This window comes from Eschrichtius robustus, chromosome 20, assembly GCF_028021215.1.
Source record: "Eschrichtius robustus isolate mEscRob2 chromosome 20, mEscRob2.pri, whole genome shotgun sequence".
NCBI classification, from domain to species: Eukaryota; Metazoa; Chordata; class Mammalia; order Artiodactyla; family Eschrichtiidae; genus Eschrichtius; species Eschrichtius robustus.
The window spans coordinates 26,647,999-26,718,515 of NC_090843.1; the positions used below are offsets into that span (position 1 = coordinate 26,647,999).

At 51.3% G+C, this 70,517-nt stretch overlaps 1 protein-coding gene across 6 annotated transcripts; it reads right to left on the minus strand.

Annotated features, from left to right (window-relative positions):
* Nucleotides 1–5,926: 5,926 nt before the first annotated feature.
* SP2 (Sp2 transcription factor) lies at nt 5,927–32,836 on the minus strand. 6 transcript variants are annotated; one of them, XM_068531269.1, is made up of 8 exons: nt 32,770–32,808; nt 31,121–31,233; nt 18,807–18,883; nt 17,030–18,004; nt 9,926–10,238; nt 8,893–9,067; nt 8,486–8,679; nt 5,927–7,193 (listed from the first exon to the last, which is right to left on the minus strand). In XM_068531269.1, the coding sequence occupies exons 3-8, from the start codon at nt 18,867–18,869 to the stop codon at nt 7,093–7,095; spliced, it is 1,821 nt and encodes a 606-aa protein (XP_068387370.1). In that variant the 5' UTR covers nt 18,870–18,883; nt 31,121–31,233; nt 32,770–32,808; the 3' UTR covers nt 5,927–7,092. The 6 variants fall into 6 exon arrangements, with proteins under 6 accessions (XP_068387370.1, XP_068387372.1, XP_068387371.1 ...); XM_068531271.1 differs by lacking the exon at nt 32,770–32,808 and adding an exon at nt 32,331–32,522; XM_068531270.1 differs by lacking the exon at nt 32,770–32,808 and adding an exon at nt 32,311–32,522.
* Nucleotides 32,837–70,517: the final 37,681 nt, after the last annotated feature.

Below are 70,517 nucleotides of genomic sequence, written 5' to 3' on the forward strand. Positions count from 1 at the left end.
CAGCAGAGTTCACACTAGCCAGTGTTCTGGTAGATGGAAAGATTGCCCCACCTCTCCCGGGCCACCCCCATCTTTGTCGTTTCCCCTTTTTCACATTTTGCCCTTTCTAGGTAGCTGGAGTCTAGCTCCCAGGTCAGTGCCAGCTGTAAACCAGGGCACAGGGGAGCAGGTGGCTATGCAAAAGTCACTTCCAGGCTGTGGACTCAGGGCTGAGAAATAGGACACCTGCCAGTGCCCATTCCAGCTTTGACCTGGCTGGGGCAGCCTTGGGTCAAGGCCTCTCTGTAGTCCTGGTTTCCACCAACATCAGGAAGGGGAGCTGCAGGAGCCACCTAGGCAGGCACCCCAGGACTGTGCCAGGTAAGGGAAACTTCCTGCCCTGCCCAGGTGTCTGCATTACAGCCAAGCTTCATTAAGCCCAACATTAGATACCTATCATCCTTTATTATGTGCACATAGCTTGAGCCAAATAGAATCTGGAAGACAAATTTGCTGCAAAGAAATAATACATGTCTCAAGGCTTAACGATGTTGATCTATGGATCCTCCGCTGGTTCAAAGTTTTTGTGTTGCCATCATTTTTCTCTGTCAACACAATCGAGAGAGAGTTGACTGGGCTTTCTTTCTTGTTGAAGTTGTCTTTCCACATATGAACATTGCTCCCCTCCTCCCAAGGCCCTGCGCTTGAACCTGGGTAAGCAGTGATTAGTACCCTTCAGCTCAGATGATTTTGTTCATGCAGCTACACTCTTAGCCCTGCTGGGCTATGCTACCCTGGACCCAAGATTCTAGGGCACCAAGACTAGGATCATTTGAATGGTTTGCTTAAAAATTAAAAGCCAAGGGCTCGGTATAGTGGGGTAGACATGTGTTAAAGACTACTTTTGGACCAGGCACTGAGCTAGGTCTGAAAACATGAAGATGAAGATGCATGGTTCCTGCCCACGAGGGGCTTATAGTCTACAGCGGAAGGAAGATCTGTAAGCTAAGGAGTTACAGGAATTTTAACAGATGTTTCCGCAAGGTAAGGGGGAGCAAAAAGGAGGAAGTGGTCTCCAGAGGTCACACAGTCAGTAAAGGCTTCATAAAGGGAGCAGACATTTGATTTGTCTTAATGAGTAAGGGTTCTCCAGATGGACAACGGAACAGGCATGCCAGGAAGAGGGAACAACTCGAGTGTGATATTGTTGGAGCTAGGTGGTGAGAAAAAAGACCAGGCAAGTAGTCAGGGGCTCGGTGCCTGCTGAAGATCAGGTAGGTAGCAAGGGCTAGGCTTTAGACAACTATTCTAAGTGTTTATCCTGTGCTGCTGTCAAACCAGGGTGTCTAATTCCTGGTTTTTTAAGGCCAGGTAGAGAGAAAAAGCTCTAGATTCTGACAGCCTCTTCCATCCTTGGCTGTTAGTGAGGAAGTTTGCAACTGGTTGCCTTTTTATATTTGCTCCTTCATCTTGAAGATAATAAGTAGGCTTGTATTGTGCTTTTCTGCCTAGTGGGATTTGGTGTCTAGATCACAAAGCAGCCCCACAGTGCAAACCAGAGGGGGGAACATGCCCGCTGGCTGTGTTGCTACTGCTGCAACCCCAGCAAGGGGTTTGTCTGCTTGGGAGAAATGAATTTTTTATTGTTACTGCTTTTTCTTAAACATTTTGCCCACCCCCGCCCCCACCCCCACACCCAACTTTGTAAAGTTCCTAATCTTTTCTTGAGAGTCTTCAGTGAATAGAAGCTATTTTGCAATACTGCATTGTACAGAGGCACCCCGGTTTCTTAATATGCAACAAAAGGCTGGGTGTGAGTTTGGGGGCTATGCCTTGCCTGTTTTCTTCTGATGCTTTTGCATTTATGTTCTTAAGTCACCTTTTAGTCGAATTGTTTGACTGAGTTATACATTTCAGTTACATCTTGGTGATTGGATTTTTGTTTTGGGATGTGGCTCTGGTGATGGAGTGGGTGACAGGCGAAGGAGGGCAAGACGCTGCCGTGTTCTCTCTAAGCATCAGAGCCTGATGCCTGAGTTTGGGGGGTGTGGGGTGGAGAGGAGGGTTTTGACTCAGCAGGATGGCTTTAGGCGACTTGGGTGGTGCTGTTCATTGAAGTGGGGGAATGTTGGAGGAGAGGCTTAAGGGAAAGGTGAAGTCGCCATCAGACCTGTTGAGTGTGAGGATTTACGGGACAACCACATTCGGTCAGGTTGGAAAATCAATTCTGGAGCTGGGGGAGAGGTCTGGGCTGATGGGATGGTTTAGGTGTCATGAGCCTCCAAGGTGGCACTTGAAGCCATGGGGGAGGATGACAATGTCTGGGAAGGGAAGTGGGCCTGGAAGAGTGGTAAAGATGCTCCTGACGTATAGCACCCAGCTTTCCAGGGGACCAACAGCAGGCCAGAAGGGGCCCCAGATCTCAGGAATTCTCCAGCCTACCTTTGGGTGAACTCAGTGTGGAGCCTCAGGACACACAGACAGGTGGGTACTTGGTGTTCTCCCAGCAGATGCCTGAGCCCTGAGTTTGGTTGTCAGGTGACCCAGAGGGGGATGCAGGGAGGCTGACCCTTACCCGACTGTCCTGCTTGCAGTTATGGGGTTAACCCCTCACACAATACTTTGCATGTGCTCACGGATTGCTCCCCAAATATGTCCCATTGTTTTCATATGTGTTCCCCTTGAGAAGCTCCTTCATGGGAGGGACTGCTTAATTTCTCTGGCTCCTTCTCAAAATCCCAGCCAGGAAATGCTGATCTGTAATGTTTATGCATAATCTGCTTTTCTTAAACTTCTCTGAACTTGGTGAGTGGGGCTTGGGGTTTTTTGGCACCTGGTAGGAGCAGGGCCACCAAGAGGGTCTTTGTTGGCTGGAGGGATGTTAAGGTTTCCAAGGTGAGTTGGTTGGGTCATCTCTCTTAGCCCGGGTACTGGCTAATCAGAGAGTGGGCCACAGGCAGGGGGAGGAGGCCTGATGAGTTCTCAGCAGGCCCAAAGGATATGACCTGGTGGTTCCTTAGTTTCATTTGAGAAATCCTGGTCAATCCTCTTGGCCTGACCTGTGGTCATTTCTTATTTCCTCTTGGCCACAATCCCGATTAGCAGGTATTTGACGCTCCTCTCCAAGCCCTGATTCTCTGCCTCTCCCTCCATGGTTTGCTTTCTTTTCACCCACACCCCTCTTCTTTATTCCATCCTCCCAGGCTCACTTCCTGCTCTTCTACTCCCTGAGGACCTCTTCACTAGGAAACCCAACTACCACCTGTCCTGAGATTATTGCAGTTCCTTTAGTGGCTTCATCCCAGCCCCAGAGACCTTGGTCAGGTGACAGGAGGTCTCTGTCCCAAGGCAGTGTCTGACCCCCAAGTTAGGTTCCCTGGAATCCAACACCATCTAGACCTCAGCCACGAGCCCCTGATGGGTGCAGGGACCTGAGATGCTGCAGGCAGCTCCCATCATTAAACTCAAGTGTGGGGCCTCAAAGGTGATTGTCAAGATGGACTGAGTAGTTTGAAGGAAGCCTGAGATCTATTTGCTGGTTTAGTTAAGAAAACAAAAAAGTACTTTGCCCGATGTGCCTTCAGGAGGGGAGGGTCTTCCCCAGCCCCCTTTTATTTCGGGCTCATAATCCTAGTATCTGGATGAGCTGCAGCACTGAGCATCACTGAGCAGACAGGGGTGGCCTTGGTGCACAGGACCCTGGGGAGGGAACTCGGGCTGTGTGACCCCCACTCTCAAGCTGCTGGGAGTAGCCTGCCCCCAGATTTTCAACCAGGGCCAATCAGGTGTCCTGGGGAGGCCTCTGGCCTGGGGCAAGCTTGGGCCACATCAGTGTCAACAGTCCCCACCCCCTGCAACTCTCCAGTAAATAAGGGATGGATTAAAGCAGATGAGGGCTAATTTGCCACCAGGTCTCTCCGTTCTCTCCCCAGGCCAACAGCCGTGCTAGGCAGAATACACTTTCCTGCTCCCTTTTAATTTTTTTTTAAATTAATTAATTAATTTGTTTGTTTTGGCTGTGTTGGGTCTTCGTTGCTGTGCGTGGGCTTTCTCCAGTTGCGGTGAGCGGGGGGGCTACTCTTTGTTGCGGTGCGCAGACTTCTCACTGTCGTGGCTTCTCTTGTTGCGGAGCACAGGCTCTAGGCGTGCGGGCCTCAGCAGTTGTGGCACGTGGGCTCAGTAGCTGTGGCTTGCGGGCTCTAGAGCACAGGCTCAGTAGTTGTGGCGCACGGGCTCAGCTGCTCCGCAGCATGTGGGATCTTTCCGGGCCAGGGCTCGAACCCATGTCCCCTGCATTGGCAGGCAGACTCTCAACCGCTGCGCCACCAGGGAAGCCCTCCTCCTCCCTTTCTAACTCAGGCATCCCATGGGAGGCAGAGATGGTCAGGCATAACTTTTGAACCCATGTGTCTCACTGGAGAAGGGAAATCCCGAGTGCCAGCACACTGTTCTGCCCGCTGAGGGCTGGCACCTCATTTCCAAAGGATGCCAAGGAGTCAGGTCAGTTTCCACACTTGAAGCATAAAGCACATGACTTGGAATCAGTTCCCAGGAAAGGATAGTTCTTTGTGCCTGAGAGCAAAGCCGGTGGGGAACATGTGGCAGAAAGAGGTCAGTTGTTAACATTCCCCTTCTCTCGCCAATCCCGATCAAGAACACAGTAAGGCAGTTTTCTAGTCACACAATCCGCACGTTGAGAGTAGATAAATATACCTCATGTCTTCCTCCTCCTGCCAGTGCAGCAATGAGAAGTGGGGCTGCTGGGCTGGTTAGGAGGCTTCCATGTCAGGGTAGAGACAGCGGTTGGCCTGGTATCACCCAAAGGGCTTAAGTATGCTTGGGACGGGACTCCCTGCCTGTTAATAAAGAAGTGATGGGGGCAGAGGACCTGTGATCTATCTGAGATCCATCTCCTTTTTATTTCTTCAGCTGATGCGAGGGTGGACTGGCTCTAAGGACAAGCTGTTTGCTTGCAAAAATGCAGGCGCTGGTGACAAAGGAAACACAGTAAGGAGACGGATAGCTCTAAACGAGCCTTGCCACTCTTGCACAGAACAGCCACCCTGGCTGTGTCCTTTTGAGGCTGATTAAGAGGCATTGTTGTTACAAGAAAAGCACATACTGTTCTCTGTATGCTTGAGAACTTGCCTCTTCCTTCAGCTCAGATGCTCTTCAGGCCCCTGCTAGGTTTAAACACAGGTACTGAGCTGGCTCCAGTCGCAATCTGCCTACCATCCCAACCCCTGATCTCCTAATGAGCCCTGTCCCACCCCCTGCCCATCCCCCAAAATCCCCACCAAAATTTCAGATCTGCAGCACTTGCTAAAACCAAAATCAGCCTGCTGCCTTCCCTGTGGTGCTGGGGTGAGGGATAGTAGAAAAACAGAAACTGTGGCCAGGGTTCTCTCTTGGGTGGAGCTGGGTTCTGGCCTGGTCCTCCACCCTGGGAAGGGATCTTGGGGAACTGTGTTTTCTCCAGACTCTTTAGCCTTCTGGAAGTGACTGAGGCAAGGTCCCTTTGGATTTCTCTCCTAAGCTTCTTACTAACGGGCTCTGAGGCCAAAGCCCTGCTCCGGGGGTTGGAGAGTTGAGTGGAGGAATTCACTTGCTGGTAAGGAAGGCACTGCTGTTCACTTGAGTCTATGGGCAGAGTATGCCTGCTTTCATCTGGGCAAAACTGGCTTAGGGAAGAACAAAGCAGGAACACCTGCACCAGGCCCTGCCCTCTGGAGTCCCCCCACTAGGTGCTCTGGGGGCTTGTGCCAATGCCAGGAGGTCTGTGTGGCTGAGGCCCTTTTTGGGCTGTGGCCTAGATCTGCCAAGGTCAGGAGGACAAGGTCCTGCCCTGGTCCCAGTGCGGACAGCTCCGAGAGACCGGGGCTCCCTCCTCAGGATTCCCCTCTCGGAGCTCTCCGAGGGGAAAGACAAAGGAAGCTGCCGTGCCAAGTTGCAGATTTTGCCTCAGGCAACTAAATTTATTAGCAAGAAAAAATTTTTGTCAGCCCAGTGCTGACCAACAAAGTACATCGTTAATAAAGGATAACAAATCTGTCACTTAATGCGTTAAAACATACCTCAAGCAGTTACAACTAAAAATAAAGTTGGATTTTTGTTTAATTTAAAAGCCTCAAAAATAACAAGCAATATGTTTTTAAACATGTAGTAGACACAACTGTCTATTTTACAATATACACTGTACACAAGTAGGGCTTGGGCTGCTTGGGGTGGGTGAGATGAGGGGGAGAGGGATGAGGTTCAGGATGGGAAGGTGTTTTATCTGAATCCAGATTCGAGTTGAAATGCTGTGTCGTTTAGAAAAGAGAATTACTAGAGTGAGAAAAAAATTCATATGCTCATCATTGCCCCCCAAAAACCCTAAACTAAAAGCAGGCATGGGGGAGGTGAGTAACAAGAACAGGAAGAAGGGAGCAATTAAATAAAACTTCTTTAAAGCACACACAATACACAGTGTTCATCATCGGAAGTAGAGTATAAGGCAACGTTCTCCATAGAAAAAGGGGGGAATCAGGGAGTCCGTGGGTAGCTTTACTTTTTAAATAGAAAGTTGGAATGTGCTGGAGGAGAGCTGGGGTGGGGCAGGGGCATGTGGAGTGGAGGCGGCCTCTGGAGCCTCTCCGGAGGTGGAGCTGGATGCCAGTGGTGCCCTGGGTGCAGGGCCCCGGGGCACCCGCAGTGGCTGAGGGGGCCAGGGAGGTGCAGGAGAGGGAGGGGCATGGCACGATGCGACTCCGGCAGTGTTTGGGGGAGGGGGGGCTCACTTTGCTCCTCGACGGAGTGAAATTCATGTTTTTCCTTTGGAAATAAGGGTTCCCACTCGTCCTGGTTTAGAACGTCTCATTGGGCACGGCCACTGTCCACGGTCTGGGCAGGCCGGGAGCTTGTGGTGAGAGGGGAGGGCCAGGGCGGAGCCAAGGGGCTTCAGAAGGAGGTGAGTATGGGGGCAGTAGAGTCCCTTCCTGTGGGGACAGTCGCAGAACAGGAGGGAGGGGCGAGGGCGGGCCCAGGGCAGCCGTGGGCCTTCTTTCCTCCAGGGGCCCAGGCAGGACACAGGCAGGGGTCTGCAATCTGCCAGGCCTCCCGCCTCAGTTGGCCTTACAAGTTCTTCGTGACCAGGTGGGTCTTGTAATGCTTGGTGAGGTGGTCACTCCTCATGAAGCGCTTCTGACACTGGGCACACTCGAAGCGTTTGTCCCCTGGGAAGAGGAGATGCCCGTCAGTCACAGTGCCATGCCCCGGAAAAGGAGGCACACACATGAGGTGTGAGGGGCACCTGTGAAGCCGTGTCACCGGCCTACCTGCTGCTTACACAGTGCTCCCCATGATCCACTGATGTGAACCTTTGTCAGTCCTCATCCCCCTCCCCCCCATCACTCTCCAGTCTACTTTGTTTCCATTCCTTGTGCCGTGCCAAATGCTGTACTTGTGTGCCTGCACCCAGGACGCTTCCCGTGTAGCCTGTCACCTACTTTCTTCTGATCTTTGTCTCTCTGACTAACCCCGGCTCAAAGTCCTCCCCCTCACAGGAAAACCCCACTCCCCTCTGACCTGCCAGACTGAGCCACACACCCGGGCTGGGTCTGCTGCTGTTCTGAGTATTTACTCTGCAGCCTGCAGAGGGTGGGCGCGACCTGCCCTGCCACGCTGGCCAGGAGCCTGAGCTTTGGGCCTCGTGTCCCCAGGCCCAGGACAGGCGTCTGCTCACTGGGGGCATCTGCCAGAACGGCAGTTCTCAAAGCATGTGCTGTGGACCACTGGAGACACCCAGGACAATCTTGGGTGGTAGATGCATGAACGATTTTCTACTTTACAGTTTTGTATTTGTTTGCCAGTACATTAAAACACTTAGCTATGATCCCAAGCCTGTGATGTGAAAAATAATACTGCACTGGACATAAAAGAGTAAAAATAGTGAAAAAAATAGTAAGTAAAAATAGTGAAGTGATTTAAGGAAAATCATTCGGTAAATAACAGTAGGAAAGGCAATGTGGGATAGTGACCAAGAGCGTGAACTTGGGAGCCAGAGGGCCTGGGTTGAACCAGCTCCACTAGTCACTGGCTGTGTGACCCGGCCCCCTCTCCATGCCTCAGTAAAATGGGCACAATCAAAGTACCGTCCCCATAGAGTCGTTATGAGGATTAAATTAGTTAATGTGTAGAATGTGTAGTATAGTGCCTGGCACAAGACGCCACTGATCGTTAAACAAATATGCAGCTTATGGCAGAAGTCATCAAGGCTGTGCAACGCAACTGACCTCACTTTGGGAAACACTGCAATAAAGGAATGGCTTGCGAGACTTTCCGGGTAGTCCTGCACCCCGAGGAGACAGTCTGTAGCTCTCGCTCAGTGCCGCAGTTCCTTGGCCAGGCCAGGAGTCTCCATGTCGCTGAGGACAATGGAGTGGGGGTGGGGAGAGAGGCAGGGAGCGGAAGTGCGGAGTGGAGGGGCAGGGGGGGCTGGAGGGTGCCGCAGGGGAGGGGAGCAGACCTGTGTGGGTGCGGGCGTGCCGCTGGAGCTCGTCACTCCGTGTGAACCTCTTCCCACAGAAGAACCAGTTGCAGACAAAGGGCCGCTCGCCGGTGTGCAAGCGCACGTGAGCCCGCAGTAGGGACGTCTTACGGAAAGTCTTGCCGCAGTCAGGGATGTGGCACACGTGCTTCTTTTTGCCCTGCTCTCCAGACCTGGGAATTGGGTTGAGGGTGGGGTAGAGGGAATGGGAAGCAGAGAGAGCGGGAGGTAGAGAGATGGGGGCGGGACAGGATGGAGAGAGGATGTGGGGTCAGGTCGGAGAGCACGGAGCCGCTACCTGGTCCCCTCTCTGTCTGTGTCCCAGGGAGGGCTTGGGGAACAGGACACACGCCAGGCTGGCCGCCTGGCCCGTCTCCTCAAATCACCTCTTGTCCCCGTCCTTGCAGTTGGGACACGTGCAGGCCATGCGGCGCCGCTTCTCCCCGGGCTGGGCCTCTCCAGCCAGGGCCTGTTCCATCTGCAGCTGGATCTGGGTGGGGCTCAGCCCACTGATGGTCAGGTTATTCCCAGAAACATTCTGCACTGTCAGCTGCTGCTGCCCTGTGGGGAAGAGTGGGGCAGAGTTCAGGGTGAGGAAGCCCAAAGGGGCAGAAGAGGGAGCCTGACCCCCTTCTTCCTTCCTGCACATAGTAAGGTTGACAGTCATAGCAGCTAATATTTTTGAGAGCCTGCTATGTGCCAGATACCACTTTAGAGATCTTAAATGTATTAATGCACTTAAGTTTCATAACCCCATGAAATAGGTACTATCATCCCCCTTTTACAGATGAAGAAACTGAGGCTCAAGATCACACATGTAGAACTTGTAGAATCTGGATGGGAACCCAGTCAACTTCAGAGTCAATGCCCAGAACCACTATACTACACAGGCCAAATTCACTTCCAGACGTTGCCCACATGGGTCTTGGAGTGTTTTTCCAGAATCTCCTCCAGCCTTAGGCCCTTGTGAGACACCAACTCTGCTCCCAGGAAAGTCTCCAGGGATTTCTGTTAACAGAGGGAGAGACAGTTCTATGGGCTTTGGAACAAATCAAGCCCTCTAGGACTTGCATAAAGCCATCAAAGCAGGGGGAGTGCCTGTGGGTGGACTCCTCCCAGGCCACTAAACCAAATGCATAAAGTGCTGGAAATTCATTGAAGGACGAAGGGAGGAGATTCAGAGAGCTCCCACTACCTTGAAAATTGCCCTTCACCCAGCTAAAGAATGCAACGAACCATCTGTGCTAGGTACCTACAATGTTCCTTTGATTATGTGCAAGGCTGCTTTCATACTGTAAATATCACCAAATGTTACCACTGAACTGAGAAGTGCAGCACAAGCCAGTCCAAAGGCTCCCTCCTTTCCTTCCAACCTTAACTCAAGGCTGCCCACGCCTGGGGCCGGGGGCCTTCCCTCACCGCCAGTGTTGGTGATGGTGACGGGCACACCCTGGACCTGGACACCGTTGATGTTGATGGTCTGCATGGCCTGGGCTGCCGCTGCCAGCTGGGCTGCGTTCAGGCTGATGATGCTCCCGGCAGGGGCAATCTTTGGCAGGGGACGCTCTTTCCGGAGAATTGCAGCTGAGTGCTTTTTGCTGGCCCCGCTCAGATGGGCAGCACGGGACGGAGGGCTGCTACAAGTGGTGGTGGAGGTGGTCGCAGCTGTTGCCGGGGGGCCGTCCTGGACAAGGACCGTCTGTACCTCACCAGAAGGTGTACGGATGTAAACCTGGGAGGGGCCAGAGAGAAAAAGTCAATGCCCCCTGAGAGCCCTGGCTCCTGCTCCCCCCCCTTTTTTTTTGCATTAAAGAATGTTTATATCATCCATTCCCTGGTATAACACTCTTGTCATGTCTCCTGCATTGGCAGGTGGACTCCCAACCACTGTGCCACCAGGGAAGCCCTCCTGCCCCCTTTCAATGCAGCATCATCTCCCTGCCCAAGGGAGAAGCGGGTGCCTTTTTGTCCACCCAAGTCTTCTCCAACTAGCCCAGGCCTACATTCGCCCACTGCTGATGTTCAACAAAAAGGGCTGATGGCATCCCTGTACTAAGCTGACAAATGCTGTTGATTTGAAACAAAACATTTAATTTACTTAGCATGGAAAAATATAATGCCAAATCTCCGAACTGAAGAATTAGAAGGCAGCTAAATGATGACCTCACAAAAGATGTGCTGTGAATGCTCATCAAAGCAATAAGAACAGCCTTTAGGAGGCACAATTAGTGGAGAGACTACTGTCTTTCTCCAATTCATACTAACAAGGATGGAACAATAAAACATAATGCTCATTGTTGCTAAGACAGTAGGGAAATAGGCACGTGTTCTTACGTCAGGGGGTGTGAAGTGGTCTAGGCTTGCTGGAGGGAAATCTGGGAATATGTGTCCAAAGCCTTTAAAAATATGCATGTTAGAGCCTGAGAACGAGAATGAACCGTGTGGTACTGGATGGGAATTAGAGGTATTGATGGAAACTCTTAGGTTTCAATATAAATAGAGAAATATAGATATAAATGTATGTATATATGTGTGTGCATGTCTGTATCTATCTTGGTATTACATATATATGTATAGGTATATTTATATATTCTTCTTAACTGTGTCCACTGAGAAAGGCTGAAAGCAGCAAAACTCCAGGAGCAATGAGCTCACCTAGCACCCAGCTCTTAGCTTCTAAATCCCATGCGCCACTAAAAGAAACCAGGGCTCCTTGGAGAAATAGCTGATTCGAGGACTGCGGTCAGGGGAAGTACAAGAAGACCTTGGAACACCTCTTATACCAGAAAGTAAGGAAATGCTCAAAGAATGGTGGTGACATGTGAAAAGAACACAAGAGCCAGCTTGGAGGGGCTCCCACTGGCTAAACATAGGATAATTTGAACATCAAAATAACAATACTAATGGATTATAACTCAGTGAATAAAACAGGAACCTATGAATCCATATTGACGTAAACAAATGGAGAAGAAAATGATAGAATTTAAAAAACTGTTATCACATCCTCCAATAAAAGGAACTAGGATTCCTAGGACAAATGGTTGATCCCAGGACTGGGGCTGGGAAAATACAAGGAATGAAGTACTGACACTTGCTACAGCATGGATGAACTTAGAAAACAGTGTACTAAGTGAAAGAAGCTAGCTGAAAAGATCACCTATGGTAGGATTCCATTTACATGAAATGTCCAGAAGAGGGAAATCTATAGAGATAGAAAATGGATTAGGGCTTCCCTGGTGGCGCACTGGTTAAGAATCCGCCTGCCAATGCAGGGGACACGGGTTTGAGCCCTCGTCCAGGAAGATCCCACATGCTGTGGAGCAACTAAACCCGTGTGCCACCACTGCTGAGCCTGCGCTCTAGAGTCCGCGAGCCACAACTACTGAGCCCATGTGCCTAGAGCCCGTGCTCCGCAACAAGAGAAGCCACAGCAATGAGAAGCCCGCGCACCGCAACAAAGAGTAGCCCCTGCTCACTGCAACTAGAGAAAGCCCATGTGCAGCAATGAAGACCCAATGCAGCCAAAAATAAAAATAAATAAATAAATTTATTAAAAAAAAGAAAAGAGGGCTTCCCTGGTGGCGCAGTGGTTGAGAATCTGCCTGCCAATGCAGGGGACACGGGTTCGAGCCCTGGTCTGGGAAGATCCCACATGCCGCAGAGCAACTAAGCCCGTGCGCCACAACTACTGAGCCTGCGCGTCTGGAGCCTGTGCTCCGCAACAAGAGAGGCCGCGATAGTGAGAGGCCCGTGCACCGCGGTGAAGAGTAGCCCCCGTTTGCCACAACTAGAGGAAGCCCTCGCACAGAAACGAAGACCCAACACAGCCAATAAATAAATAAATAAATAAATAATTAAAAAAAAAAAGAAAAGAAAAGAAAAGAAAATGGATTAGTGGTTGCCAGGGCTTGGGGCAAGGGGGAAATGAGGAGTGACCACTAAAGGGGTCTTTCTGAGGTGATGAAAATGTTCTAAAACTAGATAGTGGTGATGGTTGCATAACTCCATGAGTATACTAAAACCCACCCACTGCATTGTACACTTTAAAAGGGTAAATTTCATGGTATGTGAATACCTCAATAAAGCTGAAAAGGGGACTTCCCTGGTGACGCAGTGGTTAAGAATCCGCCTGCCAATGCAGGGGACACGGGTTAGACCCCTGGTCCAGGAAGATCCCACAACCTGTGGAGCAACTAAGCCTGTGCGCCACAACTACTGAGCCCACGTGCCACAACTACTGACGACCGCGTACCACAACTACTGAAGCCCGCGCACCTAGAGCCCGTGCTCCGAAACAAGAGAAGCCATCGCAATGAGAAGCACGTGCACTGCAACGAAGAGTAGCCCCTGCTCACTACAACTAGAGAAAGCCCGTGCGCAGCAACGAAGACCCAATGCAGCCAAAAATAAATAAAATTTAAATAAATTTATTTTTAAAAAAAGCTGATAAGAAAAAAAAAAAAGAGACTGGGAGTATGTCACACAGATGCAAGAACCAACCAGAAAGAGCTCCAAATGGCCAGAGTTGAAACAATGTGAGCAACAAAATAAGTAACGCTGTACTGGATTGTAACCCAAAGTATAAAATAAATATACATGAGTCTCTACTGACATAAATACATGATCGAATAAAAAAATAAATGGTGGGACCTCCTTGGTGGTGCAGTGGTTAAGAATCCGCCTGCCAATGCAGGGGACACGGGTTCGAGCCCTGGTCCGGGAAGATCGCACGTGCTGCGGAGCAACTAAGCCCGTGCGCCACAACTACTGAGCCTGCGCTCTAGAGCCCATGAGCCACAACTACTGAGCCCACGTGCTGCAACTACAAAAGCCTGCGTGCCTAGAGCCCGTGCTCTGCAACAAGAGAAGCCACCGCAATGAGAAGCCCGCGTACCGCAACGAAGAGTAGCCCCTGCTCACCGCAACCAGAGAAAGCCTGCACACAGCAACGAAGACCCAACACAACCAAAAATAAATAAATAAATAAATTTATATAAATAAATGAATAAATGGAAAAGAGACAAATCTTCCTTACAGAAGAATTCCAAATAATATTATATAGATACTTTCCCTTCCAGGATGTAGAACTTAATTGTCACCCCCACTCCCACCCCTGATGGGAGACTTAGCAACTCACTTCCAAAGAATTGAGAAAGGGAGAAGTAGCAGCTTTGATGAATGAAGAAACCTGGCAGACACCACCTTAACCAAGTGATAATGGTTAACATCAGGGATGTTACATCATCAGAGATGTTGTGTACCCCTCATATAATGTGACGAAAAGAGGCGTTTCGTCTCCATGGTATTCTTTCCAAAAACCCATAATCCAGCCTGGGGGATATTCTATAGGATACCTGACCAATGTGCCTCTTGTCTGTCAAGATCATGGAAAACAAAGACTAAGAAGCTATCCAACCAGAGGGGCCTGGGGAGATATGCCCACAAGTGCAATGTGGTATTTGGATGGGATCCTGGAGCAGAAAGAGGACATTAATTGACTGTGAAAGTGCAAGTGCAATGTGGTATTTGGATGGGATCCTGGAGCAGAAAAAGCACATAATTGATTAATTGATTGGATGGTGACATCCACTCAAGTCTGGAGTTTAGTGAACAGTAACATGCCAATGTCAGTTTCTTAGTTTTGACACATGTACCCTGGTATGTAAGATGTTTAACAAGGTGGTGGTGGGGGACCAGGTGAGAGGTATAAGACACTCTGTACTACCTTTGCAACCTTTCTGTAAATGTAACTTTTTTTTTTTTTTTTGGCCGCACAGCAAGGCATGTTGGATCTTAGTTCGCTAACCAGGGATCGAAACCAGGCCCCCTATGGTGGAAGTCCGGCGTCTTAACCACAGGACCGCCAGGGAAGTCCCATGATAAGAGATTTTTTTAAATTAACTTTTTATTTTAGAATAAGTTACAGGAATTCCCTGGCAGTCCAGTGGTCAGGACTCTGTGCTTCCACTGCAAGGGGCCGGGGTTTGATCCTTGGTCGGGGAACTAAGATCCAACATGCCTTGCAGTCCGGCCAAAAAAAAAAATCTCCATCACAATAAAAGCTACTAAAATAAGTAGGCAAAAGTCTGATAAGGACTGAGATATTTACACAGAAAGTATCTCCTTACAAAATACTAATCCATTACAAAGAGAAAAAAAGTAACTTTAAGGTGCAGAAACCTGCTAAATATCACTTTAATCATCACCAGTACTGAGACAAATCGAAATCATGCACCTCCTTTTGGGATGCAGTGAGAACACAGCATCACTTCTTTGATATTTCTGAAAAAAAAAAGTGTACAATTGCATCTATCCATGAGGGAACATCACACAAGCCTAAACCGAGGAACATTCTACAAAGTAACTGGCCTTTTAAAGTGTCATGGTCATGAACATCAAGTAAAGACTGAGGAACTATTCCAGGTCAAAACAGACTAAGGAGACATGACAATTAAATGGAATATGTGATACTGGATGAGATCCTTTTGCCACAAAGGAATCATTGCGGCAAGTGATGAGCAACCTGAATGGGGTCTGAATTAGACATCAGTGTATTTACTTGCTAATTGCCTATGTTTGAAGGTTGTGCTGTTGCCCTCCTTGCGTATAAGAATTACACACTTTCTATAAAACATTTGGAAATAACAGAGGCATGGTGGCAACTTACACTCAAATGATACAGGGGGAAAAGTCACTTGTTTAAAAAAAAATTCTGCTGTGATTTTGATTGGGGTTATTTTTGATCCTTGGATTATTTAGGACTGTGGTTCTCAGTAAAAAGCAAACAAACCAACCCCATGTTATCTCTTAATAAATACACATCTCATCCTCAATTTTCTGGTATGTGCCCCTTTTGCAAATCATTGCTATTTTCTGCATATCTGAAGTTTCTGTTACTAGAACATTTTCTTTCCCACAATGTAGAGCAGAGGTCAACACACTTTATCTGTAAAGGGCAGAGAGTAAATATTTTAGGCTATGCAGGTCGTGAGGTCTCTGCCTTGTGGTGCAAAAGCCGCACAAATGGGCATGCCTGTGTTCCAATTACACTTTATTTACAAAAACAGATAGATGGGCCAGATTTGACCTCAGGGCTGAGGATTGCCAATTTCTCTGATACAGAGCATAATACATTTTTTAAAACGTGCATATCCTTTGACCCACTTTTAGGAATTTATTTAGCGATAAGATTAGAAACAGCCTAAATCTACAGTTGGGTAACAGACAGCACCTCACCTCCGGATACTGGAAAACTATGTCATCATTACAAAGTAATGCAGTAGCTAAATCTTTCTGCATACGTATGCTTATTTCCTTAGGAAGACCTGGTTCTAAGCCCTGCCTTCATCAGTCTCGAGACACAGGACCTCAGGGAAGGGAGGGGAGGCACTGCGAGGAGCAGCAGGTATCGCCTCAGTTCTTCACCTTTAAGGTAGGTCTGATAAGGGAGCCTCACATTCATAGAAGGCCACGATTCACAGAAGACCCCTTGGCAGTATGCAATACACCAGAAAGGAGGAGGCACTTGAGGGCAGGCCTCAGATTTCCTGTGCTTCCGTTATGTCCACAGCTCAAACTCAAGGGCACTTCTCCACCTGGGAGACTACACAACTCCCTACTGCCGTCACTCTGACGCCTCGGTTCTCTCTACAGACAGCTGGATTATAAATTCCTCCATGGCAGGAGCTGGTTTTTATATTTTAAAAAATCCTTGTACAATTTTAAGTGTAGCCCCTGCCACACACAAGAGCCAGGGTGGGCCAGGGTGGAATAAGGACAAAAGTGTAGGTCAGAAATCTGAGTTGAATCCTGGCTCTTTTGTCATTTGTGCTCCGTGAGAGCTGGATACTCGGTAACTTCTCTGAGTTCCAGGTTCTTCATCTTCAACATGGGCCTAATCTCTGGCATTTACTAGGCTTACACAAAGCATAAAACCTGCCCTGCAAAGCCAAATAAATTTTAGTATTACAGCACCTTAATGAATGCCAAAAATAAGTTCCTGTTGAAGTTAGCATCCCAGAGGAATCTATCCTAAATGTTCCTGCTATGAAGCTAGGGTGCTTCTTCCTAATTTTTTTTTTTCTTTGTCATTAACAATGATCAACATTTTTCTCATTGGTTTTCTTACTTTACATCAAATTCTATGGTTCTGACTAGAATTTTTTCATTCTTGCTATCATTCGGAGTATGTAATTCTAGAATAAAAAAATAAACTTTATTATTAAAAAGTATGTATCTGCCTGCTACTCATCCCCCTGCCAAAAGACTCCCATAAAGAAAGTTTCCAAAATATAGGTACATAGGCATGTCACATCTGATTTCTAAAGATAAGCAGTACGAGGCCCTATGAACTGGCAGAAATGGCCACTTAGTACCCACCCCAAACAGTACTGACTCCCAACATTCAGGTCAGGTCGGGAGATGCATCAGCATCATCTAGGAAAGCAAGCCAGTGGGGATGGAGCATCAGCCGTTTAGAGCTGAGGAGGAGAGGGAGGCGCGTGCAGAGGGTGTGCGTGGTACCTGAGTAGGCGACGGCTCAGCAGCCTGGATCTGAAAGTTCTGGGAGGGCTTCTGGGGGACGGTGGGGAGTGTGGCGGATGCCGCCTGCACCACCCGCAGGGCCTGCTGGGGGATCTGCACTACCTGCTGCTGCTCGGCCTTGGGGGGCACCACCTGGACCTGCTGGACCACAGCTGGCTGGCCCCCACCAGGGCTCTGAACGATGAGCAGGTTGTTTCCTGCCTGGATGATGTTGTCCGCCGTGGTCTCGATCAGCACCGTCTCCACCTGTTCGGTCACAGCCACGGGGGGCTGGGAGGCAGGAAGGCTCTTCTTCCTGGCTTTCTTGTTAGTCTTAGACAGCGGGGCCGGGGGGCTCTCCGTGAGGAGCTGAGTGGGGGCCCCGGTGTCGCTGGTGTTCACGAGGTTGTTGACAGGCAGAGTAAGTGTCACATTGCCCCCTCCACCTGTCAGCTTCACCACATTGGCCGCGCTCTGCACCGGAGTGGTGGTCGTACTCGACTTCTGGACAGGGGCCGGCTTGATGGGGACAGGCTTGTGACTGGATGGTGAGGGGGTGATGATGGCTTGGTTGGTGCCAGGGATGATCTGGATCTGGTTGGTGAGATTGGGCTGTACCTGGATGGTCTGAGAATTGCTCGCCTGAATCTGAGGGACCGCCTGGTACTGGATACTGGCATTCGATCGGGTCCCTTTGTTGATCATGGTTGGGTTCTGGATAGCGAACACCAGCTGCCCACCAGGATAGGACGCGCTCAGCTGTGACCCCTGAATCTGAAGTATGTTTCCTTTGGAGGACAAGATTCCAAAGCTATTCTTGCCGGGACTAAGAGGGAGAGGGGCAGGTTTGATAGGGACGAGTTTCCGTGGTGTGGGCTGCGGGGGAGCAGGAGGCGTCACTGCAGCTTCAACAGCTGGAGGGCCAATTTTGCTACATGTTGCAGCAAGCAGGGCTAAGGGAGATGGCTGGGAGTCCTGCAAAACACCACGTGGAGAGAAGGAGTGAGACATGAGGCCTGCTGCCCAGCCGCCCCGCCCTCTAAGATCCTCTCCTCTTCGCAGGCTCCTCCCCACTGGCGGGCAGGGAGCCAGCATCCTCTCCTGGCAGTGGCCCCTGTCTCCCCTTCCCCGCTGGTTTCTCCATTGAGAAATTAAGGGAGAAAGGGTGAGAAATGCCTTTCTCAGGAAGGAACTCCCCAGAAGCACCCCTTGACGGGGTGAACTAACAGCATGGGCTGACCACTTACTCCCCGCTGGCCTGATAGTGTCTAATGGGGACACGGAATCACCCTCAGCTTATAGATGGAGCTCCGTTAGCCCACCTTACTGAGTCATCAAGTGAGGAAGGACTGAGGAAGGGAGGGAGGGAAAAAGAAAGGGAGGGGGACAGGAGGAATAAACCCTTTGGAAGAGTGTTTTCCAGTGCTTGGGACATGACTTTTTCAATCAAGGAGGGCTGTTCTTTCGAAGCTACAAGGCAAGAGCCTCCAGGGTGCGGGGACACAGTCTCTGTTTTCCTTTTATGGCCAGTGGGGTCTGGAGGAAAGGACTTGAGTTTCATTCTGCTTTTCCCCCTGACTCAACTGTGGCACCTTAGATGAGTGGCCCTAGTTTCTTAGTTCAGAAAAAGTGGAAAACTGAACCCTCCCTGGTCTCATTGCCTCGGGGAGTTATAGTTAGCCAGGGCAGAGCTCAGTTGCGGTCTCATGTCAGCTTCAGTGAGTCCTTCAGTGAGGCTGATGCAGCCCCCAACCCTCAGAGCCCATCGCCCACTCGCCTGGGTGGTGGAGGCGGCAGGCTGAAGGTAGTCACTGGGACTGACAGCAGCAGTGGCAGCCATGCTGGTCTGTGGATCTGTTGGAAGAGAAGAGATGGAGTAATACCCGTGATGCCCGAAAAGAACCCAAGTCCCCTTGCCTCGGATTTTCTTTTTGCCTCTATTTGGGCTGCTTCCCCATGAGAGGTTAAGGACCTTTCCCCACACTTCCCCACTCAAGGTTAGCAACCCTACAACTCTTTCAGTAGATGACCTTCTCCCTTTCTCAGACTCAGCCACCTGAGGCTGTGAGGATAGCTGGTCCTGCCTCTATCGGACCGTCCTGCCTCCTCCAACCATCATAAAGTCTAGGATAATGTGAAGATACCGAGATTATAATAACACTGGCTTCAGAAACTACGCTGTGCCACCTAATGGAGCCCTCTCTGCCGGGTACTGCTGACTCTCCCCAGCTAGACTGGAACCCCTATACGGTGGGCGGGGGAACCCCCCAGCTAATCCTGTGGCTCTGACCCAGGCTTCCTGCTCACTCCTGCTGTAGCCAGATGCCAAGCCAGCCTGGGAAAGAAGCATCTCGGGGCCAGGATCCCCGTCAAGGAGGACACACCCACTCCATGCAAAAGTCTTGAGCGCTTTATGCTCAGCCTTCACCACATAAGCACAATGGCCCAGGTATAGATTACGTATAGCACACAGGTAATTACTTTAAATGAATTTACAGTTTTACATAGGACAATAGGCATAGCCCCATAGGTATCACTGAGATTAGCAGAGCTAATAACTGAATATAATGAGAATGAAAATATAATAAATCCTATTTTTCCTTAAATGTGTATATATTTCTATATATGCATATAGCAGGAAAAAGTCTAAAAAAAAAAAAGGGGACTAAAATGTTAAAAGCCATTATCTCCTGGTGGTAGATTTTTTCTTCACTTAAAGAATTTTTCCCTTTGTTTTTCTGTATTTTCTCATTTCCCCCACAACGAATACACTCTACTATACTCGTTTTAAATAAAGGAAAATAAAGAACGTTGAGGAAGTAATGAAAGGAATCTCTACTCTGAACTTAAGTCTGATCTAAGAGAAATACAAGTAAAATGGAAATCAGGAGAATTTGGGGGTAAAGGATCTAAGCCATCTTATAATTTATAAATCACTAAGGAAAAGAACACCAGGCAGAGAGTCAGACTTGTATCTTAGACCTTTGGAAAGGAGGTTTCAGGAGGTACTGAAACAAGAAGGGTATTACTCAGAGACTCGAAGAGGCAGAATGACTCAGGCATGGAGCCCCAGAATGACTCAGGCATGGAGCCCCTGCTGGGCATCCGGCAGGAAGAAGACAGGCAGAGGTCAGGAAGAAGGCGGAACCACTCACATTTCAGCTGCCTCTGGCTTCTCTCTTTGGGGGAATGATTCTTAAATGGAAAAGGTAAAGAAAAGGTAAAGCGGGAACTGCAACCCAGGACAGGTAAGTACAGTAGGCTCATCAAAGCCTTAAATCGTTTCCAGGCCCTAGGCCACATGAACTGCACTCCAGAGTAGGGAGACACTTTGCAGGCACACTTGCAAACTGTGTGAGGAGCCAGAGGGGAGCTCTGGGCAAAATCATATATGTGGATCCTGAAATATTACAGACACTGATCCTTAGCAAAATCCTAGAACAAATGACTGAACAGCAACTACAATTACTGAGGTAAGGAAGCAGTGATCACAAAGAATAAGCGTGGGGTTGCCAAAAAACAAGTCATGCTGAACAAACCTGTTTCTTTTTTGGGGGTTTTGGTTGGCTACATCAAGAGAATGGTATACACTGTGTACTTTATAACAACAAGGCATCTGACTGAAATGTTCATAGTATTCTTAGGAACGAGGAGGGAGAGAATTGCAGGCAGGATGACAGTCTGGTTTGGGGGCTAAACTGAACATGCCTCCACCTAAGTGCTGAGAGCCAGGCCATCCTGAGCAGTTTGCTGCTACGATGTCAACCAGGGTCTCAAACTACGGGTGCATGCCAGGACCAGGATATGCAGGCTTCTCCTCGGAGGTTTGTGCTTTCTCTACCAGAATGTTTTATTCTTGTGTTTTCACTGTGATGATCATCTTTTAAAAATGAACATATACTATAGATCGCTGGGTGACTGCTGCTTAACCAAGATTTGCACATTTCTGGGCCTGTGTGTGTGTTTACAACTGTACTGGTACCAAGTGGCACCACTCTAACTACATGGGCTAATTAAGACAACTCAATTCTGCACATGTAATTCATGATACATCTGTGCAAAGTGAGGAATGACGGCTCTTCAGAAGCCTGGAAAGACCATGCTGCTGGGCACTAGACACTGCAGGGTGGGCATGCGGAACTCAAGGAGCCCGGATGTCAAGTCTGTGCTGTGCTTACACTGACAGCAGCAATTTGGGTTCAGTCAACTGTTTTCCTCCCAAAATGATGTTGTTGATTTGAGTTTTATTGGCTTTTCTGTAGTTATTTAATTAAATTTTATAGGAACTAGATCGATGAGTTGATAAACAGATTTATGTGCATACATAATTAAGGCTGCAGCCTTATAATGAAAACAATCTAAGTTGACTGAAAAACATTTTCCCTTTAGAGCAGTGTTCAAACTATTTAGACCATGAACCACAGTCATAAAAACAATTTACATCAAGACCCAGTGTACGCATATACACCCCCCCACACACACACTTCCCTGTCCTGTGCTGATGTAATAAGAATTTCCTGAAACAAAATTTGCCCTTGCTACATGTCATGGGCTTTGGTATTTTTCTACTCTATTTCATTTTTTAAAATGCCGGTTGTGACTCACTAAATTGGTTTTGTGCCCTAGAGGCTGGAAAACGCGGCTTCAAAGCAGTCTCTCCACCACCCAAGTTTGGGAAACCATGCAAAAGACCTAGAAGGCAAATTAACTTTATGGATGTCACAAAACTGAGGACTGTAAACACAATGGGTGTCTGTATTAGGGTTCAAAGAGATCTTAAAAAACTGGTATGTGCAGTGCTTAAGAGCATGAGGCTCCAGACCGAAATGAGAATTCAGACTGTGGGGTGGCTGAGGCATTCCTCTCCCAGCCTCAGTGCACCGTCTGTAAAACAGAGGTAATGTCACCCTTACAGGATTCTAGGAGGCGTCAGTAATATGAAAAACACTGAGCACACAGGGGGTAATCAATAAATGGTGGTTTAAACTTTGAAGCTGAGTAAACACTGCACTTGGGTTAAGAAAAAAAAAAAAAATCACATGCATATAGAACAGGAAGACAGAGCTTACTAGCGGTTCTCATGAGAAAAAGCCCCAGTGGTTTTGACTCAAAGTTAAATGGAAAGCAGTTAGAATCTAGATGTGGTGGCTGAAAAAGCTACCGCAATCTTGGACTGAATTTCCAGAAGTTCAGTCATAGAAGAAAATAATAGTCCTCATCTGCTCTGCACTCGGGCCCCATCTGGAGTGTCAGGTTCCGTCCTGAGGGACATTTTGAAAGGAGGATTTTCAAATGGAGCTCGTTCAGAGGAGGGCAGCCATGGTGGTGACCAGGACACCAGAGGAGCGATACCCACCAGGGTGTTTATTCCATACATGTGTTCAATGGGTAGACTTTGGGGTGGAAATTTTGGTTTATTAGAGGGGACAACTTTCAAAAGATGGAATCAGTTGCCTCCTGAGGTAATGTTCTCCCTTCTCTGGAATCATTTAGCCAGAGGCAGGATGTGTGTCTCTGTCAGAGATGGGATGTCTAGATGGGGTGGGAAGTTGGACTAAATGATCTAGTTTGAGAATTTAAACTTGTTTATAATCCTCAAACCATGTTGCCGATAAAAACACAGGATGAGTTAGCTGCTGGCAGGGCTGGGAAGGGAAGGCAGGGGCTCTCCCAGGAGGCTCCCTTGGGCTCAGGTTCACTTAGCTAAAAATGGTGAATGACTCTCCCTCAGACATCCCCTGTTATGAAACTGAAGGACACTAGAACAGGACAGAATGCAAACAAAATGAAAACTGGCCCAGTGCTTATTCACCTCCCTTTCCCATCTCCCTCTCTCCCCATGCAGTCATTATCACCCTGGACTCAAACTGTCTGGAGACTGGGCTGGGCTAAGAGGCTCTTCAGTTAATAAGTTACAGCAGAGTCTTGACGCCCTTGCAGACTGTGGGCGCTCCACCCACACTGTCTTGGTTGGTTTCATTTGCCTTCCCGGCTGGCCCCTGAAATACTCCTCCAGATCTCAAACCAGTGGTTTTAAGTATCTCTCCTAGAGCCACTCAGAGTTTTGTGGCCCCTGGGCTGTGGACCTGGGCAACCAAAACAGAGACTAATCTCCCTGCCACTGCAGAATTATATCCTGGGATTACCCATGAAAGGGAAAAGCAGCATTTCCAGTTGGTGTTTGGAAATGAACAGTGGTTAAGCAGCACAGGGACTTCCCTGGTGGCTGGGACTTCCCTGGTGGCGCAGTGGTTAAGAATCTGCCTGCCAATGCAGGGGACACGGGTTCGAGCCCTGGTCCGGGAAGATCCCACATGCCGCGGCGCAGCTAAGCCCGTCCGCCACAACTGCTGAGTCTGCGCTCTAGAGCCCGTGAGCCACAACTACTGAGCCCACATGCCCCAACTACTGAAGCCCGCGCGCCTGGAGCCCGTGCTCCACAACAAGAGAAGCCACCGCAATGAGAAACCCGCACACCACAACAAAGAGTAGCCCCCACTCGCCACAACTAGAGAGAGCCCGTGCGCAGCAACGAAGACTCAATGCAACCAAAAATAAATAAATAAAAATAAAATTAAAAAAAAAATGTAGCACAGATGCCTTACTGCAGGACTATATTCAAAGGTACTTTAGAACCTCATTAATTTGGAGCCTTATATTTAAAATGTATAATTTGGACATAAATTGTGCTTAGCTTTTCCTTCATACTATTCGAAGCGAGGCTAAATAGTGTATGAAGCCTGCAAAGGGACTCTAAGGCATAGTTAGGGAACTGTTTTATACCACTGCCACTGTTTCAATCGTACCATTTGCTTTTAACAGCAGCTTATACCTACTCACTGAAACCTACATTTAGCAACGTTGGTAAGTGGGGTTATTGCATATTCTTGGAAGAAAAGGCTGCATTTCCTTCAGAGTGCTATCATTCAGACTTTCATTAATTTGGGTTGGCTAAAACTTTCTCAACAGTCCCCTGGCTCGTGAAGTTTTACGGTGATTTACTACATAAGCAATAGTAGCTCTCTTAGGCTGCAAGGAAAATTTCCAAGGCTATCAGACAAGCCTTCCAGACAGGGGTTGGGAGGCATCCCGTGCCTGATAGGACCACACCTGACTTTCCTTTTCCCCATGCTGGAAGCCAATTTAATTCCAAAACCAGGGGAAAAGCATCCCCTGAGTGTCCCGGCTCTTGATGTACATACAGATCGTTCATCTGCACCTCCGTCCCTCCAGCTACAGCTTCCTCCCTTCTCGGCCAAACTTAGTGGAAAAGCTGCCAGCACTCTGCTTCCCCCTCCTCTCTCACTTGGACTTTCACCCCAGCTCTCTACTGACACTGCACTTGCCCAGGTCACGAGGGACCTCCTCATTGTTAAATCCAACTGACCCCCTCCAGCAGTTTCTGACCCGTTGACGATTCCCTCCTCTTTGAAATCCTCATGGATTTTCTCCTACCTCTCTGGCCAACTCTTCCCTTTGTGGGCTCCTCTTCCTTTTGCCACCCCTTCAATACAGATGTTCCTTAACATCATCTTTCTCACCCAACACCCATTCCATGAGTGACTGTGCCCACTCACATGGCTTCAGGTACCTTCCACAGGCTGAGGACTCCCAGGTCTATGAATGGCCTACATCTGCCCTCTGAGTGGCGGACCAGTACATCCAGCCCTCTGTGGGCCTTCCACTTGGGCTGGCCACAGAACTTCCAACACTGAGCTGTCACCTTTGCCCAATCTCTCCCCAGCTTTCTCACCCCCAGCCACCATGGGCCTCCTTCCAGATCCTTGAAGAGCCTCCATCTCTGCCGCTGCCCTTTCCTTGCTTAGAGCTCTCTTCTTCTCTCTTCACTAGCTAACAGCTACTCACCCTTCAGGTCTCAGGCAGGTTTTTTTTTCCCCCCGGAGAGCCCACTATGTAATGTAACAGGTATGTCATTTCCTCAGAGAGGCCTTCCAGGACCCCTGAGATGAGGTTAACTCCGCTGGTAACTCACCACCCATTAAATAATCATGGGCTTAATGTCTCTCTTCCACACTCATGGAAGGGTGGCCCAGGTCTGTTTGCACCGCTGAACTGCTACATCAAGCCTAACACAGCACAGCGACACTTCAGTGCCTGCAGGCTGAACGAATGATGAATATTTTTGGTTAAACCAGCCTCTCAATCACAAGGAAACCTGAACGCCATCCTCATCACCATTCAGTCAGCAAGTCCTCCTGGGTCCACCTCCTAAATACAAACCTCTCTCCATCTGCATTATGCTGGCGTTAACCACCTTCGGCCCAAAGCCTTCAAAATGGCTTCCCAGCCTCTGGCCTAGCCACCTCTAATCCAGCCTCCACCATCTGGTCTGAAGACTCTTTTAAAATGTAAATCCCACACAGTTACTCCCCAGATTAAATCCTTCAATAGCTTCCAAAGGATTTTAAGATAACCTTATAAAGGCCGAAACAAGCCGCCCCCTCCCTCCCTGCACCGCCCCCCCCCCCCTCCTGCTTTATCTCTTGCCCTTCCAACTCTCCGGACAAACACTTCAGTTTTTTCCATTTCTGGAACTACAACATGTCCTCTCTCACTCGGAGCCTAAGCACACTTGCTCCCATTTGTCTGGCCAACTCTGGTCCCTCTTCAGAGCTCATTTATAACTCTCCTGACATCTTCCCTCCTGCTCCCCAAGTCTGGGGCAAGTGCCCCTGCTCTGTGCCAGTGTATATGCCCCACGGCACCCCTCACAGAACTCCCCCCACCCCCCATGACGGAGCAGGGAGTGCAGCTCTGTTCTAGGGCTCTTTCCATAGGCTGACTCAGGGAGCAAGCACCACGTAACAGGAAGAGGCCTCAGGTGGGACCCCGGAGCCCCGGCCATCAGACTAGGGGCTGTTCCACTGGTCTTTCACTTGAGACTACTACTCTTGAGACGGGCTGAGAGAGAAGGGATCCAAAGAAATACCACAACAGCAGGCTCTGGGGAAGAACTTGGCTCAAACTCCACAGCCAAGCCTGGGGGTAGTAGGTTTTTATTGCCTCGTGGGGTCCTACCACCCTGGCTATGGCCATCTTGGCTGTCTGCTACGGTACTTCCCCTGGAGGAATTTCACTCTGTGTAGACAGTTCTCCTGCTGGCTATTTTGGTCAGCTCAGTTGGGCCTGAAGCCAACAAAACCGTTCCTAAGCCCAGTCTTTTCCAGTTGCCTAGCCTGGAAGAATTCAGAGCTGGTGAGGGAAAAGCAAGCCACAGCTGGTTTTAGAGAACAAAGTTGGACCTCAAAGGGAGCTGACAAATGGGCTTAGAGAATAAGCTTAGTTGGAGAAAGGATCAAGAAAGACTCCAAATTGCTCTGAGCATTTCTGAGAAGCAAATCTCCAACAACTATAATAACCATATAAAGAGCTCCGTAACAGTAAAAGGAATTTCATTGACTTTCCATGAAATGAGAACAGTTCTGGGCGTGGCTAATGCCACAGGCTAAAGAATGGAGATCTTGTCTCCACCCAGTTATTGAGCCATCCTGTCTTCCCTGTTCCCAACTTTGACCCCAGCCTCAGCCCGTGACCCTGATGTGAGTCCACAATTACATCAAGAAGTTAAAATTCCCTTTATAAGCCAAGATCCATTATTTCTCTCCTTTTCAAGCAAAACTCCTTGCAAGGGTCACCCATACTTGCTGTCCCTCATTTCTCTCCTGCTAGTCTTTCTTGAACCTGTTCCAGCCAGCTTGCCCCCTCCCATCCACACCACAAAAACTGCTCCCACGACCAGTGACCTCCACGTTGCCAAGTCCGATGGTTAATTCTTAGACCTCAGCTGGTGTTGATCTGACAGCTGGCCCCTCTTATCTTGAAACAATTTCTTCACTTGGCTTGTAGGGTGGCCTCCTACCTCTCCAGCTGCTTCTTCTAAGACTCCCTTGCTGGGTCCTTGTCTGAAACTCTAAATGGTTGGGCTGCTCCAGGGCTCAGTCTTGGTCTTGGGACCTATTTTTCTTCTGTCTACACCTATTTGCTGGGGGATTTCATCTAGTCTCAGAGCTTTAGAAACCAATAATACATATAGGTTCTATACAATGATGACTCCCAAACTTATATCTTCAGACTTGTATATCTGACTGCCTACTGACATCTCCACTTGGATGTACTAATAAGCAACTCAAATCTACCTAGCCCCAAACAGAGCTCCTGTTATCTCCCTAATTCTGTGCCTTCTTCTGACTTCCCCACGGCAGTGAATAGAACTCCATCCTTTCAGCTGTTCAGCCCTAAAACCTTGGGAGTCATCCTTGACCCTTCTTTTTTCCACTCTACACTTGTCAGTAAACACTTTCGGCTCTACCTTCAAAATATGTTCAGACTCTGATTGCTTTCACAACCACTTCTTGTTAACACCCAGGTTCACGTCCCCATCATCTCTCACTTGGATAACTGCGAAAGCCTCCTAGCTGGGCTTCTGACCTTGTCCTTGCTGGTTTATTCGCAACACGCATCCAGAGATCCATCAAACTTAAATGAAATCATGTTACTCCTCTGCTCAGAGCCCCCAGTACATTCCGTCTCCCAGTCAAAGTAAGAGTCAAAGTCCACATCATGACACATAAGGGGCCCATGTGACCTCTCTGACTTATCCCTGTCACTCTCCCTCATTCACCGCTTCAGCCACGCTGGCCTCCCTGCTGCTCCTGAACATGCCAGGTATGGCCCCTCTTCAGGGACTTTGTACTTGCTGTTCTCTCTGCTTGAGTTCTCACCACCCCCTCCCCAGATTGAGCCTGGCTCAATCCCTCCCTTCCTTCAGGGTTTTACTCAGACTCCCCTCCCGGACCACCCTATGTAAACCGCTCCTCTCACTTCTCCTGTCCTCTATTTGGTTTTTCCCCTTAGCGCTTCTCATTGTCTAGTATCTACTAGTTAGCCTTATTTATTGTCTCCCACTAAGATGTAAGCTTCCTAAAGGCAGGGACTTCTCTCTGTCTTACTTAGTGATGCACCCCCCACCCGCCCGCCCCACAACCTGGCATACAGCAAGTGCCCGATATATGCTTGTTGAGTGCATAAATGAATGAATCCTGGAGGCTGCAGAGCAGGAGAGCCTGAGTAGAATTTAAGAACCAAAGGAGAAAACCTGCAGACTTGCATATCCTGGCACTAGGCTGGGATCCACTCACCAGGTCAGCTCTGCCGATCCAGTCCCAGAAGGAACTCAACTTTGCCAGTCACCTCACACGGGGACAAGAGCCTGTGCGTGGACCAGCACGGTCTGGTCTTTCTCCTGGACAGAACTCTCAAAGCCCATACCTCATCACCACACACCGGGCACCACATCTCAATGCTTCTTTCAATTAACAAGTACTGGAAAGAAGTTCTATTCCAAGTGAGTTAAGACAACGTGCGTACCTGCTGTCTGAATACCTCTTATGTGTCTCCACCCTGAATCTCTCTCCTGAAAACGTGACCGTGTCGTTTGCTAGTCTGCATCCTATCAGACTGGAAGGGACCCTGGAGAAGTGAGTGGGGACACAGGGCAGCCAGCAGGGGATGGTGAGAACTCTTCACTCTTGACAGAAGCAGTCCCAGGAAATGGTACAAAAATACTGGGCCTCAGAACTGTCGAAAACAGGAGAAAAAAAGAAACCAAGACATACTTTTCCCCACTAAAGAATATCATGAGGCACAAACACGTGCTCTCTGCTTTGTGAGTCGCTTCACACGTTCATCCGGGGCTACGATCGGTTCTGAAATGAGTAGTGACTTCATTTCCCCTGGGACGAGAGGGCTGGCTCACCATTTACTTTTTTGATGGCTGGGAAATGTTTTGGTCTGTTCTGAGGCTAGTCTGAGAAGACTCCCAGTTAGACACTGGCCAGGGGCAGAAATATTCCACATCCAATCACGTGGCCCTGCCTGCTGTCTCTTACTGCCTATTTACACCCTCTGAAAGGCAGCTTTGTGATTCCACCAAGTCCCCTAGAAGAGGTAACAAACACCCCAAAGAGGAAGCTCTGGAGAGAGGACATTTGGGAGTGTGGAGGCCAGTGCCTGCTGGTTCTTGAGCCATTTTCACTGCATGGCTGAGATGAAGAGACCACCTAACAGCCTAAATCACAGCATGGGGACAAACACTTCTCAGTGTGGTAGCGCTTCTGGCTAGGGACAGCATGCAGTTCCGATGCTGAAACAAACTATAGCTTGGGGAAGTGGCCAAAGGAAGGATTCAAACAGCTGGGTCTGCAAGCACGTTCTTCCTGTGACACAAACAGCCCTGACATCTCAACACTGCTTGGAGCTGCTCACAGAGGGTAAAGTGAGAAGCAGCAAAACAGGGCACTTAGCTCTTTACACTCCTCTGCTCCTGAGTGGAGCTCATCTCCCAAGAGCATGCCAGCTCGAAGCCCATCCTGATGAGAAGCAATCCCCTATGCTAGTGGCGGCCTCAGAGCATCCGCAAAGACTGCGACCTAGACGTGCAGTGGAAGTGGTAGCGTCCCTCAAGCTGCCAGTGCTGACTCAGCTTGCTCCTGGGCTCTCTTCTCAGCCTCGAATGAGGCAGTAGAAAAATCAGTTTTCCATTCTGGAATCCTGTCAACTGGAACAAATCAACCAGTGCTACCTGGGAACATCTCCACAAGGGCAATCTCTAATCTCCTTCCTACTCAAGCTGACAGTGCCCTTAAGTTAGTAATGCCCCATGTTTTCACCCACTTCATTCATCTTTCCACCCAGCTCCAACAGATAACTGACAGCAAAGTGAGACCTCCCCACCCTGAGGTCTCCTAAGAGAATGCTGCTAGCCAAAAAAAGATCTGATAACCGAGGAAGTAGTTCTTCAGAGAGAAAGAAACTTTCAACTATGTTCAAAAATATAAAGATCTAAGTGCTGGCACTATGAAGGAAGAAATAAAGAGAAAGCTTTTTTCCCTTCCTTCAACAGAAGGAAGTCACAAGAGGAGTTGCACGTGGATCCAAACAAAAGCAAAGCAAAAACAAAAAAGCAAAAACATCAACAAATGTACTCCATAATGGTGTCCATTTCTCAGCCCATCTTGGCTTCCAGCCCACCACGGAAACCAAGTGTCCTCGCTTAGAACTTGCTGGGAAGACGTTCACAAATCCAGTTAAGCTGCTCAAAGGGACGCTCCAGACGTATCACCCAATACACTAATAAGAAAATATTGGAGCTTCTCCAAATAGATTTTGCTCTAAGTCTGCAGCCCACGAGGTTTCAGATTGGACAATGTAATCATTTAAACTCAGAAGTGTTCACATCTCTACATTTTCTGATACTCTACACACCCAGTGTTTCTCTGCATCTTTCATTCTGTGGCTATTGTTCCATCTCCTCCAAAATATTTCCTAAGTTTTTCAGTCTTTGGAAGTAAGGCTTCCAATTTGTGTGTCTACAGAGAAGGGGTAAAGGTAAGTCTTAGAAGAACATGCTACATTTCCATCATATAGATGGGAGTGAGCAAGGTCTAGAAGACCGCTAAACCCAAGCCAATACCAAGGTCTACTGGTTAGCTGCAACAAGCTTAAATGTTTTCAAAAAGGCCCTGGTTGGGCAATACTTGCGTAAAGCAAGCTTGGGAATGATCACATACCTACAGCAAAGAACTGTTTAGGGTACAAGAGACTATGCAACTTCTCTGAAAGGCTGCTATTCATCAACAGAACTAGAAATTTCAAGGCCAAAGATATCAAAATGAACTGTCCTCTCTGCTGTCATGCCATGAGGCTCCTTCCCCCAGGCATTTGCCAGAATCTTCTTAAAGTTTCTTCTCTCCTCTGACAAGCCTCCAGAGGCCCAAACTTAATAGAATCTGAGAGAAAAGAGCCTGCCAGGCTATGTGCTGTCAACAGTGAGGCCAAACTCTTCCTCCTGGAGTCAGTTCTCCCTGCTGAGCAGTCAGGTGACGCTCCGATTATGAACTAACTCTACTTGGGTCTCCTCGGCAAAGAGACTGTGTCTTTAGCAGCCTAGCTCAGGGGGCTCACAATTATGTCAGACCAGCTTTTTGTTGTTGTTGTTGTTGTTGCTGCTTTTAAACAAAGAGGTTAAGCCTCTGTACAACCAAGTGGAAGAACCAGAATTAGAAAACTTACCAATCGCCCCAGCCAATGAGAATCCATTTCCAACAGGTATTAATGCCTGTTAGAAGCCACTGGAACACTGACATCATCAGCCCAATTGATAGGTTGTCTGACAGATTCGCCCCCTTCATCGCACACAAGAATTTAAAACAAAACAAGACACTGCAGTTATATTCATTATTGCAGACAACAGGTTTCTTTGTGTTATCAAATCAAAATTACTCCTGTGGTGTGGACTCCACCATCATTCCCTTCAAAGCCTAACTGTGAGCTGGCCAACACCCTAACCTTTCTAGCCCAAAAAATCTTATCCAAACTACCAACTCAACACTTAGCCCTCCACTGTGATACTTAATGCCTTCTGGGGTACAGGATGCAAGTTTTAGACAGTGCAACCAAGTGTACCTTGCAACAATCATCACCCTTCTATCTGCAATGAAACCCATGTAATGGGGGACCATGGGCCAATTGTTTAAAGCAGAACTATCGGCTCCTCCCTCCCTTTCTCTAAGAAAACAAATAAGTGAGCAAGAAGTAGCCTCAGAAGAAACAAACTTCGGGAGAATGTGCACTGAGAAAAGCCAGACTGAGTCCCTCTGGATCAAGTTAATTAAGAAACAATTAGACATGACAGTATATTGGAATCAAAACCAAGGAATGAAGTGAGGACAAGTTTCTCAATGGCCCAGAGGAGAAGACGCAGTTCCTTTTCATCTAAAATTAGAAAGCCACCAGGAACATAAGCCAAGAAGCATGGGTAGGAGGCTGAGAACCGTAATGGGGACGAAGGTGGGGTGGAGGAAGAAAGTAAGTATCCATTTTGTTTTATTTCTTCTGTCATTCCTTAGGTTTGCTCCTGACCTTTGGGATTCAGCAGTCCCCTCCCTCCCCCGCCCAGGATGTCAGGTAACAGGCTGGGAGCTCTGTCAACAAGTTCTTAAACGTTTCACAATTCTGCAAAGAGCTGGCATATAATCTAGTTGGAGGTTCAAGGATGCAAGTGAAAATATTAAAAGGTTTCTGCCCACTCCGCAGTCTAAGGCGAGAGATCATCTGCCTAGGGAGTGCCCTCGTGTCCTGACACCATCTCTCGACTGGGATACATCACAAACTAGGTTGGCTTCCACGCCCAGCAGTGCCCATGTGGTTGGCGCCGTCGGAATTTCAAGCATTCCCCCGCCCCTCTCTGCACACGGGAGAACCTTGAATTGCGGATGGGCACCTAGAGTTAGAGCGCAAGAGGGTCCCCGAACACAGAACAAGCGCACAAGACGTCGACCGCCTCCTCAGAGCAGACCCAGGCAACGTCTCCGGGCCTGGTACCGCTCACGCGGGTCGGCCACCGGGCGGAGGGGGTGCCCGGCCCGGCCTGGGTGCCCGCTCCTCTCGCCAGCCCCCGGAAGCGCCGCCCTCCAGCCCAGCGGGCTCGGAGGGGGCGGGGAGTCGAACGCCCCCTTCCGGGTGCCTCCGCCTGGCTGGCCAGCCCCGCTCCTCCTCCGGGCGGGAATCCTCCCTCCCCGCCCCTCCCGGAGCCGGGCCCCGGCGCCAGGCCCGGCCCCAGGGGGGAACCCCCAGCCCCGGCTCCTCCTCCCTGCGGCTTCTGCCCGTCTTCCCGACCCTTGAGAGCCGGGAAGACCCCGCCGGCAGCGGCCAGGACCCACCGCTCATTACGACATCTTCCTCCCGGGCCTCCGCCGCCTCCGCCACCACCGAGAGCCTGACACCGCCCGCTTAGCACCCGCCAATCCCGGAGCCCGCCACCGCCCGAGCGACGGCAGCGTTCACCAATAAGAGTTCGGTACACTGGGGACCGACAGCACCACCAACCAATCAAAGAGAGGCACCTAGAGCGACGTTGGTTTGGCCAATAGAACTGTGAGATGTCACTGATGGACGGTAGAGGGCACTAACCGGAAGCCTACTGAAGAGTGAACGACATGTTCGCCAGCCAACTGGCGGGAGGCAAAGTCCCGCCTACAAGGTAGTTGATGGACAGCAACAGGAAGCTAGATGGGGAGGGGCTTAGCTGAGGAGTGGTTTTGTATTGGTCGTGGTTGACCTTCCACCCACCTCTAACCCAGAAGATGAGTGATAGATCTGCCCTAAAGCCAATCAGAAGTCATCAGGGTGAGGCCGAAAAATGCCCCATAAATAGCATCTACTTTGCTCCTCAATCCAGTGTCGCCCTGGTGTGGCAGGGGCGTTTTGATCTTCGGCCACTGAACCCCGTACCTGTTGAGTGGAAAACCACCAGTCTTTAATTTAGTCTCTCGCCCTTCATCGCTTCTGGAGAGGGAAGTGAACCTCCGGGCGACTTTGTACAGCGAGGCACTGGAGTCAGACACAATAGCGGGAGTTGGGGCTAAGTGACACCTCTCAGAGAGGAGTATTTTCACCGTCTCAGTTCAAACCCCTCTTAATCCTCACCTGGTTATTGCATCGACCCGCTAACGTGGGCATCAAAATCACCTGAAGCTCTCTAAAAGTAGATTTGCGGGGCTGCCTCCCGTGTGTGGGGCACGCCTGGAATATGCATTCTAACCAGCGCCTCGGGTGGACAGAATTGGCCTCTGTCCCACTTACCTCCTTGAACGAGGTGCTGTGAGTTCAGCACTTGGCCAAGGCGCTACCCGGGTAGGTTTATCTTCCCTATGGCTGTGTAACTTTGGAAGGCGTTAGTGAGAAGGAATCCATGCTGGTTTCAGACCAGCCTGGGCTCGAAACTCGCACAGCCTACTAACAGAGAGGCAGGGTACCGAAACTCCGTGTGCCTTATGTCCTCATCTGTAAAATGAGGCTAATCACACCTACATCTTAGAGCAGTGGCTTTCCTTTTTTAAAAAAAATCATAACTCCATAGTGAGAAATATATTTGCATCCTGACCCAGTACACTTATACTCCTGTGAGTGTAAGTGTAAGTGATAAAACTTTACAAAAACAATACTTACCCTTCCTACCCGTGATGGACTGATGTTTTCTATCCTGTCCTATCTTATTCTTTCTTCCCTCCCTCCCTCTTTCCTCCTTTCCTTCCTTCCTTCCTTTTTTTTTTTTCAATTGAAGTCTAGCTGATTTACAATATCGAGTTAGTTTCAGGTGTACAGCACAGTGATTCAGATAGATAGATAGATAGGTAGATATTCCTTTTCAGATTCTTTTCCCTTATAGGTTATTACAAAATATTGAGTATAGTTCCCCGTGCTATACAGTAGGTCCTTGTTGGTTATCTATTTTATGTATAGTAGCGTGTATATGTTAATCCCAACCTCCTCATTTATCCCTCCCCCCACTTCCTTTTCTCGATCATGACTGGCAGTTTGAAGAACACTATCATAAAGGCTTGGTGTGATAAAATACAGAGCAGAATGCCCACTATATTGTAATTGTTGAACAAATGTTACTAGTCTCTTCCAGTCTACCCCTCTCAGATTTAGCCTTTGAAAAAACAAGACTTCAAAAGATATCACTCCTCTAGTTAAATCCTTCATTGGCTCCCTGCACCCTTCTGGATAAAAAGTCCATACTCCTTTCTAGGCAAACAATGTCCTTCACACTCTTTGTGTACCTTTCATGCTTTATCCCCCTCTGCCACCCCATTCTCCTTCCACAAATCCTACCTTTTTGCCTCAAGAAAAGATTCCACAGTTCCTAAACACTTACGCATCTCTCTATTTCCCTTCCTACTTTTTTGTTCCTTTTTCCTGGTAAACTCCTATGCATCCTTCATGAACCTGCTCAAAGTCTGAACTCCTGCTGAGCCAGAGCTTTTTACTTCTCTGGGCTGCTCTTGGCACATGCAAAGGGCTTCACTCACTCACACTGCATTGCACACTTTTATTCTTACTTCTTACTTCCCTACTAGACTGTGAGCTGCAGTGGAAGGTTTGAGGCCCATACTAGAGGACCAGCAGGAAATGTATGCTGAGTTAAAGAATGAATATTTGCATAGTTACATCTACATAGGACTTGTTTATATAGACCGTGCATTCTGTTCCCAGGCCATTTTTCAAGTTAAGATTGCTTCACTGTCAAGCCAAGGACTACACCCGGGTTCAGTGACTCAGCTATTTTAGGGTGCAGGGATTTGGGGGTGGGAGAGGTGGGGTTGAATATCCTGCCGGGCGGCTGCCAAACCTCTTATGGGATGAAAGCTGGGGCAGCTGTGCTTCTCCTACCCCAGAGGCCCCATCAGGAAGACAGCAGAAGTCGGGGGGAAAAAAAAAAGTTTGCATGTGTGTGGGTGGGGACGCAGGGTGCAAAAACGTAGAAGAATTTGCCAGCAGTTCTGAGTAATTTAAATTGCTCTTCCCTTTTCAAGGCTGCCATCTTTCTTGTTCTTACCAGAGGCACAGCCGAGGAAGGGAGCACCTTCTAAGGAGAGGACCCCGTTATACTTTTGTCAGGACCTTTGGTGTCTTTGAGCCTCAGTTACAACACCCTAAAACCACCACACAGTTTTGCTTCCCACAGATGCCCCCATACTCCACAGAGAGGAAAGAGGCCGGGCAGCCAGCCCCTAATGCCTGCTTTGTCCTGGCTGCGCTTTAGACTCACTCGAGAGCGTTTAATAAATTTTAAAGCCTGGGTCCCATCCCAGACCAAGGAAATCGGAATCTCTGGGGGTGCAACCCTGGTGACGGTATTAAGAAGTTCCTCAGGTGATTCCAACAGGCAGCCAAATTAGAGAACCACTCGTCAGCCCAAAGATATCTTCCGACGGCGGTGCTCAAGTAAACCACTGTGAACAGTCTGTACCCTCCACCTCTACCCACTCCTGTCCCTCCCCGTCCTGAATTTCTCCCCTGCCCATCCTACCTGCTTCGATCTCCGTGGCCCCAGGGCCAACAGGTGGTTCCAGCTGTGGGTCTCAGCGCCAACCAGGAGAAACATCTCTTCCCTGAGTGCATCTGGAGACAGTTTCTCCCTCGGTGATATTTCCCTTGTTTCCAATGCTTTCAGCCTCTTCCTGTTCTAAGTTGTCACTTTCTCCCCATTTCTAATTTATAAAGCTACCCATTCTCCACCCCTAAAATCCCCATATTTGTCTTGTCCACCACAGCACCTTCCACTCCCAGCACATTGCTTGATATATAGTAGGTGCACAGTAAATGTTTGTTCACTGACTGAATGACTGCATCCTTTTAACTTTTTTCCCATACTTATCCCCTTCTCTTCCGAGCCCAGCTTCCTCCACCTCCACTTCACTTCTCCTTCCCTGTCTGCCTCTTAACCCTCTTCCCTCTTCATTTTCCCATGCTTTTCCTGCTTCCTGACATTTTCCTTGTCCTTCTTTTCTGCATGTGGCTGCCCCCATCTGATTCATCAGTACCAGAGAGTGAGCATCTATCCCTGAGGATGCCGAGGGCACCAGAAGGAGGGAGGGATGCCTGCAGAACCACAGTCTGCCCTTAAGAAGCTCCACATTCCTTTTGGGGCCTCCTATGAAAGGAACCACATGGTGCAGCTGGTGTTGGATGTCCAGAAACTAGAAGAATATCAACGTCCCAGCCCTTGACTATCTGTTAATCCTCACTCATCCCTACAACCCAAGCTTTATTGTTATTTTTGAAGAAGCCAACTCAGTCTTCTAAAGGCTGCACGTTCTGCCTTAAGGATTTTCCCAGTAGCCTCTGCTTCTCCCCTTTTCTTCCTTTGGTTTTCTACATTCTCATCTCTCCTCTTTCCACCTGCAGAAAAATCAAAGTTACAGACTTTTCAAACCATCCCTGACACTCTTACATGCCCAGAGAAAGATTTGATGGACATACACCTAGTTTAAATGAACCATTTTTTTTTTCTTTCCCAGGTCCATCTTTGATTTCAATTATCCAGGTTTCCTTAGTCTTTTTCTGAGCACGAAAAATTAACAGAGGCTGTAAAATGTATCTCCCTATTATACTTTGGCAGCTACCCCACTCCACACCGCAGGTGCACACACACAGCCACGTCTCCTTCTCCACTGCTCAGGGATGCCAGTCCTACACTGACTCATCAGCTCCCAGACCGATGGCTGTCCTCTACCAACTGCCATGGAATCTTCCAGCAAGGACATTCCACTCATCCTTCCCCCACAGGGTTCTTCCTTTTCCCCTGGTTCTTCCTACTCCCAGTCCCCTTGGGATGAGGTCTGTGGAGACTCAGGAGGAAAGGGCAGCCCCCCCAGGAACCTTTTAGGATGGAAGGCACTGGTGCCCCCTCAGCCTTTGTGTGTCGCCACCAGGGGGCGCCCAAGGCATTGCCAAAGGCGAATGCCGGGTTTTTCTTTTTTTCTTTTTTTAAAATTAATTAATTTATTTATTTTTGGCTGTGTTGGGTCTTCGTTTCTGTGCGAGGGCTTTCTCTAGTTGTGGCAAGCGGGGGCCACTCTTCATTGCGGTGCGCAGGCCTCTCACCGTCGCGGCCTCTCTTGTGGAGCACAGGCTCCAGACGCGCAGGCTCAGCAATCGTGGCTCACGGGCCCAGTTGCTCCGTGGCATGTGGGATCTTCCCAGACCAGGGCTCGAACCCGCGTGCCCTGCATTGGCAGGCAGATTCTCAACCTCTGCGCCACCAGGGAAGCCCTAATGCCGGGTTTTTAACCTTACTGGAGTAGAAAGGCAAGCACGGAAATTCAGTTTAGCAAGCATTCATTGAGTGCCCACTGTTTGCCAGGCTTGTGCCCTGATTCACCTGGAAACAGAGTATGTTCTAGCCTCTACAAAGACTCCTTGAAAAGAACCATTTGCCTCTCCAAGGAATCGTTTCCTACCAACCAGCTCCTCTTACTGCCTGGGTAAGAGCATCCTCTCTCCACCTTGACCTCTCCCCTGCACTCAGCCCCTCTCCACCCTTCCTGACCTCGGGACCACAGCTCCATGTCTGCTTCTCTGAGCCCAGGCTTCCCACAGCAGACTGGAAACATCCCTAGGGACACAGAGGGGTTGTGAATTTCCCTGGGCAGGCACTTTCTCTTCTGGGTCCCCGACCCCCTTCTGTCAAAGCCTCATCTCAATCACCATCACTAGCCTCCTGAGAGTCCCCCAGGTACCCTGAATGTGGAGGGTGGGGATTCAGTGAGGTCATTATCTGGGATGCTGGGCTCAGGAGCATGACCTTCACCTGGAAGCTCCAACCCAGCTAGCAGAGACTCGGGAAGTGGTGGCGATAACAATAACAATAATAATATTAATAAAATGTTGGGACCCACAAAAAAGGCTGTGAAATACTCTCTAATGATCGTTTATATTTATAGATCTCCTTCTCCTCCTAGACACTTCAGAGCCATTGCCCAGTGAATCCTCCTAGCTTCCCTAGGAGGGACAGTTAACCCCATGTTTTATGGCCAGAGAAACCGAAGCCCTGAGAAGGTGAGGGAGTTGGCCACAGTTACACAGTGCATTAATGATGGCAGAATTTGTAAAGTAGCACTCTCTCCTTCCTTTCCTCTATATCCAGACCCACCTAAGTGTGTGTGCCCAGGTACACACACACACGCACACACACACACACATTCTCACTGTCCATCCCAATCAGCCTTGCCAGGGACCTCCACATCTGGGAGAAGCTGGACCCTGGGCAACAAGGAGGGCCATCCCAGTCATGATTGAGGAGGGCTTCTCAGGGCCAGCCAGGGCTCTGGGGAAATCTTTCACTGTTCTGTTGGACGAACCTCCTGTCTGGCAGCGTGCCAGTCAGGACCAAGCCTCTCCGGGCTTCAGGGCTCATGAGGAAAGAATTGTGGGATGTCTGGGGGCCCCACACAACATGTCCCCCACTGATAGTGCCAAGGATGTGTTCACCCTGAAAACCAGTATGGATGAAGAATCCCATTAACCCCGTCCAGCTGCAATATTAGGGATGGCGATGTGATTCCAGTAAGGAGAAGAGATGTGGTAGTCCTAGGGAGGAAGAAGGTCTCCCGAACAAGAATGGCAATTATTTGGCCTACACAGGAATACAGTGTGGACAGGAGCAAGGGGAGGAGGGGAAAGATGCTGCTGGCACACGTGACTGAATCTCAGCTTCACCAGGAAACTATAAAGAAATAAGGAGACGCTTTTTTCTAGTCTGAACTCGGAATGGAAAGGGGGAATGTGCTTTTTTTTTGCAGGAGGGAGTAAGTTTACCTAATCTAAGAGCTTCCTGGTTTACAAAGTAATGCCCTGGAGCAGGTGATGAGGATGAGGGCAGTGAGGTCAAAGTGGGATGACCTGTGGCCAATGTGAACACGGGTTCCAATTGGCTTGGTTGCTGGGACTGGAAGAGTTATACGTGGGTGGGTCCCTACTTGGAGAGAACAGCAGTGGAAACCAAGGTGACCGCAGCCTGGCCCGGATCCTTCAGGTCACCGACCCTTCTTGACTGGTCCCCACCCACCAGCTCCACTCCGGACTCTTGTCTCACCCCTGAGCCTGCAGGCAGGGCCTGGGACAGCGCCCCTCCCCCCAGCTCCTGGTTTCCCGAGTGAAACTCCAAGGCTCCACATGGCTGACATTTTACTAGAGCTCCCAGCTGGGTCCCACCTTTGATCTGGCTTCAAAAAATAAAGGGCAGTACCAGGAGGGTAATTTTGCGGACCTCCTGGGAAGGAAGGCAGGCTGGAGGCAGGTCCTGACCAGCCCGGCCCACTCCTCCTCGAGCCTGCAGTCTGAAGGCTGTTGGGGGCCAAGGGAGCAGAGCCATCTTTCCTCTTTGACTCCCCCTCTCCCTGCTGGAGCGCTGACCCAGAGTTAGTCTTCCTTCCCTGCCCTGCCTGCCAGCCAGCAAGAGAAAGGACAAGAGGGCAGTACAGCTGCATCCCCACCTTCTGCCCAGTATGGGGCTCCCCACTCCAACCTCTTCCCTGTCGGGTTGGGCTCAAGCAGTGCCCTGCTTGGACGGGCAGTGCCTCTGTCTCCTCCCCACCATGCCCCTGGCCTGGGGAGTGCTGACCGACCACTCAGGGTGGGGCCTGGCAGTGGGCGAGTCTCTGTCCACCTGGTGGGGCACCCGAGACATTACTCAGTTGGCTGTCTCGGTGCCAGCTCTGGTCTTGGGAGGCTGGACTAAGGGGTGGGGAGCGGAAGCCTAGGCTGTACAGAGGGTGGGGTCGGCCTTTTATGGCGCTTCCTCCCCATCCCTCTCCCTCTGGCGCTGCAGGCCTGGCCCAGGATTTCCATCTTCTGGCAGCAGCCCCGCCCCCTCCCAGTTCAAAGGCTCTGGCTCCTCACCTGTCCCAGGATGCCTACCTGGCCCTTTCAAGTGGTTAGCAGTGTACCCCTCCCCCACGCAGCTGAGGTTTAGGGCTTCTCCATGCAGGTGCAGAGGATGTGGGGGGGCCAGGGTGATGGGGTACAGAGTCCAGAGTCAGGGATGAGGCAGAAACGCACCCTCGAACCAACTGAGCTGCCCCCAGTGAGGTAGAGCCTAGACACACATAATCCTTCCATGGGTGAGGTAGAAGCCAGAGGTCTGGCGCAAGGGAAAACTGGCAGCTGAGTTTGGTGGGCAAGAACTGAGGGTGTGGAGCTGGGGTCAGGTACCTTCCACACATGAGAGTCCCAGCTCAGCCTTTTGGCTCATTGGCTGAAATGAGAGACGGCCCCTGAGCACAGGGGCTTTCTGTGTTTCTGTGTCCTTATTGGGCCACCCTTGTCTCCCTTCAGGTATACCCCATATACACACTCTGAAAGTACTCCCTAAATGTTGAGACTCTTCCAGAACTGGCCAGAACCCACCCACACTCCTGCTCCCACTTCCAGGCCACTGTTGCCCTTTCCTCATCTGGGAAAAGGGACCTAGGAGCACGAGCCCCCTGTCCCCAGAGGGAGGCCCTCCTGGACGTTGTCCCCCTGCCCTCCCCCACATTGCTCCAGGCACCTCTCCCCGACCTGGGGGCAGAGAAGAGTCCAGGGTGGGGGAGGAAGTTGGGAGTCACCTAGACTCAGGTGGGGCGGGTTCCCCGCAGTGATAACCATCTTTCTGGCAGCTCCAACCTGTTCTCTTGGTGAGTAATTTTTTTTCCTAGAGGAGAAAGGTGAAGGCCTTGGTGGGGAGTTATTCTGGCTCTGAAGTGTCCTTGCAACTTCCCCAGGCTCCCTCCAGGCCTTGTGCAAGAGCTGTAAATCTCTCACCACCCACAGGCCTGGGGGGGGTGGGCCTGCTGCTGAGACTTTCATGTTGGGAGGTTTTATGCGTGTGCTTCTCAGTCAGGCTCCACAGCTCCCGCTTGGGGCCTCTCCAGTCCCATAAATCTCAGCTGCCCCCCTAGGGGCCGAGCAGCGTTCCTCCCACTCCACCCCCTACCCATAAGCATCCCCCCGACCAAGAGACAGCAGACACAGAGCAGTGGCAGGGAAAGGGTGGGGGGTTTTCTGGGGCCTCCCTCTCCCTTGCTGCTCTGGTATCAGCTGCTGCCTAGCTGGGTTCTGACCCTGTCACTGGATGATCTCTTGTGGCAGCTTCTAGCACTGGAGGGGCTTCTGGGGGGGGTCCTTGGTGGGGAGGTCCTTGGCCTCCACTGCCTGCCAGCATCCACCTGAGCCTCCTGAGACATCCTCCTGAGCCTCCTTGGCTGTCTGTCTGCCAAGCCCCCAGGGGCAGTCAGAGGTGGCAGGCAGCCCAGTGACTATGCCACTCTCCTGGATCAAAAATGGGGAGCCTGGGACTTCCCTGGTGGTGCAGTGGTTAAGAATCCGCCTGCCAATGCAGGGGACACGGGTTCAAGCCCTGGTCCGGGAAGATCCCACAGGCCATGAAGCAACTAAGCCCGTGCGCCACAACTACTGGGCCTGCGCTCTAGGGCCCGCAAGCCACAACTACTGAAGCTCGCACGCCTAGAGCCCGTGCTCCGCAACAAGAGAAGCCACTGCAATGAGTAGCCCCTGCTCTCTGCAACTAGAGAAAGCCCCCGCGCAGCAAAGAAGACCCAACGCAGCCAAAAATAAATAAATAAATTTATTTATTAAAAAAAAAATTGGGGAGCCTGAAGAATGGGAAAAGGGGTAATCGTGGCTGAGACCTGGAGGGGTCATGGATGACCTGCATGGTCCAGTGGGTTCAGTAGTAAAACACAATTCGCACCTTCCCAGTCTGATGGGGGAGGCTGGACACTCATCCAGGACTGAGGCAGAGAGAAGGAGGGTCACGTTGCCGGCCTTGGGGTGAGTCTTAGGGCAGGGGCATGCAGGGAAGGGATGGACACAGGAGGTGCTCAGGAAGGACAAGGTGAGAGCTGCAGAGGGAGCAGGGTGTTTCCCAGTGGAGGAAACAGTCTGTTCGAAGACTCACAGGGAGAGAGGATGCAGCCTGGGTGGGGGACTTGAGCAGGTTTGCCAGAGATGTAAGGAGCCTGTGCTTGGCTCTGGGCTTCCTGGAATCAGAGGCAGGAAGAGAAGAGCAGCCTTTCTGCTGGAGGTCGGGAGAGGCAAGGTGGGTGGTGGGAGAGAGGGCACTGGGAGAGTCGGATGCAGCCTCTAGGGCAGAGAATTTCCCACTCTGGGGTCTCACTCACCCTCCTGGCTTTCGGGGCTCTCCAGCAGCCCAGGCTTAGAAGGGTTGCCCCCAAAATGGGAGGGGAGGAAGCCTGCTGGCCTGGTGGCTCTGTGCCATCTCTGGCTGAGACCCAAGTAGACAGGTCTAGTCCATTATCTCCAGGAGGAAACAAGGAGAGCTGTGTTCAGCATGGCAACCTCAGAGAAGACCTTGGGAAACCCAGGTTCTCTGCCCCAGAGGGCATCTCACCCACCCCTCCCCCATCCCACCATGTCCAAATTCAGGCGATTTACATCCCATCTCCTCACTCCCACTGCCAAGCTATGACAGTGCTAATGGCTACAATTATTCAACACTTACTACAGGCCAGGCACTGCTCCAAGCACTTTACATACACTTAGCCTCACTTTACAGATGAGAAAGCTGAGGCATAGGGAGCGTAAATAATCACCCAGGGTGCCCAGGATCACCCAGCTGGATAATGGCACAGTCAGGCGCAGCCTGGCTCCGGAGCCCGTGTTCTCCTCCTCTGCTCTCTACTGCAGAAGTAAGGGGTGCTATCACCGAGGCCAAAGCAGAGGGTATCCCCTGCATTCCTCCCGACTCCCACAGAGGCCAGCAGGGGTGGTGTCCTCTTTCCTCAGATTAGGAACAGAATGGCCTAATGTTCTGGTCCTCTCTGGGGGCCCTATGCCTCCCAGGGGATGCCCACCTCAGAAGCAGCATCAGGCACCAGCTGCTGACTCCCACTGGGTGCCCTGCTTCTGCTAGTGCCCAGCAACCATGGGAAAGCTGTAATAACAAAAGTGAAACTGACTCAGCTGGTTTCCTACCCCCACGAGGGAAACGGGGAGCAGCCTTGGCTGGACAAAAACCAAGTAGGCACTTTTTATTGCCCACACTGAGGGTTGTCATAATCCTCAGAGTCCGGCCAGGACGAAGAAGAAGAAATGGGATTGGATGGAAGTCCAAGATGCCCTCAGAGTTCATTCCAGCCATCCCCCTGCTTCCGGGTGGGAGAACTTTCCTTCAAGGGAGGCCTGCCCCATGGAAGTCAGAAGGTCTTTGTGTCTCACAAGAGTCCTTCAGCATGAGAAAGGGGTTTTCACTTGTCCTCAGGGAAGAGGAATCCCAGGTCTGTTTATTCCTAGGACAAGGTCGGCAGGGAGCTAGGTTCATACCTGGGACCCAGACACAGTAGTGGAAGCCTCTGACTGGTGCCACCTTGGATGTTGGCATCAGGGGTCAGGAAGTCACTGGTTTTTCAAGTACAGTCTGACTCCTCTCTCAGACCATCCATCCCCTCCACTAGACTGAACACTGCTCAAGAAGGTGTCTTCCCAAGAGAGGGCCAGGCCTCATTTGTTCTCCGCCCCTTCCCTCAAGTGGGCCCCCGTTGCTGTCCATCAAACAATGGTTCCGTCTTTGGCCCAAAGGGGGTGCTGCATACTGGCTAGGAAAGGCAACCATAACCTGTCAGAGCCTTCACTTCCTCATCTGTAAAATGGGGTAATAGTAAGACCCACCTCAGGGGTTGTTGTGAAGAGTCAACAAGAAACTCTGTGTGATTGGCCCACGATAAAGGCTCAGTAAATGCGAGCTCTTATGAGCTCTTTGGGCAGCTGGCAAAAGGGAAGAGACTCCTTCCTGGGCAGCAGCAGAAACCAGATGGAAGGGACTTCCCTGGTGGTCCAGTGGTTAAGAATCTGCCTTCCAATGCAGGGGGCGTGGATTAGATATGGGGAACTAAGATCCCACTTGCCGCAGGACAACTAAGCCCACGTGCTGCAACGAAGATCCCTCGTGCCTCAGCTAAGATCTGACACAGCCAAAAATAAATAAATAAATAAATGAATAAATGTTAAAAAAAAAAGATAGAAACCAGGTGGGACCCCAGCCTCCTAGGTTTAGAGGGGTAGCCCTCAAAATGGGAGTGGCTCTGTGTGGGTCTCTGCATTTCATTGCTTCAGAATACTGGGGAGGGGTATGGTGGTTTCTTTCTTTTTAAATTATTATTATTATTATTTTTTGGCCGAGCCACGTAGCTTGCAGGATCTTAGTTCCCTGACCAGGGATTGAACCCGGGCCATGGCAGTGAAAACATCAAGTCCTAACCACTGGACTGCCGGGGAATTCCCAGGGGTATGGTGGTTTCTTTGCTAGGGTGGTAGTAGTCTCAAACCCAACAGAGATGCTCATCCATCATGGTAGAGGGTTGGACGTGGGCAGGGGAGTGGACACAATGACCTCTCCCAGACCATGCATTCTAAAATCACCTGAAGGAGGGAGGAGGGGAGAGAAAGAGGTGGAAATGCACCCAAGCTGAGCACACACACATCCACCTACTCTGTCATGGATGGAGAAATGCCCCTGAGTTCAGAGCAGTCCACAAGCTGCTTCACACATTGATACTGCCTCTCATCACGCGGAAGTGGGCCTTCGCGTTGACAGATGTTGGGAGGAAAAGGAGGCACTGCTTCCACAGCTGGTTCTGCCCTGAATAAGGGCCCTGGGTGAGCCTGAGCAGGTTGACACATGGCTTGGAGCCAGGGCCCTCAGGTGGGTAGGGCAGGCCAGTGGGAGGAGGAGGGAGCACCATGACATTACAAAAGAGATGGGACAGACCCTCTGCCCTCTGTCTTGGGCTTCCAAGGAAGAAGCAAGTGGGAAAGGGAAGGCAGGGTGGGAGGAGGTGCTCTGAAGCTCCTGGGGGAAAATGCCCTCTCTTCTTCCTTCTTTTTAGTTTCAAATTAAAAGTCACCCCCACTGGGAAAGAAGCCTTTCTTATAAGTTCCCATTGCTCCCTGGGCTTACCTTTGGGGTGATCTGTTTACAGGAGTAGAGAAATGAATGTGCCTGTCTTCCTCCACCCTCCTCCCTCCCCAGGGCTGTTGGCTTCGCCTGCCAGTGGGCAGGGTTCTGTGCTCGGTGCTGGGAGTAGGTCCAGAAGGAGATAGTTTCAGGGAGCTCTTGGTTAGACAGGGGAGACATGGCTCTAGACTACAAATATTTCCCAGTCTGAGGGGAAAGACAGAACACATCCCTGATTCATCATCAGAGTCCAGAGACAAGGGCAGACAGCAAATGAATGGAATTCTTGAGGTGGTGCTGGAAGAATAGGAAGAAAATCTAGGGAGGGGGGCTTCCCGGAGGAGAATGTGAAGTAGATTTAGGGGGAGAGGCCAGTGAATGCCATTTATCCTTAAGCTATGCCCATTTATCTGAAGAAGAAACTGCCTGAGACTTCATGGTAAATCTAGGCTAGGACTCCAAATTGCCCCTTTTTCCCAGGCTAGGGGGAGGGAACAAAGATAGGCGTGGAGGAAGGGAAGAGGCAGGCAGGCAGGGCAGGGCGCTCCCAGGGAGGGGGAGGGGGAGCATGTCATTTGGTGAAGTTCCTCCCTGGTCCACGGATGAGCCAAAGTCACTGAAATGAAAAAGAGAGGGACTTCCCTGGTGGCGCAGTGGTTAAGAATCCGCCTGCCAACTCAGGGGATACGGGTTCAAGCCCTGGTCCGGGAAGATCCCACATGCTATGTAGCGACTGAGCCTGTGCGCCACAACTACTGAGCCCGTGTGCCACAACTACTGAAGCCCGAGCGCCTAGAGCCCGTGTTCTGCAACAAGAGATGCCACCGCAATGAGAAGCCCCCGCACCACAGTGAAGAGTAGCCCCTGCTCGCTGCAACTAGAGAGGAAGCCTGCACGCAGCAACGAAGACCCAACACAGCCAAAAATAAATAAATAAATAAATAAATAAAAAAAGAGAGAGAGAGAGAGGCAAGTTGAACAGGTCCCCGTCTGGTGAGTCAGGGAGCTGGCTGGCCGTCTGATCCTCTGAGCCAAATCCCCAAATCTCTGGAGCTTTAAAGGCTCCCTGTGTACAGCTCTGACCACCAGGTAGGGATCTGCCCCCTCCCTGACCTCCTCCTCTTTCTGCCCTTTTGCTGCACTCTGACCTCCAGAATGGGCCTGAGGGACCCATTCTGGAAGGCTGAGTTACTTCTCCCTCTACCCAGATTTGGGGTAGACCTGGATAAAAATGGCAGGATGAAGAGGCTGTGCAGATGGGCACAGGGCAGGGGTGCCAGAGAAATCCATGTTGCTCAGTCTGGCCACTGCTGGATCCCACTCCAGTACCACAGTGGAATTTAACCCTATGTAAGAGTGTGCCAGGAGCAGGAATATGTTGTGTGGGAAAGAAGGAAGAATTCACTTGGGTCCCCAGACCCCCTTTATGTGGATGCTAACTGCCATTAGAGGGATCATTAGAAGGAAACACTGCAGGGAATTCCCTGGCGGTCCAGTGGTGGTTAGGACTCCATGCTTCCACTGCAGGGGACCGGGGTTCGATCTCTGGTTGGGAAACTAAGATCCCGCAAGCCACGCGGTGTGGCACAAAAAAAAAAAAAAAAAAAAGGAAACCCTGCAGGGAACTGGACCCTGTGGCTCTGGGTCTGACCCTTTAGGGACATCAGAGAATCCCTTATCAGCCCCTGCTTTAGGGAAGCCCAAGCAGGGCCAGCCCAGGGGGTCTCTTGAAACACTTCCTAATCAAGACACTTGAACTGTCTGGCCTCTCAGGGGGAAAGAACCCCTGAGGTGGCACCTGGGTCATCCCCCTGTCCCCAGGCATATTCACAGGAGTGGGTCTCCTTGGCAGAGCCAAAGGCTCTCTATGTCCCACTCACAACAGGGTGGGACATGGGGGAGAGGGGCAAGAAGTGGGATGTGTGCTCCCCACTTCGTTGGAGGAGAGGAAGGGAGAGGGTATCCCCTGAGCCCCTGGGCACTCTCCCCCAGCCCACAGGAGCTAGCACCACAAGCCTGCGCCTGACTGGCGGGGGGGGTGGGGGTGGGGGTGGGGAGGCTGGGAGCCTGGCTGAGCCCCAGTCTTAGGAGGGAGGGAAGACGGTGCGAGGGGGTGGGATGTCTCTTCCGCCTTGTAGATTAGCGACTCTGAGACAGGAGAGGGCCTGTCACCGGGCCCATAAATAAAGCAGCTGAGTCTCTCCCTCCATCTGTGTTTATCTGTCTGGCCCCGGAGTTTCCGGGAGAGGAGAGGAGATGTCTCAGCACCCCCAGCATCAAACGCCAGGCGCGGAGGGGAGGGGGGCAGCCTCTTGCCTCTGCTCTCTACCTCTGTTTCTGCTTCCTCAATCCCTTCCTCTCAGCCCCTCTCTCTTTAGCCTGGTCACTGACTCTAGGAGGCCCTCTGAGACCAGGGGGATGGAGCAGGTAGGGTGGGGATGGTCTGGGTCTCGCCAGACAGCTCTGCCATCCATCCCCACTGGTGCTGACCCTTCATGGACTCCAGAGAAGGTGCCCTGAGGCCCTGAGGGAGGTGAAGGGCAAGACTCAACAGGCTGCTGAGAGACCTGAATGTGCAAGGCCCTCCCCAGGAGAGGGAGGCAGGCCTGCTCCTTAGGATGGCGAGGGACCAGGAGGGGACCAGCAAGCAGAGAGTGGCCCTGAGGAGAAGACCCTGCATCTCCCCTCCAGCTCCAGCTGACTCTTCCTCTCAACACCCTCCTCCCCTCTTTCTGCCTCCCTGGGGCCTCGAAACTCCAGGCTGTTCTTAGAATCCAAAACTTACCACCAGGGCTTTTTAAATTGTAGTCCCCAGACCACTTGCATGAACATCACTGGGAAAGGGAAGGAGAGACGCTTGTCTAAACGCACAGTCCTGGGACGTTATAGACTTACTTACTAAATCAAGAGGGGCGTGGGACCTTTTGTTTTAATGAGCATCCCAGGTGATGCTGGTGTAATTCAAGCTTGAGAACACCCGCTTGTGCTATATGAGGGCAGGTTCTCTTCTCCACCACACCCTCAGGGCCCAGCTCAGTGCCTGGGGCAGAGTAAGTGTTCAATAAACACCCGTTGAGTGAATGCATTTCTAGATAGTGACTACTCTTTCTTTCACTCCAGTTTTCTTCCCTGGCCTCTCCAACAATCCCAAATCCACAGGGAGGGGGAGTTCCAAGTTCCTGCTTTCTGCTGAGGTGGTAACACATCAGCAGACCCTCCCCCCACCCCACCCCACCCCACCCCAGTGTCACAGGTCTTTAAATAGAATACGTCTGCATTCACCACTGGCATCCACAGAAACACTCTAATGGCAGGGATTTTAGGCTCATGGGCAGGTTGGTGGGGAGCACCCACTGGGACAGGTGAGGCCCCTCAGAGTCAACATGGGGAACCACCTCTGTCACCCAATGACAGGGAGTAATGGTGGGGTTTGGGGCTCCTGTGCCGAGGGCAAGGAGTGGCAGGAGCCAGAGAAGGGGAAACTCACAGAGATGGAAAAGTATAGAAACTGTGTGAAAGAAGAGCCACAGCTGGATGAGGTCTAAGGAAGAGGAGAGCACACCTGTTGCACAACTCAGGTCGGTGGCCCCTGGAATTTTCCAAAGGCCCAGGCATCCCAGCCAGGAACACATGAGTAAGTCATTTCTCTCTAAGGCTCAGTTTCTCTGAATTGCAAATTACCATCTCTGGAAAGAAAGGAGAGGCTCTTTCAGATGTGGCATCCTCTCCTTGGCCATCCAGTGTTGCTGCCTCTTTGTATTTTGTTTGCATTGTGTTTGCATTAATTTCATTGGGCTGGACCAATATATGCAGTATACAAATTAATATCAAGTGGCGGGGTTCCAAGGTAAGGAGTCTCTCTGAGGTGAAGACAGAGAAGATGTGGATGAGAGATGCTCAGGAGGATGCCTGCAGCTCCAGTGGCACCCCCAGGCTTACACTGACAGCCTTTCCAGCTCTGGAGTAGAGAGAGCAGTCTAGGACTTTAGGAGCTCTGGCACTGCAGGCCCCAGGAAGCCTAGGAGGGGAGTGAGCAAGGGATCCAAGCATTCTGGGGGTGGTGAGGGCAGCTCTGATGAGCAGGGTTCTCAGGCCCCCCAGGGCAGCAGAGAGCCTGCGAGCCAGCCCCAGGAATGTACTAACATGGCAGATGGCAAATACTTGCCCTGAGGCCCTAGAGAGGGATGAGGGAGGCAGGAGGCTGGAAGAGGGGGAGGAGGCAGGTGCCAGGCCAGAGTTTCTTGAGGAAGGAAGAGGCAGAATGACTCCCGGGCAGGAGAGGCAGATGGCAAAATCAGACACCCTGGCCATGGCAGAGGGTTGAAGGAGAAGTTGAGAAATCAGCCAGTGAAGACCTGGGAGAGGCAGGCTGTCTGGGTCCCTCCTCCCCTGAGAATGGCTCCTCCTGAAACAGGCTTGGGGCAAGTCGGGGAGGCAGAGTCCTCAACCCCAGGGAAAAGTCCTAATCTGATGGTAGAGACACAGTTCCACCCTGATGGGGACCTCTGTCCCCAGGACACCACCCAGGTCCTTGGGAAGGCCCTAGTCCAGTGGAAGAGACACAATCTTTGCCTGCAGCCTGCAGTGGAGGGTGGAGGCACAAGGGGATATTACACACATCCTCAAAATTACTTAAGAGTTCTTTTAGCAACAATAACAACAAAGCCAAACTTAGGGGACAAGCAGAGCCTTTCACAGATGGTGGGAACCCCAACATAAGGGAGCAATCAGCTCAGCAGGGTTAATCAGAGCAGGTTTCCTGAAGTGGATTTTGAGTGAGATTTTGAAGATAGAGAAAGACAGGGGTTAGGGGTTCACTCTCCGTTGACCTGGAGCAGGGAAGGGTGAGAGCTGGTGGGGATGAAGAGGGGGACAGTGGTCTCAAAGGCTTCTGAGCAGCAGCACAGGATGGCCCTGGTACAAGAAGAGGACTCCACATCTGGAAGAGCATTTTGCCAGAGGTGGTCATTTGACATCCAGGGGAACCGGGCCTTAAAGAGGAGAAGTGACTTGAACAAGATGACCCAGCAAGTTAGGGGCAGAGCTGAGACCAGAGACCAGATCTTAGGGCTCCTAGTCCGCACTCTTTCCCCTCCCCCAGTAAGCACGCTGATAACCTAGGGCTATTGTCAGAAGGTTCCAGGAGCCCTGCCATCCTCCAGGTGGGCTGTTAGTACAGGGGAGAGGACCCAAATCTCTTAAGGCCTCTTTTTCCCCATCTGTACTTTGGGCCCTTTCATCTAGAGAGGGGAAAGTCCTTTGCAGGAAGGCCCTAAATGAATCCAAGGTAGTAACAGGATTTCTAACAGTTTTCCTGTAGCTAACATGGGTGGATGAAGAGAGAGAGGGAGGCCAGCAGACGCCAGGGTACCCCCACCCACCCACCCCCGGCTGATCAGGCATACTGCACTTCCAAAAGGGCCTGATCTGAAGATTTTTGACGGGAAAAAAAAGAAGACAAATTTGCATTTGATTTGCATATCGATTGTGTGAATTCCAGGCCTGGCCATGTGCGTGCTCTGGAATCTCCTTGGCTCCTGCTCCCTCCTCTGTGGTTTCCCCACCGGCCTGAGAGCCTCCTCGTTGCCAGTTGTGTGGCTACAGCTGGATAACAGGGGTGGAGGGTGGGGTTCAGGTGGTGGCCACTGGCTTCCTCAGGACCGACAAAGAGCCTCCCGCGCCCCAGCCCTGCCCCGGGTCCTCCTGCCTGGCTCCCTGGGTGCCCAGGAGGCCTCCTGGAAGCCTTGTGGGAGGCTCTGGGCTGGCTGAGTGATGGCTGTAATCATGCTGAGGGCCTCCTACAGCTCTGCCTTTCCGAACGGGGACCCCCACTGAGGGTAACCCAGCGGGAGTCCCTCGGGCCCCCCTGCCCGCGGGGGCCGGTGAGAGCAGAGTCTGCACCCTTAGCCTCCGTGCCCTCGGCGAGGCCGAGTGCTCAGCGGCAGTGGGCCGGCGAAGGGCTGTCCCCTCCCACTGGAGCCAAATAATTGCCTCCTGCTTTGTTGTGTGGTGTCTGGGGCCCGGGGCCTCTCATTTGTGGGGACGTGCTGTGGCGAGAGCCTCCCAGCGTAATTACCCTCCTCCCCATCGCTGCCGCCGCCACTGAGCCTCCTGCGTCCGCTGGGCCTTACTCACCCCCGCTGGCCTGCAGCTCCCCCCGCGGCCCAGACTCAGGGAACTCCCCTCCCCGGTCCCCAACTGTCCTTTCCCGACAAGCAACCTCTCGGCCTCCCCCCTTCCTCACCCCCCCCCCCCCCCCGCCACCCCCAAGCCGGGTGGGGAGGAGAAGTCCCGGCCGGCCGGGGTCTGTCTCCAGGACAGGGACCTGAAAGGATACTTCTGGCCTGAACAAATCCCGCACCCCTGTCCCTGCCTGGGAACCTGACCCAGACCCGGGCTCTGGGCACGTGCCTCCCCTTGCGCAACATCTGGACAGGAGTTGCACCTGTCCGGACTCGCTCCCAGTTAGGGTTGGAGTTACCTGCGACCCTGATACCTGGGAGAAAACACTCCACTCTAGCTTCTTCTTCTTTCCCCCACCCCACCCTTTTTCCATTTCTCAACCACCTGTTTACCTACTTGCTGTAAGGAAAAGGAAGAAAACAGAGAGAGAGATGGAGGGAGAGAGGGCCTGAGACACACCCACAGACAAAGAAAGAAACAGAGATTCCAGCAAAGAAACAGAGACACAGAGGGGCCACAGAGAAGGATACACAGAGAGCCAGAGGCACACAGAGACAAAAGGATGGAGAAATGGAGAGGCCTTCACTTAAATGGTGACAAAAGAAGAAATAGAAAGAACAAATATAATTAGAAAAAGCAAGCCTCTTGTTTCTTGTTGTATTTTATTAAATCTTGGGTAACTCTTGGAGAATAGACCATTGAAGTTGAATGAAGGCTGGACGTGGAGGATGGAGGGAGGCAGTGAGAGACACTGGGATGAGCCAAGACTCTTCTTTTTTTTTTTAATTGAAGTATTTTGACTTAAAACATCATATTAGTTTCAGGTGTACAACATAGCAGCTCAACATTTTTATAGATTATACTCCAATTAAAGTCACCAGAAAATAACGTCTATACTTCCCCATGCTGTACAAAGACTCTTTAAATTATGAAGAGACAGTCGCATATCACAAAGGTTTGCACACAGGAGGTGTGCCATCAATCATAACTGATGGCAGATGACCCCTCTCTTCTGAGGCCCAGACAACTGAAAATTTAAATGGCAGCAATAGGGATGTAAGATGGACTTCTGGAGGAGGGACTTTCCAAGCATAAGAACCATTTGTCATCCAACAAATATTTATAGAGCTCCTACTATGTGCCAGACACTGTTCTGGGTGTTTCTGATACAATTAGTGAATAAAATGAAGATCCTTGGGAAGACTTGAGAAGGTCATGGACTCTGCCTGCTGGAAGGAAGTTCAGAAAAGTACAAATCCCTCTTCTCAGTGTGTTTTAGGGGAGCTACTTAGAGAGGATGAGTTCAGGGAGTGCTGGGATTTGCCAGAAAACTAGGGAAGGTGAGCTTGAGGCTCCAGGTTATGGAGACCATCGAACCAGTGTAGACCAGGTCTCCCCACTGAGTTCGGAGCAGGAAAGAGTGGGTCCCTCCTGAGATCACACAGCACAGGCAGAGTTTCAGTATCTGGTATGGCTGTGGGTTCTGGGGTACCAGCTGAGAAACCAAAAACATTTATTCCAACCAGATAGGCAGTATCAGGAGGAAGAACTGTCATTGTGTTCATGCATTTCCCTCCTGGTCCCTCCAAGCACTTCTTACCACCTCAGTTATCAGGAAGTTGTCTGGAAGGTCCAACTCAAAACCCTCTCCCTCAGTGGCAGTGGAAGAAAGCAATGCCTCCTACCCTTTTCCAGGGGGGAGGAAGGACAAAGAAGCAAGGATGTCATTTGATGAGGTAGAGGCCAAAGGTTCCTTCAGAAACACCCCTCCACCTCTCCCCAGCTACCTCTTTTAGGCCCTGAAGCAGAGGAGGAAGATGAAAGGGACAGAGCTGACTTGGGGTGGTAGGCAGAAGGTGGGAGCTGACTGGGAATGGATTTCAGGAGCAGATAGAGGGGGTGGGGCAGAGGAGAGTAGAGATTCTGGCAATCTCATTGGTTCCTTGGGCATCAAAGCATCCATTGGCTTTCAGCAAAGTAGAACTAGTTAGTGTGTTAGTGTGAGTATTGGCAGTGGTGGTGGCAGGAAAGGGGCGCAGGGTCCTCCACCAACGTGCTCAGTGTGTAGAGCTTCATATCCATCCCCCTTCTTATACACACACACATATACAGTCAAGAAATTCTCCAGGAATCTGGCCCCACTAGGTCTTCATTCTGGAGTGACCCTTGTGATCTTCCAGCTGAGGAAAGAGACAGATATGAGAGCCCCTTCAAGGAATCATAAAGCAAAGTTTTGGCTTGACATGTAAAAATATTTTAATGTAAACATTTATTGGACTATGAGATGCATATAGAAAGATGCCGTAAGTATATGACATAAGTAAATCACAAGTTAAAAAATGAAGTGACAAAAAAAAAAAAAATGAAGTGACAGTTCACAAAGTGAACACACTTGGGTAACCAGAATGCAGCTCAAGGAACAGAACATGACCACCACCCCAAAGCCCTCGCTGTGTCCCCTCCAGTTACTACCCCACCCAAGAGTAACAGAATATTCTGACCTCTAAGAGCATATACCATTTTTTTTGCCGATTTTCCACCTTCATATAAATGCAGTTGCGTACTGTGTGCTCTTTTGTATCTGGCCTGTTTCACCCCACATGTTTGTGAGACTCATCCTTTGCTTGAGTTTGAACCTGACTGTGAGGGGTGGGATGGGATGTATCAGAGATTATCCCCTTTAGGTCTCAAACTCAGGCTCCCCTGAGATCCCTTTCAGTACCTCCAGGTCCCAAACAGGATGAACACTCTGGGAGACCTTGTCCTCTTGGGGTTTCTATCCAGGATGGGATCTGGGAACTGCTGGTCCCCCACCACACCCCACCAAAGGGACTCAGAGGAAGTCCCTGACCTGGGTGGGGTTAATTAGACAGCGCTTTGAGATCTCAGGATGAAAGGACTGTCTAGAACCATTGTCCTTGGCCTGCTGTCCAGCTTGGTGGGGGAGGGGAAGAAATACTCTATCCCCTCAGGCCCCAGGGATGGGGCATCAGCCTATTGGGATTGGCATCGCCAGGTTCTGGAGGATTCTTCGTTCTGAGAAGCTCCTGCCCAAAGAGGCAGGGAGCCCAGGGCCGAGAGACTGGGGAGTGGGGAGTCAAGGGCCCCTGGGGTCTGCCTCCCTGCCTCCTGGGTAGCGCCCAGACAGCCTGACTCTGGTGCCATGTGTGGTTTCAGGATAAGCTACCGATGCCACCCAGAGCGCCTTGCTGACAGACAAGGATCTCGCCCGCTTTCAAAGATGCCCTTTCATCTGCCAGGGCTAATTACACCTGCAGAGCGGAGAGGGCACTGGAGCCAGCCCCCTCCCTCCTCCCCCGTGCCAGTGCCCAAGCCCCCTTCCTCAGGAACCCTTCTCCTCCCTCCCTTCTGCCTGCTCTAAAGCTCCAGCAGCAGCCTCAGCACCTGCCTATTATGGCTCCCCTAGTGACAAGTGGCCCTGTCTCCTGGGAGGGAAGACCCGTGAGAGCAGCGGGCTGGAGGGTGGGCCTGTGTGTGTACACGAAGGTTGGGGCTTGAGGGGTCTGGGTGGCATTAGGAGGGTTGCTGAATGGCTCTAGAGAGTAGGTGAGGGCCTGAGAGCATGAAAGTTCAAGTTCCTGATGGAGGCAGTTTAATGGTGACCATGAGCACCTAGGCTCTGATTCAGGCAGCTCTGGGTTAGAGTCTGTGTTCCATTACTTTATCAGCTGCATGACTGTGCTCTCACTTATTTGAGCCTCAGTTTTCTCTCCTGTAAAATGGGGATATTGATACCTACCTCCTGATGGTTGTGAAGCCCTGAGCCTTTAGCAGGGGTGCATCTGAGCATGGGAAAGATGTCACTTTATGTGGGAAAGCTCTTTGGACTCCCAAGACTGGGTAAGTCCCCATAGTACTTGGTGCTTACTCCTCTGCCGCCCTTAACACACTGCTTTGCAACAATCTGTTTATTGGTCCGAGTCTCCTATCACCTTGTGAACAAATTCCTCGGGCGCCATATTGGAACTGCCTCCAGCCCAGTGCCCAGAACAGAGCAAGTGCTCACTATAGGATCTGCCAGTGTGGGATGGAAGCACATGAGTGCAGCGCTCCTCTGGAGTGAGGGTCGCTGTGTCAGCAAGAGAGTGTATGTGACGGCTGCAGGTAACAGTCACACAGTGAGGGGGGTCCGTGTGTGGGCTCGTGCACGAGTGGTCGCTGTGGGCAGATGGGGAGTGGAGTGACTCCACAGCATCTTTCTGCGTTTGGGTCTGAATGAGCCTCTCAGTGGTGATGACCTATGAGGGTGTGTGGTTGAGTGAAGGGGTGTGTGCATGTGTGTGTATGTGTGTCATGGCAGAGGATCTATGTGATTGCATGTGAAAGTGTGCAGGAGATGTATCCATCTATGTCTGGGCGCGTGGGGATGGCAGGGGTCATGTGCAAGTCTGGCTGCACCTGAGGGTCTGTGAGGGCTTCCAGTGGTGGGGAGGTCTTTAGAGAAGCAGATAAGGTCCCCAACTAGGGCGGGCTTCTGGGTAAGAGCCCACTCCTTCCCCAGAGCGGGGTAAATGGGAGGCTGCCGCTACCCTAACACCACAGTCCTCCTCCCCGTCCTGGGCCATGGGAACTGGTGAGGTGCTAGAGGTGGGTTTCCTTGGGAGGCCCAGGGAGCTAAGTAGGTCCAGGGGAGCTGGGGTCAGGAGGGTCAGAGTCCCCTCTTGACTGGCTGTGGAGCCAAGCGGCAATCTGCCCTTGCACAGGAGACCTGATTCCACACTTTCAATATTGGCTGTGGGGTTCTACATTCAGACCCTTAATGGTCCTACTAACCAAAAGCAAGGAAGTTTTTGGTGTCTAACCCAAATCTCCTGCATCCCAGGCCAACCTGGGCCCTGCCCTGTCCTTGTCAGAGTGCTTGCATAGACATGAATCATCGATCGTGGGTACGCTGGATCCTCAATCGGGGGGCGCCGATATCACAGTTTCCCCACTTTCCTTCTAAGCCTCATCATTTCTCTTCACCTTTCCACATCCCCTCCTCTGATTCTATCCATCTCTGGAAAGTCAATTCCCCAAGCTCATCCTGACAGCAGGTCCTTCCAGGAGTCTACCTGACTTCATGTTCTCAGGCCCTGTTTGGGGACCGGGTGCAGGGGGATCCCCCTGGAGCAGCGTGATGAGATGGGGTCTGACGGCCGGCTGAGGTCACCGGCCGCTGAAGTATGTCAGCAGAGGGTGTGTATGCCCCAGCCGGCCACACAACCTCCCTTTCATCCTTTGTTCTGCCTGCCCCGCCCATTCCCACCGAGGATTCTCAGATCCCCAGCGTGGCATGTCCGATGAGCCAGAGTCTTTGCCCAGACACGATCCTTTCCCAGCCCTGGCCTCTGCTCACCTCCTCCTCCCTGTCTCCCTCGCAGCCATGGGGAAGCCACTTTTGGGGTGTGGGAGTGTAGGGGGTGGGGTGAGGTGGGGGCAGCGGCTTGCAGTCTCCCTCCTTCCCCTCTCCTTGCCAAGCCCCCACTGGCCACCAGGGGAATTGCAGTCGGACACAAGGAAGAACTTTTAGGGGTATCATCGAGTGGGGAACATGGGCAGGTGGCAGACCCCACTTCTCCTGGGAGCAGAGGAGTGCCAGTCAGGAGCATGTGCCTGGGCAGAGAGTGGACAGGGGGACTTCTCCTGTCTCCCTTCTGTCCTTAATGCTGTCCCCAACCCTTTGTTCCCCACAGATGTCTGGCTGCTCCAGTCTGGCAGCCAATCCCCAGATTTCTCCATTCACCCCGGCATAAAATTGGGTTTCCAGCCTGGAAATGGCTGCTCATATTGGACCCTCCCAGCTGCCTGGTGACCCCGTGTCCTGCCTCCTAGCCCCTTCCCAGGCATCATGATACCTCCCCAACCTGGGCCCATCTTCCTCCTCATCTCCAAGAATTCTGTGGCTTGGATTTTCTACTCCAGACATCTCCTCACATATTCCTTCCCCTCCTTCTCCAGGCAGTCGGTCTTCACCTGGCCATGCGTCCTCCTTCCTGCCTTGCCCTGTCTCCCTAGTCCTGGTGTCCCCTGATTTTTCACCCAGAGTCTGCCAGCGTCTCTCCTGGTGTGTGCGTTGGGTCTTACATAAGTAAGCCAGGAGTTCCCTGAGGGTGGGCCTGGATCTCCCCCCACCCCTATTAGAAACACCCCAGAGATAGGAACCTTGATATTTTCCCAGTTCCCAGAAAAGTCCATGAGAGCAGGGCTGGAAGATGTGAGGGAGGGCAATTATCAGGGAGGTGATGGGAAAAAACTGGCAGGAGCTAAAGCATAGATAAGGATGGTGTGTCCCTGAGCTCTGGCCCAGGGAGCAGGGCAGAGAAGAGGAAGGAAGAGTTATGAAAGTTTAGTGGGGAGCGGTGGGGCAGAAAGAAAGTCTTGATGGCTTCTCTGGTGAGTCTGACAGGAGGTTCCCTGGAAGAGTTTATCAAAGCAAAGGCTGAGAGAGGTGAGGTCTCCTTCCTACCCAGACATGGGGGAGGCCAGCTTTGGGGGTCAGTTGTTGAGATGGAGGGAATCTGCTTCACTGGTCCCTCTTTCTTGAGCCCTACTTGCCTGGTAGTAGTATTGAGGTGCCATGGGCTCACTGGAGCCATTCCAAGTCATAAAGTGCTAACAAAAGTCCCCAGGCATCCTCCAATCTTGGCCTGGAAGAGAACCCATTGGGTTCTAATCCTGGATCTGCCATTAATTAATTTGCTGAGTGATCTCTGGCAAGTTCCTCAACTTCTCTGGGCCTCCCTTTCCTGTCCCCACCCCTCCACCCCATGAACAGGTGCCTGAGGGAGGAAGTGGAGCTTCTCCAGCCTGGCTCTGAGGCAGGAGGATGTGTGAGATGACCTCCTCAGAGTCCCTTTTGATGCCGGTGGTCAGAGCCTTTCCCTGGTCAGCGGAGGAGGTTGACAAGGAGGACATAGTGCTGCTTCAGTCCTGATGGGGACATTAATCTCTCCACACGTCCTTCCCTGCCCCTCCTCAGGTGCCTCCTGTTCCCTGGACCCCCTCCCCTGACACTCCCATCTTCCTGCCCACCTGGGGCCCTGAACGGGAGCAGGAGAAAACCCTCAGGAGAGAGACTAGCCCAGCACTTCTGATGAGCAATAATTTGTTTTATGACAGAAAAGGAAATTGTCTTCAGTTTCACAAGAGCGAAACGAATTCGTTTGAAGTAGTTTGCCCTGCGGCAGGCAGGAGAAGGTTTCTCCTGAGCTTGCCTTCGCACTCCTTCTCTCCCCCTCTCTCCCTCTTCCCTTCTAATTACTGCAGCTTCCAAGCCGTTGGCATGAGTCAATGCCAGGCTGTCAGATGCAAACTGCCCCAGGATCTCACCTCTTGGGTGTGGATGGGGGATGGGGCCACGGGAACAAGTTGGGGTGGCTCTCAGTTCAGCTTCTGCCATGCCCCAAGCCTTACCTGGTACCACCACGGAGGCAGGAGGGGACCCGGGGCAGAGGGCGGCTCGCCAGGGCCCTGGAGGGCCAACAGCTCCGGGCTTGGGAGATCACTAGCACCTTGATGCCCAGGGAGGGGACTGTCGTGGCCTGGTGGGCTTTACCCCGTGGACCTCCCATGTTTCCTGATCAGCCTTCCTTCCTCATCTTCTCTGATTGCAGCCTAGAAGTTGAACTCCCAGGTGGCATCTGGGCAAGAGAATGGACAATGGCCACCTACTGGCATCAAGACTCAAAGATTCATTTGGGGCAGCCAGGATGGGGAGGAGAACACCTGTGGATCACCGGTGCTCCCACTAAGAAGTCCAGTAGACTGAAAAATCATGGGACCCTCCTAGACTCATTCTAAGGGCCCCCCCCTTCCTTCCTTCCACCTATCCATCCTTCCGTTAGTCCATTCAGCAAACTCATAAAGCCTTCATAGAGTGCCAGGCACCTTTCCAAGCACTGGGAGTGTGGAGCGATGACCAAAACCCCCTGCCTCCAGCAAGGAGTACGTTAGCTACGGGGGAAGGGGCTGTGCTCAGCACGTTCCTAGGACAAAGCAGGCACTTACAAACATTTGCCGAATGAGTGACTAGATGCCCAATATGAATCAGAGGTAACACTGCAAAAAGTCAGCCATTGAAGGAAAAAAGAATCCCTTGTTTAACCCCTTCCCTGCCATGCCCCATCTCCCCACTCCCTTCCTCTCCAGGGAGTCCTCCTGCCGAGGTCCTGAGTGAGGGTGGGAAGGGGCAGCTGCTGCCTGGAGAGCAGGCAGACACCAGGCTCCCGGCTGCCAACCTGACACCGCTGCTTGGCTCTGGGAGCCCTCTAAAACAACAAACTTCAAGTCTCTAATTCAGCACTTCCTGTTTGTCTTGATATTATCTCCTGTCCTTGAAGCCCACAGGCCCAATCAGGGATGGGGCAAAGGGCCAGAGCTTTGGGGACCCAGAGAGAGAGAGAGAGGCCAGGGTGCCCTCCCCTGTAGGTTTCTAGGCTGTGTTCAGGGACACTGGGCAGAGGTCAGAGGTGTCATATGCCAGGGTGCTCAGTGAGGAGCCTGAGCCCCCTGCGCCCACACTATAGGGAGTTTCTAGATTCTGGGTTCTGGTCGTCACAGGTTCTCGGATCAATGATACTCCTTCCCCTCTATGACTCTCGGTTTTCTGAACGCTGCAGAACAGGGGGAATTCAGGGTGGGAATCACCAAGCTTCACTGCCCTCTGTTTCTCATTCTCAACATGGCTGGGAAGTTCTTCTTGATGTCTAACTTCAGTACCTTTCACTAGCCTTTGGGGAATGACTCTGACTTTGGGTGCTTTAGCACCCACGTCTTATGTGTCTCAGGTTCCCGAATCAATATTGTAGGGACTTTACAGATGAAGCTTATTCTAGACTTTAAAGTCCCCCTGGGACCAGCTGTCACCCATAAAAGCAGCCCAGCCCCCCACTGTGCAAGCATGTCCACTATGATAGGCGTCAAGATGGCTGCCCTGTGGATGGTAGGATCAAGGCAAATTCCAGAGAGGCCCCTCACCCTGGCCAGAGGGGCAGCCCTCTGCCACCCCCAGAGCTCCAGGTAATAACCTAGGGGCCACGCCAGGCTCGCCAGCACCTGAGCCACCGGCAGCAGATAATGACTGGGGAGCTGGGCAGGCAGAGCCAACCCCTCAATCAGGAAGCAAATTAAAAAGGGGAGGAATCTCTCAGACAGACCACAACAATGAGACCAGCCCCCTTTCCAGGGCACTGCCTGCTTTCCCCCTTCCCTGTCAGATTTCGCCTGCCAGCTCCTGAATCCCAGCCCTCCCCTCTAATTACCCTCTCGTGGGATCCAGCTGGAGGCTGTCTGGGTGACCCTGGATGCAGGTTGGTGACAGTGCCCGGCTGGCCACGACACAGGATGCTGGGCCTCTCAGTGAGCCTCATCCACCAGCCTGATCTTGGATTCCTGACAGGGCCCTGGGCACAGTGAGGGGTGAAAGACAAAGGGTCAAGGCATGCTTTTGTGCTTTTGGTTCCACATCTTGATGCCCGTGAGGCAAACTCTGGATGGCTGCGACAATGGGATTTATAGAGAACCCACCAACCCCCAGCCTGGCAGCCCATTCTCTGCAAAGGGCGCAATTCAATTCAGCACAACACATATTTATTGCACACTCAGCACTAGTCATTGTACGAGATGCTGGGGGGATACAAAGATGAACAGAGAAAACTCCAGTCTCTCAAGGGGCTCATGAGCTGACACACACACACAACTAATCGTATCACCCATCAGGCAGTGTTAAGGCCTCTATATTTTAGGACTCTAGGAACACAGAAAAGGGTAACTTGGAGAACTGGGAAGTCTTCATAGATGAGGGGGACATATGAGTTGGGCTTCGAAGGATCAATAGGAGCTCACAGGCAGAGAAATGGGGAAGAACATTTCAGACAAAGAAGACTATAGGGTGTAAAAATGTATGAACAATAGGCTGGAGTAGAAGCTCCCTGTGGCTGGAGCCTGGGGAGTGAGAGGTTGAGGTTGGAAAGGTAGGCTGAGACCAGATGGGGAAATGGAGCTTAAATTCCAGGCCAAAGGGTATAGACTTTCTCTTGCAAGGAATGGGGAGCTACTGAATGATTTTGAGCTGAGGCATGACATGATCAGGATCCTGCCACCCTGGTAAGAAGAATTTTAACTGCCCACAGAGGGACAAAGAGGATTCTGCTTTTTCTGCCTCTTCTTTTCTCCATGGCTGCTGTCTAGCCAGCCCTTTCTCCCAGCTCCCACTCATTATCCTTGCTTCTTTTGTCCCAAACCTCTAACTCTTTGTTCCAAGCAGGCTGACAGGGCAGAGCGCTTCACTCTCCCCCAGCTCTCACCCCAACCCTTCATGTCTCAGACATCTTGCTAGGTCCTTCAACCTCCATCACACAAGTGGGGGAGGGGCTGGGTGATGGGACAGCTGGTGGGGAAGCTGGGCTCACTTCCTTCATGGATCTTTGGGTGTCAAGGCTTCTGTTGTGTCTTCCCTCCCTACCCAGGTTTCTGCCTTCACCGTTACCCTCCCCGACTGAGGAGCTTCTGGAAGCTTTGATTCCAGGGAAGCACTTTTCCAATTCACTCATCTGTGGCCTATCTGCCCCTTCTCAAAGAAAGGTGCTGAGCTAAGGACTGTGTGGCATGAAAAGGACATGGTTCCTGCCCTTCAGGAGCCTACCGACCAGTAGGGAAGATAAGACAACTCCGTGGAAACAGGGCATGTGGCAATCAGTGCTAGGGAAGTTCACAAGAGCAAGCCAGTGACATGCTGGTAAGAGAAGACTTTATAGAGAAAGCATGAGGCTGGAGCTTGGAGGATGAGAAGCTTTCTTGAGGGCAGATGGGGTGACAGGGGTGGAAATAGTTGGAGCAAACTAGGAAGGCTAGACATGTTTAGTGAAGATTAAGTCCAGTGGGCTGGGCTGGAGGGTCTGTACAAAGACCATTGCAAGTGAAGACTGAGAAGGTGATGGAGGCCCAGTAGGAGGGCCTTAAATGTCATGGCTAGCATTGGGGAGCCATTGGACGTGTTTGAGATGAAGTGTGCCGAGGTGGAGGGACATTTCAAGATGATTAATCTGGTATTGGTCTGCGGGACACCTTGGGTAGGTGGGCAGAGAAGTGGGAGAAAACCCATAGGAGACCTAAAAAATAATCCAAATGAGAAGCAATTCCTGGCAGCTACTCACCCAGGTTGGCCCGCTGTCCCCCTCAGAGCGTACTACCTACCACTTAATAAATCCTCGTTGTGCTCTCTCAGGAAAAAAAAAAAAGTAATTCCTGTCACCAAGTTGGCACCTCTCTAGAATTTTCACAGATCAGTGCCCATTTCCAACTCATTCATTCACTCATTCATTCAACAAATATTTAAGCCACACTTACCAAGTACCAAAAACCATTTTAGGCTATTTCTTCATTCCTTTCTTCTCTCTCATTCTCTCTCTCACTTTCGGATTTGAAGACTAAGGTAAACTCTCACCTGCACACATCTGGGAGCCTTAGCCCAGCCTCCTCCTCCCCCCCACCCCCAAGCTAATCCAGTAACTTCTGCCTTTGGAGCAGGTATATGGAAAAAAATTAGAGAACTACACACAGTAAGGACTTGGGGGATGGCATGAGGTAGGAAAATCTGAGGGCAGGAGGGTAAGCAGCTTGGGCAGCAGAAAGCTCTTGATGGGAGGGGAAAAGCAAAGTTGACGGCTGAGTGTAGGGAGGGACCGGGATCTCTGTGGGAGGGAGGCTGGGGGAGGAGGAGAGAGGTGGAGAGAAGAGTGGGAGACAGGCCTCTGGGTGAGAATGGGGGCCAGGAGGGAGGGAAGGACAAATTAGAGAGCTGGAGAAGGAAGTAGAGTCTTAGCAGCTAGAGGTGGGTCAGGGAGGAGGTGGGGCTGGGAGGCGAGGGCAGAGGAAATGGGCCCAGGCACTGGAGACAAAAGTCTGGGAGTCTGAGCCTCTGAGGAGCCACCTGGAAGGTTCAGGCAGCGGTAACATCAAACTTGGGATTGGAGGGTTGGCTCGGAGTGAGCTGGAGCTGGGTGGGGGTGGCTGCAGGGGGAGCTGAGAGCAAGAGAGAGGGGCTTGAATCTACCATGAACCCTGCTGGGTCTTCAGCTTCATGCAACACCCCCTCTTTCCTCTGAATGCCTGGGCTCCAGAGTCCCACCCACGACATGTAGGTTGAGGCCCCATTGGCCCCCCCCCCCCACTTGCCTACCTCATGACTGGCGGTGGGAAAGCACTTTGTTCCAAGGTGCGAATAGAGAGGAGGTAAGGGGGTCTCCTGCCAGACAGGGTCCAGGTGAACCAGGGTCCAGGTAAAGCCCCTCCCCACAAACCAGGCAGGGTCTCCACGCACTCTTTACTGATCAGAGAGCTGGGGAGGGGTGTGGGCCAGCAGGTCCAGGCCAAGGGCTTCATCCTTTTCCTCCGCCCAACCTCCCACCCCACAAGAGTCTCCCATTTTGGACTGGACCAGCTACCTAAGCATATGGAACTGATTGAAAGAATTTGTATGCTCACCTTATAATTTATGCAAATCAACTCTGTAATTAACTATAATTTGGTATTTGAGACATTTATCCATGAGGAAATGCCCTAGTGATAATGCTCTGGTATTAACATTATTTACTCCACCTGTGTGGTCTCCTCGCCTTGTTTCCCCCCTCACTCTGATTTTCTGGGCTGGAAGGTGGGGAGGGCCAGAGAAGCCCCTCCCTGGAGCCTGCCTCCTTCCTGACGCCTGGGCTCCCCCAGGGAGCCCTGTCCTCTTAATTTTCCCTGGGATTAAAGGAAAGGGTGCAGCTCTGCCTCCTAAGCCCCCGACCACTCTACTCTCTCCTGCCTGATGAGTAGCTTCCTGCTGAGCTTTTTCTCACTCTTAAGGGCCTCAATGTTCTTATCTCTGAAATGGGTAGAGGAAGGACCTGTTGGGGCCTTTACAGGATAATTACTGAAAAGCTAATGAGAGGACTAGGAATCTTCAGTCTAGAGATTTCTAGGGGTGTAGGGGGAGGAACAGGAGAAGAGTTCAGGGCGAAGATGCCCTGACTGAATGGGATGTGGTCACGAGAAAAGTCTCCAGGCCACTCTCCTATGTGGGTCATAATTCCTAGTTTCAGAGTGCTTTGGGAAACCAGTCTTATCCTGTTTCATCTGCTTTCCCCTTCCTGGTCTTCTGTCCCTCTCTGCTCCAGGACATGCTCCTATTAGCCAGCATGCCTAAACTCACAACCACCCTAAAACTCAGTTCATGTAACTAGTTGGGAACGATGGGGGCCCACCTAAATTCACCCCCAGGCCTTTTCTCCCTTTCCAGGCCACGTTCCCAGCCTCTTCACTCTCTTGGAGTTCTGGGATTCCTGAATTGTCCATAAAAGTTCTTGGCTGGGCTCTGCCTCTGGTTCTAGGTGAATTCTTGTCCATTCCAAGCTGCCCCATGCTATCCTAAGTCAGGGAGAGGGTCTTCCCTCCCTATTTGACAATGAGAGATCCCAGATCCAAAATGTGAATTATATTGGACCCTCCTGGTGGTTCCAAGTTGAGAAGTAACTGAAAAGGAGACAAAGGAAAGGGAGGAGGAACAGGGCTCCAGCAGAGAAAGAGAGACCCACTTCAGCTGCCAGAGTAGCCAGGAACACTGCTGGGGAGCTCTGCAGGGAGGGACCATGTGAAGGGGAGTGTGTGTGTTTGTGTGTGTGTGTGTGTGAGGTCTTAAAAGTGGTACTTCTTTCTCTCCCACCATGTCCATGGAGGAAACAAAAGGAGGGGGTTGGAATTTGGAGAGTTCCAGCCATCCCAGCTCTCTCCCCTGGTGATGCTCTCATTTCCTCCATCCTGAAAGAACCACTTTTGTCCCTCTCCCACCAACTGCCCAACCTCTGGGGAGGGAAGGATGTCCTGCTCCCCCCAACACCATCCCCACCCCCACCCCCACCCTCAGCTGCCTCTTCCAGCTGAAATCCTCCTTTCCTGGCAGACCTCAGAGACTCAGATCTCAGCCCCACCATTCCCCCAGGAGAGCCGGGGGCCACTGTTTCCTGGATTATCCTAAAAGCTTCCGAGGCCGTGAGGACTTGGCAGCATCCCTGCCCGAGTCTCTCACCTCCCACTCTGGCTCTGACTGTTGCCTACTGTTGCCTCCTTTATAAAGCCTGGCTCTTCCATCACCCCCACTTGCCCCTCACTGCCGCTGCCAACTCTGGGCTCCATGGACTGGTAAGAGGGGCTGTTCCCTGTCCAGTTCAGGGGACAAGAGGATCAGGTCTTCACTCTAAAGTGGGGGTCATTGAGAAGGGGTTAAAAGGCTTGATTCTCTCTGTACTGGGGAGGGGGACCTAAGAGGGAGATAGTGGATGCATGGAGAATGAAAGAGGGTTCCTTGAGGTCTCTGGACAGGGCTGAGATATGAGGGAGAAGTACAGTGGTGATTCACCAGTTTCACTGGTTAATAGATGACTGGGGACTTCATTCTGATGAAAAAGATGGGCTAATATAACAGACATACAGGGCACACACTCACCACATGGAAGTTCATGCATGAGAGCATATCTGCAGAAGTCATAAGAGAGAAACCACTGTGCATGGCCTGTGGGGAACACACTTTATGATGGAGGAGAGAGGACAGACACCCCACATTCAAGCCCCAAAGGTACACACTGGTGTGTAGGTACACACTGTTGTGGTGGTTACACACAGGCATGGTGGGTACACATACATCTGTAGATACACACGCACACAGACACACACACACATAAATGCACTAGCCTCAGCTGGGCTCATCTTTCAGACTGAGAGTGGTTGTGATGCTAGGGACATTTGGGTTTATAATAGAATTAGTGCTCAGAGTAGTGCTTGGCCCTGGGTAGACCCTCAATAAGTGTTAGTTCAGTGAATAAAGGATGAATGAAAGAAAACCATTTGGCTCCAGCTCTGGACCTTGTACAGTTTCCCAGGAGCCTTGAAGAGTGTGGGGGAGAGGAGGGGATATGAGGAAGGTGTTAGTGTCCGTGATCACCAGCTCACAGTTGGCTGAGTGCAGCCTGGAAGCGGGGGATGGGAGAAGAGAAGAGTGAGCAACTAGGAGACCAGGAATCAGGAGACTGGGGTTCTGGTCCCTGCTCTGCTTCTAACTTGTGTGACTTTGAACTACTTGCCTCCTTGTTCTGGGGTTTAATTTCCCCTACTAGCAAAATGAGGGTTTGCACTGGACAATTTTTATGGGCAGAACAGCTTATAGTGTTCTGCACTATAAGAATGCAGATATCTATATTCTTATAGTGCAATCTCCATGGAGGGACAGTTGAAGTTTGGAAGAGACCACAGCAATCCAATCCAAGATGGGACCAGTTTGTCCTATCTTAGTAACAGGATCTTGATGGTTTTGATCTGGGGAATAGTTTAAAACTGTCGTCCTCTCCACCTTCAGGATCTAGGGGAGCCGGGCTGCCAGGGCCATCACTGCTGCCATAGTGAGGCTGGATGGAACAACAGGCAGAACGTGTGCTTTAGAGCCTGACAGATCTGGACTCAGTTTCCTTCTGTCTCTTAACAGCTCTGTAATCTTGTGCAGGTCCTTTAACTTCTTTAATCCTAGGCTTCCTCACCTGTACAATGGGGGGATAATAACAACTACTTTGCTGCATACCCATGAAAATTAGAGATATTTGTGTGAAGCACCTGGAACGTAGTAGGTGCCCAATAAATAAATGCTGGTTATTATGAGCATGGAGACCAACAAGGCTGCTCCAGGTACAAAGTGGATTGCTGACTAAAATGAGGCATGAGAAGCAGAGGGGCGGCAAGAATGGGAGACAGTCACTTGTGGCAAAATCTGTCTGTTTACCCCTTTAGTGGAATGAGGGAAAGGAGTAGAAATGGCCCAAGTCCTGGGCAGATCTCAGTGGGTGGCATGGTTCAACTTTGAGGTGAGACAAGAACATGGCAGTGGGCAGTGGTGATCTTGGCAGTCACATCAACAGATCATGAGCACCATTAAGTAAGGAAACATCTAGAAAGTGGGAAATTGAAAGGGCTGGAATCAAAGGAACAAAAGCAGAGGGGTATCTGGAAGAAAAGAAAGTGCCCTGAGTCAGAGGCAGAAACCCAGGCAGTGCAGGAAGTCAGAACAGCTGAGTTTTCTGAGACAACTGCATTGCGGTTGAATTTCATGCTGATGAACGCCAGGCAGATGGAGGGTCTTTGCTTCTGGGAAACCCGGGTGGCTGCGGGTCAGGACCAGGTGGGGTGAAAGGGGGCCTGGGGTGAAAGTGGGGTGGGATGTCTACTGTCCAGGGGCTGGATCCCTTTCCCTCTTCTTTCCAGGAAAAGATGGAAGGAGCTAGGAAGACAAGACAATCTGGTGCCTATAAATAAATGGGAGAGGGGGCTCAGGTTTCCCATTGAGAGTCAGATCCTTGCTCAGGTGTTAGCACCTTAAGAGCAGCAGCTTTGGGGAACAGCCAGAGGCCAGCGGGCTGCAGGAAGGAGGAGGAGGAAGAGAATGCCTAGGGGTCGAATCAGACTTAACCCAGGAATTCGAGTAGCAGGCTCTGCAATGTGAGCCCGTAACTCTGTTCCAGACATGGCTGTGAACTGAGGTGCAAACCCAACTAAGTCAAGATTTGCAGGCTGAGTGCACGGAGATAAAACCATATGGACAGAGAGGGCTGTCGATTTAGCCGTGGTCACAAAGACCCAGAGCGCTTCTTGAGAATCTACATCTCAGGGGCCCAAGAGTCGGGAATGAAATCTGACTGATCTGAAAGTACAATCCCTGACATCTGGGAGGCACCTCGCGTCTTCCCAAGTGCCTGTTCTCTGCCCCGCAGGGCGGCTGCTCTAACCACATTTCACCCACGAGGAAACTGAGGCTCAGAGCAACCTCATCTGCCAGATCAGCTTAGCAAATGCAGGGCTGGAGCTAGAATTTTGGTCTGTCAACTTCTAGCCAAAGATCTTTGTGAATATACCTTTATCCAACAAACATTTGCTGGGAACCGACTTATTTAATAATTATAACGCTACCAACGATATCTTCCCTTTACTATGAGCTTACCAGGGGCCCCACAGGCTAAGTGTTTTAAGAACATCAATTCCTTTAAGCCCCAGGAAACCCTCCCAACTTGTACTCAGGTTGTCCAGATGAGGAAACTGAGTCTTACAAAAGAGGGATTTGCACAGATGAATCAGACCCTGATTCTGGATATGAGAATGTGTATGTTTGGTGGGGGGAACCACACACAAAAAGATCGATTTTCAAGTGGCTTGTGGATCAGTTTAGCTGTTTAATAGTCGCACTTCGTATTCAGGACAGGTAAACCAACGGTGGTGGAATCGGGGCTGTACCTGCGAAAATGAATCAGCCTAAATTCTGCTCGGGCTGTACGAAATAGACTGTAAAGACAAAAACGAAATTAAAAAAGCAGATGGCAGAGTCCGCAGGGAAAGCCAACCGAGGCAACGAAAAAAATTAGGAAGTTGATCAGAGTGCCCCCTGCAACAAAAGAGTCATTTCAGGAGGTCAAAGCGGCCGGTTCAGGGAGGCACCCACCAGGAAGGGAGTTTCGTACCCGGTCGCACAGGCCATTCCTGGCGGGGGAGGAGAGGGGAACACTCCTACCCACCGCGCTGGATATCTCAACCAGCTCTGATCTTGAGAGAAGTTTTTAGGTGGGCGTCGCAAACGCCCTGACATTCTGCACTGTGTTGCAGAGGGTTGCACTGTGTATGTGCATTTGTTTTTCTCAAAGGAATCCAAGACCCTTCCCCAAAGTTATGAACCTTGGGTTTAGACATTCAGATGAGAATCGGGAAGGAATGGTGGCAAGGGGTCGCGCAAATCTTTGCAGAAGTGTCCTTTCCCAGGGCTATCGCGGCTCCTGCCCCATCTTTCAGAGCCGGGTGCGCGCGGGGGCGAGGGTGGCTGGGCGCAGGCTGAGCACCTCTGGGACCGAAGGGAGCTCGGGTGTATTGGAGAGGCGGACCTGGGAGGCGCTGGGGTTGCTGCCCAAGGGTAGATGGAGAGTGAGGGCTGAGGGGCAGGTAGAGACGGGCCAGACGGATGGGAAGAGGAGAGGAGGAGGTTACTCGAAAAAAGGTGAGTGGCCGGAGAAAGAGAGCCGGGCTGCAAGAAGAGAGAGCAAAGGACCGCGGAAGGTGCTGGTGGTGGAAAGAAGCGGCGGGAGGAATGGTGAAGGAGGGCAGCGGCCAAGACCTACTTCTCACGGCCCAGGTCTGGGGGTAGACCGGACACATCCTTGGCGCTCAATCCTGTTTCCTTCTTTCCTCTCAGTTCTGGGGCAGCGCTGCCCGACTGGGGCGGGTGGGTGGAGGGCCGTGGAGGCAAACGGCGCCCTAGGGTGACTCGGTATCACCCGAAGGACCCGCCCCCTCCTGCATTCCCGCAGGGTCAGAGTCCTGGGTGCCCGCCAAACCGAGACAGCTCGAGGGCAGTTTTCCACTCGATGGGGCGGGCCCCAGAACCTGGGAAACACTCTGCCCAGGCCCCTCGCCCCAGCAGTGCAGGGGCCAGGGAGGAGCGAGGGAGGGAGCAGGGTGCCACATAGATAGCGATTCCCTCCGCCCGCCCCCTCCCCGCTGGCCCGGCCCGGCTCGGCCTCTGGTCCGGCAGAGCCCGCAAGGGTTAAAGGCGGCCACAGGTGAGGTGGGCGGGGCCGCGAATTCGGGAAAAAGGAGCGCGGGGCCGAGGATGAAGGCAGAGAGCGCGGTGAGTCACGGGCGGAGCTGTCCTCGCTCGCTCGCTCGCCGGCTCCCGCCCGCCCTCCGCCCTCCCGCCGCCTCTCTCCGCCCCTCCTCCGCCGCCAGCCGCCGGGTCTTGTTGCGGCCCCCTCTCGCCCTCGGCTCCTGCCCCTCGCCGCTGGACAGCGCGCCGGTGCGCGAGGCCCAGGAGCGCCCGTCGGGAGGGCGCCAGCCTGCCGTGCCAGGCGCCCGAGCGCAGCCTCGAGGTAGGAGCCCGGGTCAGGGCGGCGAGGGGTGCGC

Coding starts and splice junctions, on each gene's coding strand:
- SP2 (XM_068531268.1), bottom strand. Junction 18,005..18,806: donor CTGCCGCCTCCACCACCCAG/GCGAGTGGGCGA, acceptor GGTGTTTTGCAG/GACTCCCAGCCATCTCCCTT. Junction 10,239..17,029: donor CTGAGCCGTCGCCTACTCAG/GTACCACGCACA, acceptor GGCCCCTCCCAG/GTTTACATCCGTACACCTTC.